Here is a 71,756-nt window from a genome sequence, read left to right as displayed (position 1 = left end):
TGAATAAGGTTATTTGCTGGCTCTCTGTCGATAGTGTCAATACTTTATCTGTGGAAGTGAATGTTTCCTGCAGTAATTTTTTCTGGATTTGACTGGCTTTAAAGTCTTTGTTAAACCTTGGAGGTCTGACATGGTGAACTACATTTGTAGGATTCATAAGAGGAAAAATGAAGCGTAGTCTCGGAGCCTATCAGAAAAGTTAGTTTTAAACGTTCATGCCCGTTTTCCAGGATTACATACTAGATGCAAGCCTTTCCTTAATGTTTCCTTTGGAAATTCTTATTTACCTGTACAGAACTTAAATGGGGATCTGACTAGAACGTTGGTAGTTGGGTCATTGGTTGGTTTAACCCCTTTGCATAGAGTGTGGTTATTTGGTACAAAGTTGTTCTTTGGTTACCACGCTAATGCTATGACCACCTCATGAAACCAAGTTTGGGATACCTTGGTAATATTCTCTTTCTGGGTTGTTGATTCATATTTGTTTGCCCTTTTAATGATCTTTAATTGCTTTGCCTCACGTTTTCTATTTCATAATGGACAAATTGACTTGATTTTGGATTTTTCGGGTAATGTAAACATGCATCATTGGCATGTTCATGTTTTCCGGTCATGGTTAGGTTTTCCGACCTAATTCGTATGTTGATCCCTGGTCATGATCGGGTTTTCCGACCAAATTCATATGTTGATCCCGATTTGTTTTGGCCCCAACTATGCCCCAGTTCATGCCAAACACAAGAAATATTTTGAGATTGTTGTGACATAAGGCGTTAGGAGGGCAATAATGTGCCATCAATGAGACATTTGTTTGACGGTAGGGGGCATTAAAGCATCACAACGAGGCATTGAGCTACCAATTATGAAGGGGGGCATTGTGCTACCAATTGTGCCACAGTTAAGCTATTAGCTAATAATTCAAGGGTCACCAAAGAGAAAAGAAACAATACACAGTGATGAAGCTAAATCAGATTGGTGAAGCAGCTTTAGATAGCTGCCATGACCATTGGGCCACTCTATTGGAAGTCTCCTTTCTAAAGCCATAACTCACAGGCATTTCGATGAATGTTGTTTGGCTTCACAAGGGGCCTCAATGGTTCACTTCTCTTATAGATGCAGACATAATCGTCAAAATTATAGAATCAATTTATGGGAATTTTTTGCTATCTACAAATTTAACAAGAAACAAATCTACCTAATAATGAGGAACTCATACATGAGAAATTATAGAATACTACGGTAGTATGACCACGTGGTATATCTTGTACGCGTGTTATAATATGAGTGGACGACATGGTTTATTTTCCCTCCTTACAGGGAATAGTATCTATAAATATCCACTTATATTATAACATGTGTACAAGATGTACCATGTGGCTGTACTACCGTAGTATTTTATAACATATCTTCTTTGCTGCCTTGTATTTTAATAGCCTGAGAAAGCAGCATGAAACTTAGCATGATCTGAGCAAATTGGGGAGAATTCTTTAACTATAGCCGACTTGGATCTGCATTTATGTTCTTACTTTGCAATGTCATGAGTTCGACTTGATTCTTCGGACCCATAAATCAACGGGTCTCTCCAAGACAGAGACGTTAATGCTACTCCAGACCTCCTGTTTGGATGGAAGCTGGGCAATTTTCTCTGCAACTTCCATGTCTTCCGGAAGAACAGAACCGAACACGGTGTATGCTTTTTTCCACTCAAAATGGTTGGCAAGGCTGATGAAGAATTCTGGGCCAGAACCAATCCAGGCAACTGATCCTCTTCTAACGGTGTGAGAGACCTCTGTTGGAATGTTCTTAAATATGATCCCATGTGCTTCAAGTGTTCCTTGTATTAATGCGAAAGGCGGGCCAAATGGAGCCTATAGAGCTTACATGAGAAACTTCTGAATGAGAAATAAATACTACATCAAATCCATCTCTTGAGCAATGATATACTACAAGGGAGGAAAAGGTAGTACTCTAAATCAGCAAGATGAAAACTCAGTTGTAGCTTCAAGTTATGAGGTCAAATAAACTTACATTTTCTACATGGTTTCCTAGCGAGTCCCAAAAACTTCCACGGTCTTCTGCACGATAAAAGTGGCAACCTGCATAATGAGGTACTTGCAACATCTCAAGAATATAGGCAACAGAATGTGGGGCACAATCAGGAAACAGCTGCATAAATTGAAGAACAAGAGAAAACTTAGATGTTCCAATCATACAGTTTAATATGAGTACAAAAACTTAAACAAATATACAAGCCATTTTTCCTATGACTACAGTATCAGCATGACATAATTGTAACAAAAACCTTAGCTCAGGGTTTCCAGATAAAAGAGATCAGGCATCTAATCCGGTAGTGAAAGCATTTACCTTTATGCGAAGAACACCATATTCTGTTTCCAAACCAACAATACCCTGTTGAGCAATGGATTCTGTGAGCAGACAAGTAGACATATGAAAGAAAAAAAAAAAAAAAAAAAATTCTAGTCTAACTTCATTGCAGCAACTGCTATAATATATCAAGGATTGAGAGATTCATCGATCCTCCACTTGCAATGTCTTTTTCACAAATGATGAATTATACTACTTTTATTCTATAAGAATCTATGAAACATATATTTTTAGTTCACAGTCATTTTTCTACACAAAACACATCAAATTTCTTGTCACCTCCCTCTTCTTCTCACATACTATTTTTCCTTTTCTTCAGAAAAATATCACTTCTTCCCTCCACCTCTCCTCTTATCACATTTGCGCCCCTCTTTGTACGCTCATTAAACTAACTGCCTATTTCAAATCATTACCTCCCTTACTGAATACACAATAATTTTTTTCTAATTTTTACAATCTCAAGTTACCGACTCACCTGAACTAAGCTTCTCCCAAATGCAAGCAGTCAGCTAAAAGGAATCAAAGGGAAGCCACTCTATCAAAGCCAGGTTTCAGAGCAAACTACGTTTGGTTGTTGGCTTACAACACTTCCACTGCACTACTCTGAATATTCATACATTCATTGTTTTTGTTATTTGCAATTATCTTTAATATTAAACAGGCATGTGTGCTTATGTCAACTAATCAACTCCTAATAAAACATGAATAAAATTCTCATCAGTTTACAGGTGCAGCAATGCCTTAAAAAACATATAGAAAAAAGAAACGCTTACCAGATTACATATGGGAATACATAGTAACTAGCATAGAAACTAGTTACTCTGATCTGAAAATGACTTTGAATTGTTTTGTCTCATAGAAGACAAGTTCATATATCACTAAGGAAAAGCATAATAAGAACTCTCTGGCACATATTCGTAAGATAAACCCCTATATATAAGAACTCTCTGGCACATGTTCACAAGACAAACCCCTATATACAAGAACCAAAATTTTGACAATGTACAATATATCATGTCATTTGTGCTTGTAACTTTGTAATTAGTAATTTAAAACCAGAGAAACGTAGTACAATGCACAAAAATATTCACCTCTCTTTCTCCAAAGATGAATCCAGAAGTCCACATAACTAGATCACCTGAGTCTTTCCGATCAGGCTCTAAGGTATCCTTTTGTTTCTTTAACCAACACTACAAACATGCATAAGAGAAGCATCTCATAACCAAACCAATTAATTCAACTCAAGGATTTACAAAGAATGTAATCAATTAAAACCAAAAGTAAAAGTGGTATGCAAGATGCTACTTTCCACAATGGCCAAATTGATGTTGGTAGATATACATTTGAATCCAAATTTAAACACAACCCATCCATTCAAATATCAATAACAGCGACAATCACCTGAAATTGGAAAACACTCAATTTCCATTCCCAATCAGTGCAGATAACTTGCCCACCTTTTCCACCTTTCTTTTATTTTCAGACCAAAATTGCTTCTTTCACCAGTACATTATATTCTTGTACAATGTATGAAAATTACACAACCCCATTATAAATTTCCATCTAAATTAGCTCACAAAGCTTCCCTTGAATTGACTAGAATAGACCAATACATAACAGATTTAATGAAACTGTTCCTGAAAGCAAAAGAGACAGAGAAACCATACCTCACCAAATCTAAGTCCACAAGCCACTCTGTTCCCACAAAACACCCAACTATCACACAAACAAGGCCCACCTTGATCTCCACACATAGCTTTACAAGCCATGCAGCATTCTTCAGAAGAATTGACCTTAAACTGAGAACCCCATTTCACAGCATCACCCCAAAGCTCCAAATGCTCAATCCCTCCACAACATTCTCCATCTTCTCCATCTTTTTCTTCACTCCCCAATGGAACTTCACCGCCATTCTCACCCAACTCTGAAACCGAATCAACAGTTATGCTATTGGGGTTTGAGACCATAGACAGGAAAAGATACACCATGCAACAGAAGATTGCACCCATCAAGAAAAGGGCCAGAAGTGCAAACCGGCCGAGTTCTGAGTCGCTCTGCCTACGACCCATTTGATTTTATGGAATGAAATGAAAAACCCAGAAACTATTCAGCTTAATTCTTTGGGTTCATGTTGTTGGTTCAGGAAATTTGATGAGATTGATTCTGTGACGATGATGGAACAAGCGTTACTAGCATTTGGTGACACGTTGGCCTTATTTTCGTTCGGTTCCACCTGAAACAGTTACCAACCAATCAGTAATGTGCAGAAATTGGATAAATAAAGTTGGCTAAAGTGGATGTATTTTATACTAGTTCTTTCGAATTCTCTTACTATAGTTTAGATTAGCCCCGTATGTGAAAATTGGTTTTATTTTTTATTTTATTTTTAGAATTTAAAAAAGATAATATAGATAGTTATGTTATATAAAAGTATGATCTATTATCTTAATTTTGTTTTTAATTTTAATTTTTTAATATGAAATTATTATATTATACTTATTTAATTAATCATTTCAATTCTTAATATTTGAATTAACTAAGGGTATTTTATGGTATTTTAAATGTTTCAATCTTTTCTGCCTTTTGTTTTATACTAGCCCCTTGGCACATGCGTTTTGGTTTTATTTTTTATTTTTATTTTTTTCCAAATTAAGAAAAGATAATATGAATAGTTATGTTCCATAAAAGTAGGACCTATTAATTTGATTTTGTTTTTTATTTTAATTTTTTAAATATAAAAAATGTGAATTTACTATATTATCCTCATTTAATTAATAATTTCAATTCTTAATGTTGAATCAACCAAAGATATTTTCACAATTATCTGCCTTTTACTTTATATATATAGATATATAGATTATATTAATATAAAATATCGCTTGTATAAATAAATTTTAAAAAAATAAATAATATCTCACGTTTTGCATATATTTGGGCCTGGTTTTTATCCACCTTGATAAATGGAAAAATTGGGCCAATGCTTGGCCTGGGCTTGAAGCCATATGATTTATATAGAGTGATTGGGCCAGTTTAAGTGGTCTATAAATGGAATTATTGATGAGAGCTGATTTTCCCACTCATTATTGGCATAATTGACCGACTGATGTATGCTTTAATTGTTGGATATCTGAGTATGTATGTTTCTTAGGGTCTGATTCAATAGCTTTTTCCTCCTGTTGTCAGTTGAATTCTGTATGCAATTTAGTTTTTAACATGTTTAGCCGCAAAGACATACCCTACGAAATCTTGTTTGACATCCTTTCAAGATTGCCTGTGAAATCTCTTTTGAAATTAAGATGTGTTTGCAAGTCTTGGCATGCTTTAATTAGCAGCCCAAGTTTCATAAGCGCCCATTTCGAAAGGAATGACATGAAAAGTGGCTATAATTATTTTCTTATGTACACTAGCAGTGCAGCTTGCTTGTCAGTAGTTTGTCCTGAAACATATGCTAAGAGTTTGGAGTTAGATCTTCCCCCTATCTACTTCCATGGTTCCTGCAATGGATTGTTTTGTCTATCTGATTATAATATGGAGAGTACATATTTATAGAATCCATCAATCAGGGAGTTGAAGAGACTTCCTAAAGGCACCATTCATTGCAAGCATCGTCTCGCTCTTGGGTTTGGCCTCCACACCGGCTGTATTGGTTTTTGGTATTGTTTTTAAAATAAATAGTATATCCGGGCGGCTATACTTGGTTTTTTTTTTTCTTCCATTTCTTTTAAACGAAATAGTATAGCCGCTATAATTGGTTTTTTTTATCTTTCTATTTTTTTTATTAATTATAATAGTATACCCTCGTGACTATACCAAATTAATATCTACAAAGTTTAAACTAATACAACTAGGAGGGTCCTTTTTCATAATTTTTTAATGCCAAAATTTTAACAAATAAAACAAGTATGTATTTTATTTGTATAGCTGCGTGGCTATACCAAATTACTATCTATAAAGTATAAACTAACTAATGCAACTAGGATCATTTGGGTCCGTTATTCATAATTTATTTTTATAGTATAGCCGCGTGGCTATACTACGTTTAAAAAAACAAAAAAAGATTAGCATAGTAATAACGTTTTATTATTTTTGTGGAAAATCCTACTCAAATTTAGACTAAAATGCCCTTATGATTAAGTTTATGCGCAATGGAAAGGTCCGTTGTTTTCAATACAAACACTCTGGAAAGGTCCGTCATCTCTAGCCGTTCTCGTCTGTGAAAATTGTTGTGCCTCCTCTCCATGCGAAGGAATTTGCTACTCTAACAGTAACCCTCCATTTTTCTGGAAGAACTTGGATTTTAGCTTAATAAACTTATGCTTGTTCACAACTGAAATAAATAATTAACTACTTGATATTTTATATCATCTTAATTACCAATTGATTAATTAACTCAGTGTTTCCAATTTTTTGTAAACACTACGTGTATTAAACATAAAAAAATACATGTGTATTTGTATATGAGTAATGTTTGCTTCTTTTAAAATGTGAACTTTATTTTAAGACGTCTACAGAACACGGATGTATTATTAAAAAATACGTATTTATGTGTATAATACATTATTAAAAGTGAAAATGCTAAAGTCGTTATATGGGTAATAACTTTGAAAAAGTATAAATAAATAAAAAATCAAAAGGGGAGACAATAGAGACTTGGGTAATGGAACTACTCTTTTTTAAAAATTAAAATTAAAACAAAAGAAAAAACCAGTACGGCCGGTCGGCTATACTATTTTTAAGAAACATTAATAAAACCGTGTATGGCCGTGCGGCTATACTATTTTAGAAAAATATAAAAAACCGGGAAGAGCCGTACTGCTATACGATTTATTACAATAAGAACGCTTAGCGCCTAGGTGCCAGGTGTCAGAAAAAGTAAAGCCGTCCGGATATACTATTTTAAAACAAATTATAGGAAAGCCGGTATAGCCGGTCGGCTGTACTATTTTTTAAAAGAATTATAGACCCAAGTATAGCCGCACGGCTGTACGATTTTTTAAACCGAGTATGGCCGACCGGCTGGACTATTTTTAAAAATAAAATGACAAACAACGCGTATAGGTTAAAAAACCGAGTATAGCCGCGCGGCCGTACGGTTTTTTAAAAGTTACCAAACCGAGTATAGCCGCCCGGCTGGACTTAAAAAAAAGGGAGTATAGCCACACGGCTGTACATTCATTCATTGTTAGTAATATACGAATAAAATACGTATGTGTTTTATTTGGCAAAATTTTGTGCAGTTACAACTTAAATGTTCGGCCACTTTTTTTAATATAAAGTATTTACGTTTTGTAGTATATATTATTTTTATTCAATAATATGGAAATAGAATAGATCGACATGTTATATTTTATTCAATAATATATATTATTATTTTTATACAATGGACAGATTGACATGTTATAAATATAATTTGTATTTCACACGTTTGGCTAGTACTAGGATCACTCAATCGTACTTGTTCTTCTAAAAAAGAATTAAAAATGAAAATAAAGACACTGCTGTAATGTTAAATTCAGTCTCTTTTGCTTCTACTTATCATTCTGTCGCATATTATCATAAACATATGTCATGTTGTATCATCAGTGATCTGATATGAACTATTCTTATGAAGGGGTTCTATCAGCAAAACGCAATCAGATACTTCCAGTCTCTGTATCTAAGTAGATGTACAATTTTCTATTTGTTGTTTAACATATTTATTTTACTATTTGTATCAGAATTGTACACAGCTGTTTGGGTTTTGGATCATATCGTATCTATCTTTTTCCAGTCATTTTCTCTTCACATATATAAAACAGTTCGAAGTCGGAAAGGAAAAGAATTCCTAATTTTTTAGTTTATCTGAAAACAAAATCCTTTTCAGAAAAGGAAACGAACTAGTTGAGAGCCGCCTATAAATAGATGATGCAAGACGAGAAGAAAAGACGGAGACACAAAAAGCACACAAGCAGAAGTCAATTTTCGTGTTTCCTAAGGAATTGCTGTCTTGTTCGGTCGTCGGTTGTTTTGTGAAGAGAACGAGATCAAGATAGAGACGGTATGGAGGAGGTAAAAAGGGATGCGATAAAGAAGGATAGACGGTTGCTTTGCTCAGGAGTTTCAGGGAGAGGTACCCTAAGCGGCCATTTTGTTGGATTGCATCTGCGAGGTTGGAGGAGCAGGCTGAGGAAATGGAGGCAGCGTGGCAATTGATTCAGAAAGGATGTGAGGAGTGCCCTAATAGTGAGGATGTGTGGTTGGAGGCGTGTAGGATTGCGATTGCGAATGCGAGGAGCAGCCCCAATCCCAATGAAGCAGGTAAGGCTGTGATTGCCCATGGATTGAAGTTGATACCCAATTCGGTGAAGTTGTGGTTGAAGGCTGCAAATTTGGAGCATGATGACTCGAGTAAGAGCAGGGTTTTCAGTCAAGGGTTGGAACACATTCCTGATTCTGTTTTGCTGTGGAAGGCGGTGGTTGAGCTAGCCACTGCCGCGAAAGCAAATGAGGAGGAGGAGGAGGAGGAGGAGGAGGAGAATGCAAATGCAAGGGAGAAGGACATGGACCCGTGGCTAACTTGTGAACCTGAGAGAGCTAGAATAATTCTTGCCGAAGCCCAAGAAAGTGGGGGAGGCACAGAGAGAGTATGGATGAAAGCAGCAATTGTTGAGAGAGGATTAGGGAATGTTGAGGAGGAGAGGAAATTGCTTGATGAAGGATTAAAGAAATTTCCTTCGTTCTTTAAATTGTGGTTGATGCTTGGACAGCTAGAGGAACGGCTTGATCGTTTGGAAAAAGCCAAGGAGGCCTATGACTTGGGCCTGAAGCACTGCCCCAATTCTATACCGCTCTGGCTTTCTCTTGTTAATCTTGAAGAGAATTTGAATGGGGTGACTAGTGCTCGTGCAGTCCTCACACTATCCAGGAGCGAAAATCCTCACAACCCTCAACTATGGCTTGCTGCAACTCGAACTGAATTGAGGCATGGTAATAACAAGGAAGCTGATATTTTGATGGCGAAGGCTTTGAACGGGTGTCCCAATAGTGGTATCTTGTGGGCAGCATATATTGAGAGTATGGTACCCCTACCCCCCTTCTCGATGGATGTCCAAGATTATGGATGCCCTCAGGAAATGTGATTACGATCCCCATGCCATTGCTGCTGTGGCCAAGTTTTTCTGGCATCACAGTAAGGTTAAGAAAGCTAGGACTTGGCTCGACAGGGCCGTCACAATTGCCCCAGATATTGGGGATTTCTGGGCTTCATACTTCAAATTTGAACTTCAGCATGGGACTGATGAGAACCAGAAGGATGTTTTGAGAAGATGCATTGCTTCACAACCAAAGCATGGTGAAAAATGGCAACCTATTTCCAAGGCCCTGCACAACTCTCACCAACCAACTGAAGCTATCTTGCATCAAGTGGTGGCTGTACTCGGCAAGGAAGAGAGCTCGCAGCAGGCAAGGCAGGCGCCCCAAACTGATAGACTCTAGTCCTCCCTTCTCCTGGCTTCTCCTTTTTCCGGGTTATATTTCTTCTAAAATGTTCTCCTAAATTGGACCTTTACCAGTAGTTTCACTTGTTGGCATCCTATTTATATGTTACTCTATTTACTTATCAGCTTTTTTCAATTTCCTTTTTTTATTGCCAATTGCCTTTGGAATGGATTTGGTGATGAGGCTTGGCTTGGCTTAATAATTACTTGTTCCTGTTTATATATAAATGTCTCTTTTTACATGTTCAGTTTTGATCTGGGTGTTATTATGTGTTTTCCTTTAGCTCCTTTGTATTTCCCATACTTCCCCTTCCATATTCATTACTATTTTTCCTGGCTGTAAAGTTATTTAAAGTAAGAAGCAGCTCAAAAAATTAATAAGGCGCTTAATTAGGAATTTCAACCAATGAGGGGTCGTAAAAGAGAAACAAGAGTGGAGAGTATATGCCCCTCTTTTTCAAGTAATGTACACTTTGGGATGGCCCATATGAAACCTTAAAACTCCCACATTAGGAAAAAAGAAAAGAAAATGTTGAAGGAGGGAAGCTCTCTTCTCTATTGACTTACAAGCCAGGAACGTCCACAACCACAGAAGGCTTTAGATTCACACTTTGCTTTGCAAGCTAGCTAGCTAGGTTGTGACATTTTTTTGTTAATGACCATGTCATGGATTTGTTGGACAGATCGGTTGCTTCCATTTGGCGCATTCGAAACACTACACTTGGCAGATGGGATTTGGTTACACTTGGCAGACTGGATTCGGTAGTAGACTTTTAGCAGACAAAGAATTAATAATGTCTTGGCTTTGCTAGTTATCATCGGAAATGATTATGGCTGCGTATACCACATTAATGGGGTCGGCAATGTGTGCCTTTTGATATTATAATATCAATCTAATTCCTTCCTCATGCCTACGGTTTTCAACTCTGAGAGGAAACTTAAATTCCTCACCGGAGATTAGCTGAAGCACGAGTAAGAGGACAGGATTTTGGAAAATCATTGTTGTCTATAGGCAGCGTCCCTTACACTAATGCATGATGCAACGGAAAGGTCAGTTTTTGTTGTTGTTTTCAATACAAATCTAGCCGAGACAAATCACTCAAAATAATTAGGGTTTAAAACTGATATGTTTATTCTTCTCTCAAGGAGGAATATATATACTACATACAGAATGGTTACAAATAGGAAATATGTACAAAATCTCATAATTCTACTCAAATTAGATAATTACAATAAAATAGAAATTCTATTCCTAATAGGGACGTTGACTCACGCCAACACTGTAACGACCCGGTCCTAAATATGTTGGTGAATATTAATTTATTCAGATAAAATGACCATTTTGCCCCTAGAATATTTTATTAGGTTTAAGGTTGACTTTTGACCGGGAAGGAAATTGGGAATTTTGATTGTACCGTTGTGTAGAACATGGCGAGATGAGTCCGTAGACACGTAGTGGGCTCGAATCGGAGTTGTAACGAGAGAGTTACGATCAAATGAAACTCAGTGGCACAATCGTAATTGTTTTAAAAAGGGATTTTTGATAAAAGTCAGAAATGCCCTCACTTCTCTCTCTCTCCTCCGCATGCTCTCTCTTTCTCTCCCGCAAGCGCAGCCCTCTCCCGATCAGTTTTTGTGCAACCACCGGTTCCGGCCACCACAGGCCACGACACCGTACCAAATCGACGGCCGTGCCCCACCACAAACCCACGAAAGTTTTCGCCGTCTTCACCACGCCAAGAGTGGCGGAATCTGCAGAAAAACGAGCCGGTTTTCATAGATTTTTCAACCGCTTGTTCTCCCTCATTTCTTCTCCAAATTTGACGAGTGAGGTATGCTTTTCTACCTATTTTTCATGCTCTAGCTGATGGTTGGGTAGGATTGCATCAATTTTGAGTGTGGGCAGCTTGATTTTTGAATTAGGGTTCGGCCGAATTTCGGGATGAGATTCCGGCCACTTCCGGTCAGTTTTTGGGGTATGCCCAAGAACAAAAGTGGCTCCAAATAGGGTGTTACACCTAGGGTAGGAGTCTTGAGCCGAGATTTTGAGATTTTCTGGACAAGCTTAATTGCTTTGGACACCCACACGCTGCAAACAGCGTGTGGTGGCGTGTGAGCACAGTAGCTGAGGGCATTTTTGTCCAAATGCAATCCCCTTGATGTCACGAGCGTGTAGGTGTGCTCGGATTTGAATGTGGATACCGTTAGAGTCCCGAACGGATATCGCATTTTGCGCGTTATCTAGGTTCGCTAGGTTTGGACCGTTGGATGGTCCTGAGTTTAAATTATGTTGATCTAGGCATTCCCAGGATCATGTAGGATGTCACAGATCATGGATCGGAGCCCCGGATGTTCTGATTTATAGTGTTTTAAGGATTATGTGAGTATAGTATATTCAATTGTTGAACTTGTCGTTTTATAATATTGTGATAAGGGTTACGAACTCCACCATCATACGTACCTTCCCTGGTTACTACACACACGTGCTGTGTTTCGAGCGAGTGGGCTTTCTTGGTCATGGATCCTGGAACTGTGGGATGCCGGAAAATTATGATATGGTTTCGATATGTTGGAACTCGGACGCCCTTGCAAGGGGTTCGTGGACCTTGAGGGGTGGTAGTTTGCGCGCGTAGGACTGGTTTTCAGCGTCTGAGCTTTGAGGGTCTCGGCTGTACGTGCTGGCTGAGTTAGTCCCCTTGGACAGCTCGCTCCCTAGCCACATGGTGAATTGAGGAATTGCTCTGCCATGTGGACAATTCAAACGATCCCCAGTTGGATTGTTTTCCCTAGTACATGATGTGCGTCATCATATGTATCTCCCCTTGGCTATTGATACGTGGAAACAGTGGAAATGGTTATGGATACGTGGATGTGTTGGTACCCGGGCATACCTTAACGGGGTGTTACCGTAGACCCTTGACTGGGTAGTATGCGCGCGTAGGACTAGTTTTCAGGCGTACGAGCTTTAAGGGTCTCGGTATGCGTCTTTGGTGAGAGTTAGTCCCCTAGTTGGACGGCTCGTTCCCTAGCCACATGGTTGTTGAGGACTCCTCCATGTGGTCTAGTCAAACGATCCCTGAATTGGATTGTTTTCCCCTGGTACATGATGATGGTGAGAGGTGGGTGTGGTTATATATATATATATATATATATATGGACACGCATATTACATAGGTATATGTGGATTTGTTTCCGAATTGAGATCCGTGAGGTTGTGCTTTGTGATTACCCTGCACTGGTATGAATGTCTCAGTCCCGGATTGGGGAGTGATGTTTGGCAACATAAGCCTTGGATAGGGTATGGTTGCGCGGAAAGAATCGATAAAAGAAAGGAAATCATAAAGTGTTTAGCAGTTGCCTTGTTGAATTTGATATAATAAGGAGTCTAAAGTCCTTCGTGAGTTTTAATTAAAGGAAAAAGATTAGATATTGTTGGAGTGTTGAATGTTGAATTTAGAACTACGTGTGGCTTGATTCCTCAGTATGGGTACGTAGGTAGCCTAGGGTCTTACCTAGGTGCAGCCGCAGACTAAATGTTACTTATGCTGTTTTATTGAGTTTGGTTCTGACCTTGTCGTCAGTCCTGAAACTCGATTGAAACCGAGATATGATTAGATAATTGTTCATACTCCCGGTTGTCTAAGGGAGGGTTGTGTAAATGTGTTATGGTCAAAATAGGGGTAAAACCCGTTTGGATTGCTGTATGATTTGGGTTGAGGCCTTAAACTACTTGCGTTTGTGTTAGGATGTTAAACTTCACATGTTGGAATTTGGGAGGTTATTTTATGTTGATTACAGTGGGCCTTCATAAAATTGTTTGAATCCATTATTTGTATTGGTTGATTTATTATTTGACTTAAGGGCTTTGTTAATGGTTTTGCTTGGGATTATTTGACGGCCGGAGGCCGTTTATGTGAAATGCATGTTATTACATTGTGCATGCTGCCGGTTGGGATATTAAATGTGTTTTTATGCAGGTTGGAATTTTGGGGAAAGTCCGATTTACAGGGGAGACTCTGCAGAATTTTCGGCAGAAAGTCTCGTGCCCTTACTCCTTTTGAAAAAGGAGGCTATCTTCGTAGGGAGTGAGCCTGGCATGGGTGTGATGCCGGGGTCGCCACAAGATTCGTCTCGGATTCTGGAAAATTCGAGGCGGGTCCTGTCAAACACTCCCCCTCAAGTTGGTGCATAGATATCGGTAATGCCCAACTTGTCAAGTGAGTCTTCAAATCGGCGCTTTGACATAGCATGGGTCAACATATCTGCAAGCTGCTCTGAAGAAGGCACAAAAGGTATAAAATTAACTTATGCTCCAGCTTCTCCTTAATGAAATGCCGATCAACTTCTACATGCTTAGTTCGATCATGTTGCACCGGATTGTTAGTAATTTCAAATGCAGATTGATTATCACAGTGGAGCTTTGTAGCAGCATTCGGTCTAAACCCAATTTCAGCAAGTAACCACCTCAACCACAGTATTTCACAAACCCCTTGGGCAATCCCTCTATACTCAGACTCTGCGGAGGACCGAGACACAACGTTTTGCTTCTTGCTACGCCACGTAACTAGGTTACCACCAGCAAAGGTGAAGTAACCTGATGTAGAACGTCTATCTGTAATATTCCCGGCATAATATGCGTCAGTGTAACCTTCTAGATCCAAGTGACCATTTTTCTTAAATAATAAACCTCTCCTTGGAGCAAACTTTAAATAACTCAGAATATGCATCACAGCAGCCATATGATCCTCACTATTTGAATGCATAAATTGGCTAGCAACGCTTACAACATAGGCAATATCAGTGCGTGTCAATGATAAATAAATCAATCTTCCAACTAACCTTTGATATCTTTCTTTGTTAGTTGGGACCTGATCCACATAAACACCAAGTTTATGATTCTCAGCAATAGGTGTATCAGGTTTACAGTTAAGCATTCCAAGATTCTAGCAGTTCCATGACATACTTCCTTTGTGAAAGAAATAAGCCATGTTTAGATCGAGTGACTTCCACTCCTAGAAAGTATTTCAGACTGCCCAAATCTTTCATCTCAAATTCAGATGCTAAACATTTCTGCAGTTCCTCGATTTCTACAGTATCATCACCAGTCACAATCATATCAATATAAATAATCAACAAAGTCACCTTACCAGCCCTATGTTTAATGAATAGAGTATGATCAGTATTGGCCTGTGGGTAACCAAACTTCTTCATAGCTGTGGTAAATTTGCCAAACCATGCCCGAGGAGATTGCTTTAACCCGTACAACGCCTTTTTCAATTTGCACACGTTCCCCGTTTCACCGGTAACCTTATACCCTGGTGAAAGACTCATGTACACTTCTTCTTCTAGTTCACCATGTAAGAATGCATTCTTTACGTCAAATTGCCTCAGGGTCCAATCCAAGTTTATTGCTAAGGACAACAAAACTCTGACAGTATTCATCTTAGCCACAGGTGCAAAAGTATTATGATAATCAACTCCATATGTCTGAGTGAACCCTTTAGCCACTAATCTTGCCTTGTACCTTTCCACAGTACCATCTGCATTATATTTAACTGTAAACACCCATCTAGATCCTACAGGCTTCGTTCCCTTTGGTAGATCAACAATGTCCCATGTATTATTTTTTTGCAACGCCTTCATTTCAATATTCATGGCTTCAGCCCATTTTGGATCATTAAATGCCTCCTCAACACGGGTTGGAATTTTAATATTATCCATTCTGGTCACAAACGCTTTGCACTCAGGAGATAACCTGTGATCAGACAAATAATGGGCAATAGCATATCTCGCTTTGCCTTTTGGTGAGTAACGATCAGGTGGAACCCCATGGTTCCGTATAGGCGGTAAAACATAAGAATTATCAGAAGTATGAATAGAAGCTTCATGGGGAGCTTGATCGGGTACTATTGAGAAGCTTCATGGGGGGCAATCGATTCAGTGACAGTGAGTGACATAAGTTAAAATAGCAGGTTCAGCTAGTGTAGCGTGTTACTGCTTGTAGCAGGTTTTGCGGTTCGGTCGGTTCTTCCCTTTGTATCAAACTATCTAATATTACTACCCCTTGTAAATCTAGCCTGCTATGTCCTTCACTACTAGTCTCCCCCTAAAGGATATGCTCGGGTGTATTAGAGAAGAACATTTCATTCTCAACAAAGGTAACATCCATAGAGACATATAGACGTCGGGTTGCAGGATGATAGCAACGGTAACCTTTCTGATGAGGAGAGAAACCCAAAAAGACACAACGGAGTGCACATGGGTCCAGCTTACTCCTATGATTCTGATGGAGGTGAACATAGATGACATAACCAAACACCTTTGGAGACAGAGTCAACATAGAAGAGGCAGAGACATGATGAGTCAGTACTTGCATAGGAGTTTGGAAATCCAAAACTCGTGAAGGTAGACGATTCAAGAGATAGACTGCATAGGTAACAGCATCCATTCAGAACCGCTTTGGAACTGATGCACCAAGCAGCAGAGCACAGGCAGTAGCAAGGATCTGCCCATTTTTACGTTCAGCAACCTCATTCTGTTGTGATGTTTGAGGGCAAGTAGTCTTATGGAGGACACCCTTAGTGTGAAAAAAATGGGATAATGCCGAATTAACAAATTCTCCACCATTATGAGATCGAAAAACCTTGATAGGGAGCATAAATTGAGTCCGAATCATTTGATAGAAATGCTGAGAAATTTCGACCACATCACTTTTATTTTTCATCCCATATAACCACATCATACGAGTGCAATCATCCTCAAATAACACAAACCAACGAACTCCCAAGGCTGTAGAAACCGGGGAAGGTCCCCAAACATCAGAATGAACTAAATCAAATGGCATAAGCCGTTTATTACAACTTGGAGGGTAGGATACCCGATGACTCTTAGCTAAAATAAAAGTCTGACATTGGAAATCAGGCTCGTTGACACCACTAAATAATGCAGGAAACAAATGTCGTAAATATCCAAATGAGGCATGACCAAATCGGTAATGTAGCAACCAAATTCGGCGATGCTGAGAAGTGTTGGCGCTACCAGCACGAAGAACCCGACTAGTTGTCACATCATTCACATAATAAAGCCCCCCATTTTTAGTACCACAACCAAAGATCTCCCGAGTCTGAATATCCTGTAGTAAGACAAAAGATGGATACATCAGTACAACATAGTTTAACTGCTCAGTAACTTGTGGTACATATAATAAATTACTAGACAAAGATAGAACCAGTAACACTTTGTCCAATGGTAAAGCAGGTGTCAAGAGTATAGAACCAGCCCCCGTGACAGGAGCAACATCACTATTAGCAGTCATAACATGATCACGATGAGGCGGAAGAGTAGTAGAGAATAAAGTAGAATTATACATCATATGGTCAGTAGCTCCTGAATCAATAATACAACCTGTATCTCGGGTATCATGGGCATGGAAAGCCTTGCCAAAGTTACCTGAATGTGAAGGTGTTGGAATGCCTGAGACGGTGGTCAAAGTCGGAGGAGTAGCAATAAGGTGATCGTGCCCAGTGGTGATTTCAGCCATATAAGTGAGGGCAACAGCTACATGAGCTTTGCTGTCTAGTTGTTCCTTTTTTAAACGCCTCCGCTCATTCTCCCAATTTGGTACCCCATGCAATACCCAGCAGGTGTCGATAGTATGTCTCTTTTCACCACAGTGATCACACTTCAGTTTGTCTTTTTCTGCAGAAGTCAGGCGACGAGGCGGAACAGCAGAAGATCCAGACCTTGTACGCTGAGAAACCAAAGCGTGGTTTTTGGAAGCAAACACAACAGAAGTTCCCCAATCTTGGTGCTGGATCCAAGCATAGTAATCTGGCGTTGAGCCTCTAGACGAACCATAAAAAATACATTTTCAATACTTGGAACTTTATCACTTCATAGAATATCAATGCGGACCTTGTCATAGGTATCGTCAAGACCAGCCAAAAAATCATACACACAATCTACCATAACAGCAGCCTGAAAAGTCTTCATATCATCAAGCACACTTCATCTGAAAAGGACGTCTCTTTTCCAATTCAAGCCAGATTGCCTTAAGTTCGGCAAAATAGGTAGAGATAGGACGACCATCTTGCTTGAGACGGGTAGCCTGGCACCGCAGTTCATAGAGCTGGGATATGTCAGAGCCATCATAAAACATCTGATTAACAGCATCCCAAATTTCCTTAGCAGTAGGTAGAGTATGAAACATATTCAACAAATTGGGTTCCATAGTTCGCAGCATCCAACTTTTCACAACATCATCATCAATTTTCCACTTCCCAAATTTCGGGTCTTTGGAATCAGGGGCATCAGTGTCGCCAGTCAGGTAACCCAATTTGCCTTGTGTAGTAGCATGGAGTTCAATCATCGAAGCCCATATCTCATAGTTGGATCCATTCAATTTGAATCCCATAGGTAGGTTGGTGGACGATTCGGTATGAACCATCACAATAGGAGTAGAAGAAGAAGAGTCAATGACATCTGACATGGTGATAGATAGCGGTAGCAGCAAAAGATTAGGTGACGACGACGACAGTAAGAGATATATGACGGCACAGGCTTAGGTGTATAGGCTAGGTGTAGTGGAAATAGGTATTTTTAGGATTAGGGTTTTGATGTTGTAGAGACGGATCGGAACCCGCTCTGATACCAACTCAAAATAATTAGGGTTTAAAACTGATATGTTTATTCTTCTCTCAAGGAGGAATATATATACTACATACAGAGTGGTTACAAATAGGAAATATGTACAAAATCTCCTAATTCTACTCAAATTAGATAATTACAATAAAATAGAAATTCTATTCCTAATAGGAACAAATTCCATTCCTAATAGGAACGTTGATTCAAGCCAACAAAATCTAGCCATCATCTCTGGCTCCTCGGCTGTGAAATTGTTGTGCCTCCTCTCCATGTGAAGCAATTTGCCACTCTAAGAATAACCCTCCATTTTTCTAGAACAACTTGGATTTTAGCTTAATAAACTTATGCTTGTTCACACTGAAATAAATAATTAACTGATTTATTAACTACTTGATATTTTATGTCATCTTAATTACTAATCGCTTAATTAACTCGGGTTTTCCAATTTTTTTCAAAAATAAATCGTATACTCTTTCCTAATTTTAAAAAGAAATAGTAGAGCCAGACGGCTATACTCGCATTTTTTTTTATATAAATAATAGTACACCTGCGCAACTATACCAAATTAATATCTATAAAGTATAAACTAATATAACTTGGGGGGTCCTTTTTTCATAATTTTTTAATGCCAAAATTTTAACAAAAAAAACACCTACGTGTTTATATACCAAATTAATATTTATACAAACTAATGCAACTAGGAGGATCCCTTAGTCATAAGTTTTTTTTTTTTTTTTTTTTTTTACAGTATAGCAGCTTGTATATACGACCCATTTTTTATTGAAAAAATAGTATAGTCTGAAAATTCTAAAAACGGAGTATAGATGCGCTACTATACTATTTCTTTGAAAAAAGAAATTGTAAACACCGAGTATAGCCGAGCGGCTATACTATTTATTTTTTTTAAAAAGGGAAAAGCCAAGTATAGCCAGTTGGCTATACGATTTCTTTTGGAAAATTAGGAACAGTCGTGTCCAGCCGTGCGGCTATACTATTTTTTAAAAAATTTAGGGAAACGTCGAGTACAGCCGCGCGGTAATACTATTTCTTTAAAAAAACAAAGGAAATCAAGTATAGCCGCGCGGCTATACGAATTTGCAGATGCATCATTTCTTTTCACATGGAGAATGAGATTTTCCGAAGGATCATGTAGACCACTAAATAATAGCGAAAACTAGTTTCTGCAATTTAGTCGACAGTTGACCATGCCTTAATATTGCTAAAATCTTGGATCCGTCACTAGAGAGAAAGCGCAACAGACTATGCAGGACGAAAAGTGTAACTTTGTCGATCTTTGAAATGCATATACAATTTTCCAACCAAAAACAAATACATATATACATTGTTATCAGACTTCGGCGGAATCTCCTACACATCACGACTTCTCAATCTCTCTCTCTTATGAAATACTTTCAAGCATCTGCTTGGTGTAATCAAACTGCAAACTTCCTCTCTGATGATCACCATCCACCTACCTCAAGAAACCAAGAAATGGGCTCAGAGTTTTGTCAGTGGAGGTGAATTTGGTGATTGAGGTTATCTTTTTGAATTTGGGTTCACTTTGCCTAAGGTATGCTTTCGATGCAGAAGCATCTAACAGGGCTTTCCAAGAGTACATACATGAGCCCGTTGGTCAGTTGGGCTAGGATTCTAGTTATTTTAAATTATTAGCTTTTTTTATATTAGTTCTCTTATTCCAATTAGGATTCGGTTTAATTTCCTGTTATGGTATTTAATTTCCTTTGTCAATAAGTTGACGTACTCTAGTGTAAAAAGTGAAAATACCTGCAGGATGACTCAAAATGCCTAGAGGAGGGTGAATAGGCCAATTTAAGATTCTAATCAAATAAATAAAAATAAACTTTGGTAGCAGGATTGATATGGCTTATCAATCCTGTAACGTGCTGGGCATAAAATAAAAGAACACGCAGAGAATTATTTTACGTGGTAAAACCCCACCTCTGGGGAAAATCCATGGGACTCCTCAGTCCAACACAAATCCACTATAGAACGATGATTACAAGAAGTACTCACACACTTATCCTAGACACATTCTAGATAATGTTTACCGACTTCTTCGTAACTCAACTTCTGTCACGGGATGATCTTCGACACTCCTTATGTTGAACGCAATACTGGTCACGATTGCTTCAAGCTCACCGGAGGAAAACCGCCACCACGGTCTTGGTGCCCTCAACCGTATGAGTCACCGACATGCATATGAATGCAATATGAATTATTAAAGTGTTTGATAAATCACCAAGTAAACATTGAACACTTGATGATTTATCTCAAATATACGCACAGCAGCTTTTCTTAGAATTCTATATGCTCAAAACAAATATCTCAAAAAGCTCACCAAATAAAAGAATGGCACATGATCTTTTATACAAGACTTGTTCTCTCTCATGGGATGGGAGAGAAACCCAATAGGCCACGAATATTAAACTTCCTATTGCACCACAACCTATCATCAATAAGAGATTTGATTCACCTTGGACTCAAAGTAATGACGCCTCTCTTTAAACCAAATTAACTAAGAGGTAAGCAACGTGCAGAGTCACAATAGGAAAAGATAATATTTTAACTTCAATTAAAATAGAGTTGAACTAGGAAAGTAATCTCAAGAGATAAAATCTAATCTTATTAGAAATAAGATTAACATAAAAATACTTGAGTGAAAATAACTCCAACTAGGAATCCTATAATGAATGCGTGATTATGTCATGATTTACCTGATGTCAAGATTCTCATATGGTCAGGGCATGCCTCGGAAGTGTGGGGTTGAAAGAGTAGTGACAAAGCGTTCAATAACAATTCCTCACAAACTAATTTTCACCCTATACTAAAGTCTAGGAAATGTCAATACGAATTTCGTACTAACAATCTCCCCCTTTGGCATTTCCTAGACAAAACACCTATTACAACTCAAAAGAAATTACATGGGATTTAACAAATGAATTCTTATTCTAAGCTTGAAGCCCTGAATCCCTGCACATTATGAAACAACAAAACCAGTGAAGCATGTGGGAGAAGAAATGTAATTCAAAGCAGAATTACAACACAACTCCCCCTTAATTCCATAACACAATCTCTCCCCCTTAATTCCACAACACAATCTCTCCCCCTTTTTGTCAGGAAATCCAAAGGGCAAAGAATGAACATAAGGGAGCATATATAAGAGGGAAAGAATAAAAAAATCAGATTGCATTCCCAACATATAAAGATATAGAGAATAACCAATAAAGCATGTAAGAGGCTTTATCTTGAAAACAAACAGAAATTTTTTTTTCTTTTTCTTTTTTTTTTTTTTTTTTTGGGATAAGCGACAGGAAAATAGAGAACTAAAAAGAATAATGAGAACTTGTTAAGAACCAAAACATACAAAAACAAAAGCAATACACTCAAGACAGAAAGCTCAAAACAATCAAGACATAAAACATACTGTAGATACAGACCCAAAGTTCTCTTGAAGATATAATTGTTTTCCATTCATAAACATGCCAAGTTTGTGGGTAAAGAATGAAAGAAGCAACAAACCCTTTGCTGTCTTGAACGCATGTGAAGCAAAGCATGTCAGGGACAAACACACGACAACACACAAGACTCACAAACTCACAGAGAACAGTAGAGGCATACCACAGTCATGGTGAAAGATAAAAAGGCATCAAATGAGTCTACCATCAAGGAGCAAATGTGTTAAATGAACTCTTTTTCAATTAAGCACAAAAAATATGTCCACACAAAACGAATCCCACCAAAGATTGCACAAACACTAAGTGCATAGTAAGTATAAGAAGATCAATTTATATATATATTTTTTAATACGAATTTTGTGGCTCACTTTATCTAGCTTTCGACATGATCCATGTAACGGATGGTCAATCAGTGTGCTTACGTCAGATGACTGGAGGCAACTGGGTGATGAAGCACCGGGAAATACTAATCCGAATCATGAAGGCTCCAAAGATAAGCAAGGATAGCAAACCATCACAACTGTTGACTCGAACCTCGACGTTGGTTAGACAAGAGGCCCGGTTACTGAGCAATGAGTGGTTGACACCCTTTTATTTATTTATTTATTTATAATTTTTAAATTATTTTTATAAACAGATCAAGAACTTACGCACAGTAGTGTTATGGCAATCCAAAGAGAGACAAGTGCATGATAAGAGATATTCAAAGGACTTCAAGGAAAAGAGTGTGGTGTGTAAAATAAAAATAAATAGATGGATAGATCATTTAATGAAGTTTATAATGCACCAAGACAATGGAAACCTTTGTGTGAAGCTGAGAGTGTAAGTTCTTAATATAGTGCAATGTCAGAGCCCAATCTAAGATCAACAAATACGTTGACGATTCTGATTGATACACCTTAACAACCCTTGCACGAGCTGGACAGATTTATAAACACAGTAAATTAATTGAAATATCATAAAACATGAAAGAGGCTTTGGCATGCAATAGACTCCAAATTAATCTAGAGCACATATACCTAAAGACTTTCTAAGAGTGTCAAATCGAAGATTATCCAAGGGTTTTGCAGCAATACATTTAAGATCCAAACTTTCTAAAGCAACGGGTTCATGCACAACATTAGTGGAGGAAGACATACAATTATGATTTTCCTTTTTCCTCCAAACTAACTTTGTCTTAGTTGATGGAAAACAATGAAAAGAAGATAGTTTGGATAAGCGGTTTACCTCTTTCATAAGATTTGAAATCTTATGTTGGATACTTACTTTTCCACCCATGCCATGAGAATTTGAACGAACAAATTCGTTTCGAAGCTTATTGCATCTCGGTCTTATGTGCCCACGAGTTCCACAAAAGTGACAAATTGGAATAAATTTCTTGACTTCATGAGAGGCAGAAGGTTCAATAGGTGAAGTGGATTTGACAAACTTTGTTTTAGACACAGCGGAAGACTTATTACTTGGTTCAAATCCCAAGCCTCGTTTGTCACCATCTCTTCGTCCCATGCTAATCATCTTGTCAATTTTTTCTGCACCAATGGTTAAAGAAACAATCCTTTCTTTTGAATTTTTAAGTTCAAGTTCAAGGGCTCTGTTGTCGGAAGTTAGAGAAGCAATTAATTTATTCTGATTAGTCAATTTTTTCTGCAAAAACATCAATTTTTCGTTCATACCTGCACTTACCTTTCGAATCTGCATCAGGATTGAAACTCGTTTGCAATCCTGCAATTTTCCAGCTTCAGCACAGAACTTCTTTGACGAGCTCACTATTTTGTTTATTGAGCTTCGAGATGCAGCCAACAAATCATCATATTTGTTCATGATAAACTCAATATTTATACCTTTACAATCATCATCCTCACGTGATTCATCCAAGCTAACTGTGGTTATAAGTGCAACCGTCTTTTCATCATTCTCGCATTCCGATTCACTATCACTCCAAGTAGTATGCATTGCCTTATTCTTGCCATCCTTTTGTTTCTTTAAGGTGTTGGCACATTCCGAAGATATGTGTCCATAGCCTCCACATTCGAAACATTTGACCTTTTCTCTTGGATTCTTTCGCTCATTTAACTCGCGAAATTTAGATCCACCATCAGTATAATTAACAAACCTATTTTTAGAATTTATACCTTTGAATCTCGACTCCTTGATCCCGATTCTTGAGAAAGTTCATGAATCGCCTTGTGAGAATCGTTAATTCCTCATCACTGCAATCTTCATTTGAATGCCCATCATCTTCTTCATTCACAACCTTGAACGCAACATTTTTGCTCTTTTTAAGAGGTAGATGTTTCATCTCATAGGTTTGTATGGACCCTATGAGTTCTTGAACTTTCAAGGTGTTCAAATCACGGATCTCTTCAATAGCCGTGATCTTTGGTTGAAACCGTTGAGGCAAGGATCTCAAAATCTTTTTCACAACTCTATCTTCTGGAATTTTTTCACCTAAACCTGAACAAGCATTCACAATTACACAAAGTTTAGCATAAAATTCAGAAAAAGTTTCATTCTCATCCATCATAAGTGTCTCAAACTGTAAAGTGTGCATTTGAAGCTTGGCTCCCTTGACAGTATCTGTTCCTTCATGAGTAACCTGCAAAATATCCCAAGCTTCCTTAGAAGTATCACAAGCACATATATATTCAAATTGATCGGAAGAGACAGCAGTAAATAAAGCATTTAATCCCTTTTGATTATTAGTGTTGTGTGTGACTTCTGCAGTGGTCCACTCCTCTCTAGTTTTGAGGATTGTGGTTTCTTCATCTCCTTTTCCGATCGTCTTTGTGGGTTTAGGAAATCCATGAACCACTGTGCTCCATACACGTTCATCTAAGGACCAAAGAAACGACTTCATTTTGGCCTTCCAAGCGCCATAGTTGTTGCCATCGAAATATGGTGGATGTGCACTGAGCCCGAGGCACGATCCATCCTAAGGTATGTTAGATCTTGCTGAGTATGTCCAGCAACCTGCTCTGATGCCAATTGAAAATACCTGCAGGATGACTCAAAATGCCTAGAGGAGGGTGAATAGGCCAATTTAAGATTCTAATCAAATAAATAAAAATAAACTTTGGTAGCAGGATTGATATGGCTTATCAATCCTGTAACGTGCTAGGCATAAAATAAAAGAACACGCAGAGAATTATTTTACGTGGTAAAACCCCACCTCTGGGGAAAATCCACGGGACTCCTCAGTCCAACACAAATCCACTATAGAACGATGATTACAAGAAGTACTCACACACTTATCCTAGACACATTCTAGATAATGTTTACCGACTTCTTCGTAACTCAACTTCAGTCACGGGATGATCTTCGACACTCCTTATGTTGAACGCAATACTGGTCACGATTGCTTCAAGCTCACCGGAGGAAAACCGCCACCACGGTCTTGGTGCCCTCAACCGTATGAGTCACCGACATGCATATGAATGCAATATGAATGATTAAAGTGTTTGATAAATCACCAAGTAAACATTGAACACTTGATGATTTATCTCAAATATACGCACAATAGCTTTTCTTAGAATTCTATATGCTCAAAACAAATATCTCAAAAAGCTCACCAAATAAAAGAATGGCACATGATCTTTTATACAAGACTTGTTCTCTCTCATGGGATGGGAGAGAAACCCAATAGGCCACGAATATTAAACTTCCTATTGCACCACAACCTATCATCAATAAGAGATTTGATTCACCTTGGACTCAAAGTAATGACGCCTCTCTTTAAACCAAATTAACTAAGAGGTAAGCAACGTGCAGAGTCACAATAGGAAAAGATAATATTTTAACTTCAATTAAAATAGAGTTGAACTAGGAAAGTAATCTCAAGAGATAAAATCTAATCTTATTAGAAATAAGATTAACATAAAAATACTTGAGTGAAAATAACTCCAACTAGGAATCCTATAATGAATGCGTGATTATGTCATGATTTACCTGATGTCAAGATTCTCATATGGTCAGGGCATGCCTCGGAAGTGTGGGGTTGAAAGAGTAGTGACAAAGCGTTCAATAACAATTCCTCACAAACTAATTTTCACCCTATACTAAAGTCTAGGAAATGTCAATACGAATTTCGTACTAAGAAAAAGGCTATAAAGAGACTCGAGTTTCTTTGGGATTTTTGCCCTAGAACACAATTATCGCCGTTCCAACTTCAATTCTATTGCTTTGTCCTTCTAATCTCTCTATTTTGAGACTGTTTGGGTTGCTGGACAGCACTTGTAGTTTCCTGGTGTTGTCAGTTGAATTCTGTATGTATTTTAGTTTTGAACATGGTTAACCCCAAATACATACCCCATGAAATCTTGTTTGACATCATTGCAAAATTGCCTGTAAAATCTCTGTTGAAGTTCAGATGTGTTTGCAAGTCTTGGCATGCTTTAATTAGCAGCCCAAGTTTCATAAGCGCCCATCTTGAAAGGACTGCCATGAAAAGTGGTTGTGATTATTTACTTATGTACTCTGACAATCCAGATTGCTTGTCAGTCTCTTGTCCTGAAACATATGCTAAGTGTTTGGAGTTAGATCTTCCTAGGCATAAGAGTGGTTCCTCTTTCTACATTTATGGTTCCTGCAATGGATTTCTTTGTATATCTGATACTACTATGGAGAATAAATATTTATGGAATCCATCAATCAGGAAGTTCAAGAGACTTCCTAAAGGTCTAGTTCGTGGCAAGTATCGTTACAGCGGCGTCGCCATCGTCGCTCTTGGGTTTGGCCTCGATGTTGGTGGAAATGCAAGGGCGGAACCACAAGAAGGGCTACAGTGGGCTATAGCCCAGTGTGGTTTTTTAAGGAAAAAATAACCCTATATATTTGACTTATTTTCAATATTAAATGTCTTTGTCATTGTACTTTTATTTATTTTTATATTACTCCATTTTTATAGTACCCTCCATTTGGATTCAAATAAAAATAATAGAAAATCAAATTCCCACCAAATCAAAATACGAAAAATCAGTTTTAGTGCAAAATACGATTTAGGCTAAAAATGATGGCTCATTAAGTTAATATATATTTCATACTAAAATCCCATAAAATCAAGTTTTCTTATTCGATGTGTGAGGAATAAAAGCCGCTAAAAATTATCTTGAGAAAATGATTATTCCGAAAACCCATTTTTCATACTTAGTCAGTATTTTTACATAAAACAACTTTTCATGTATAATATGAATGCATGAAGGAACCTAAGGTCAATCTAGATAAAAAGCCTTAGATGTTCAATCCACTATGGTGTTAAACCCTATTTGGTTTATGTTAAAATTTATTGAAAATTAGTCTATGAGGCTATGAACTAGCTTGGTTTATATGATTTAATTTACTTTTATTTCTAAAAGGACTATAGAAATTGTAAGTACAAAAAAAATTAATCATTAAATTTTAAGCTAATAACTTTAGCTAGCCCACCCGTTGAAAAATTTCTGGTTCCGCCCTTGTGGAAATGACTACAAAGCTGTGAGAATTGGGAGGTTTTTGCATGGCGTCTGTGTTGAGGTTTACAGCCTTAGGTTGGATTCTTGGAGAATAATCAATGCAGCTCCCCCTGTGACAAAAATATTTAGCGTGTTTTGGAGCAAGAAATGGGCTTACTTGAATGGAGTTGTGTATTGGAATGTACAGGAGTCTTCTCCCTCCGGATTGCAGATACATCATTTCTTTTGATATGGAGAATGAGGTTTTCCAAAGGATTATGCTTCCTGATAGATTGCTCAGTGACAGATTCAATTTCCATTAGGGTGTTGGAGAAATCACTTTCTTTGTACCGTTACTACTATGACATATGGGTTCTGGAAATGGATTCCTGGAAAATGATTCGCATGATTCCTGTTCCAGCAGAGGGAAAAATTGCATGGCCATTGGCATTTACAGCAAATAGCGGTGTTCATTTTACAACGAGATACGAAAATTGGAAAAACAGAAAGTTGGAGTTGTATGATCCTAAATCGGAGCAAGTTACGGATACTGGAATAAAACTTGGTACCTATGGCAGAACCAGGAGGAGGATATATGGTTACAGTGAGAGCCTAATTTTACTCAACTTAGTTGTGAGTTCTATTTGATGTCATTATAAATGACTTTTGGGGTAAAATCTGTTTTAATTTATTAATTGTGGCAATTGAGTCTTCGTCCATTTTCAAACTAGAAAGAAGTGCTAGTTTGCATTTCTATTTTGTTCATATCAAATTTGTAATCATATACCCTATCGTTTTTTATTTAGGTGTGTGTTTGTCAATGCTTTGCTCTCCCTTTGTTGCCAAATCTTCCCGTTTACCTTAAGAAATCCCTCCTTCTCTTGTTATAATCTACTATTCATAAGAACAAAGGATGCAGCATGACTCCAAGCTTTCCATCAGGTGAAGTTCTTATAGGAGATAAATTAGACGACACAACTTGAGTATCCTTGCAGCGAAATAACTACAGCCTGACATAGCATCCAGCACCTATATTAGTTGTATCAATCTTTATAAACTTTTATTTTATTGTGTGTCTAGGTTCAAAACTCAGTTTTATTTTCAAATCTTTACCATTTGAAGCTTCATCCCAATCTGTGGATAGCCAAGAGGGCTTGAACCACAACCACCACCCTATTGTATACAATGAAAGATTCTCATCACATACATAGGCTCTTAGGGAAATTATCTCTGTCCATAACTGTAGGCATCATAATGTAAAAGCTTCATACAGTCCACATCCTACAGCATCCTCTTACTCATGTCAGATCTGTTCCGTAGACAAATTCACTTGTAACCATATTGCTCTGTTTTCACCCGTGACCTTTTAGAGCAAAAGAAGAGAAGCCGTGCCTTCGAAAAACATAAATCTCCAGAGGAAAAAATAGTAATGCTTTGGGCACCTTGGCCTCATACTCAAGCATGCATCACTGACTTAATAAAACATGAATAAAACAACAAATTAAATTACCTCAGTAGTACGAGCCAGAACCGCCTGAACCCATATAACTGCTTCCACCCACACCATGGCCAGCAGAGTACATTGATGAGCAAGATCTACCTCCAACCTACAATAGATAATCAAGAAACAATGATACATGATGTTGGTGTGACTTGTGGATATTGACTTACTTTCCTTACACACCAAGGATTCCTATTTTATTTGTAATTGATTTACTTTAATTCCTGATTTCCTACTGTAAATAGATTTAGGAATTTATTATTTACTTGTCCATTCAGGTTTTGTTGTATTATAAATATGACCTCCTACAAGGAGAAGAATACATAGAAAATTCCCACAAACAAATATTCTCTCATAGTTTTCATATTTTAGCATGGTATCAGAGCGGCGATCTTGGAATTGCTGACTCTAGTTTCAAACCCCAGCCGCCGCTATGGGGGTTGATGATTTTTTCAACCCTCATGGAGGTAGCACCACCGACTCCTTCTCTCCTTCTCAACCAACTATAGCTGAGTTGAGTGCTCAAATGGCTCAGCTCCTACAGATGCAGACTTTGGCCCGAATTTGATCTGAATCAGGATCCTATTTTGATGACCCGAATCCGATCCGGAATCAGGATCCTATTTTGACGACCCCAACCCCAACCCCGACCTCGATTATGACGACGACGACCCCGACTCGACTCAAGACGACTCGACCCCAACTCCGATGATGACCACAACCCCGAATTTGTCTATGATTCGCACTCGATCCCGATTTCGACTCGACCCAACCGACTGTGCCTCGATCCCGATCCGAATTCCTACTCTACCAGATCCTATGCATCTTCCGCGCACAGATTATGACTTCGACTAACGACACCGGCACATGGACTAGATTGCGATATTGTGATGATCCGAGACATACTCGTGAGACTTGTTTTAAATTGCATGGCTACCCGATTGGTGGGCTACTCTTAAAGATCGAGGACAATGCAATACGACCAAGAATGATACTGGTTATGGATTCCATACTCCGATAAGATTGATTCCAGGAGTTGATAATTGATTCCGTGCAATCGATCATATGACGCTTGATCCTCGATGATTTTCTCAATACTACACAACCTCGACGAACTCAGACAAATGCCAATGGCGTTACTTATCCTGTGATGGCTGGCACTGTTGCACTCTCATCCTCTCTCACACTATCTAATACTTTACTTGTTCCATCTTTATCCACTAAATTGTTGTCCGTTAGTCAGCTTACTGAACAATTGAATTGTTGTGTATTCATTTACCCGAGTTTTTGTTTGCTTCAGGATATTCACACTAAGGAGATTCTTGGTCGTGGTACTAGGAGAGGGGGCTATATTATGTCAATGACTTTAGTCCTGGCATGGCTAACAGTGTGACACATCCCTTTGATAGCAAACAAAAGCAAATTTGGTTGTGGCACCGTCGATTGGGGCATCCGCTTTTAGTTATATGAAGCATCTTATACCAGATTTATTCTCGGTTTCAAGGACTTCGACTTCACATGTGATACTTGTATTTTGGCTAAGAGTCACTTTGTGTGCCCTACCCGCTGAGTACGAACAAGTGTACTACTCCATTTACGCTAATTCACTGATGTCTGGGACCTTCACCTATTACTGCTCCTTTTGGTGTTCGATGGTTTGTCACATTCATAGATGATTGTACACGGATGACATGACTTTATTTGCTAAAGAATAAAAACGAAGTGTTTTCCTATTTTCAGTCATTCTACAAACAGATGAAAACTCAGTTTAATGCTCAAATCCAGATTCTTCGCTCCGACAATGGTGGAGAATTTTTCAATCATGACTTTCAGACTTACTTCCAACAACATGGAATTATCCATGAGACGACTTGTCCTCAGACACCGCAACAAAATGGTGTTGCTGAACGAAAGAATCGACATCTTCTTGAAACCGCCCGAGCACTTCGATTGGCGCTCATGTTCCTCGCCATCACTGGGATGATGCTATTGTCACTGCAGTTCACCTAATCAACCGCATGCCTTCTGGTGTATTGACTTTTAAAACTCCCTTATGTGTGCTTGCGCAACACGCACTCGCCCTCTGCTTTTGGTACTCACACCCGAATCTTTGATGTGTGGCTTTCGTTCATCTCCACAAAAATCAACGTACCAAACTTGATCCATGTGCGCTTCGTTGTGTTTTTGTAGGTTATGCCACTCATCAGAAAGGCTACCGTTGTTATCACCCTCCTACCCGACGTACCTATGTTACTTTGGATGTGACCTTTCTGGAATCTGATCTGTTCTTCCATGACCCATAATCCAATTCTACGCTTCAGGGGGAGATACGAAATGAAGAGCAAAATTGGAGCAACTTGGAAAACAAAGAAATTCTCCTATGTACATAAATGATTAATCATCCCAAGTCTGGAGCACAAGATTACTCTCTGCCGAAAAGCGACCAATCGCCCATTCATAGCGTATCAATTACCGACCCACTGATCCATATGAAGATATTTCGATTCGAGTCTCACACCTACTGCATATACAGAACAACAAGATGAAGACCCCTTTAACTCAACAAAGATCAACAGACAATCTCCGAGAATATCCTTGAGGTAATTACTCCTACTAAACTTGTGCATTTAGAGGATAAAACTATTGATATCAATTACCTTTCAGGCAAAATCGTGGGAAGCCACCAAACCGCTATTCACCTGATATTGGCAAGACATCCAAGTATCCAATTGCAAATCATGTATCTACTTTGAGAAGTGTCGAACCACTCAAGGCTTTTGTGCATCAGTTGTCTGCTATCCATATTCCAACCAAGGTCTCTGAAGCATTGAAAGACCCTAAGTGGGTCTAAGCTATAAAAGAGGAGATGAAAGCTCTTGAGAAAAATCAGACTTGGACATTGGAGACTATACCACAAGGAAAAAAGACTATCGGATGTAGATGGGTGTTTACTATAAAACATAATGCAGATGGATCTATCGAGCGATACAAGGCAAGACTTGTGGCAAAAGGGTACACACAGACCTATGGTATGGACTATGAAGAAACCTTTGCTCCAGTTGCAAAGTTAAACACTGTCAGAGTCTTATTGTCCCTTGCAGCTAATTTGGATTGGTCACTACACCAGTTTGATGTAAAGAATGCTTTTCAACATGGCGAACTCACGGAGGAGGTGTACATGGACATTCCTCCTGGTTATAATACTACTCATATTGGAACAGTTTGCAGGCTACGAAAAGCATTGTATAGGTTGAAACAGTCACCACGTGCATGGTTTGTGTAACACCCCGACTCTGATTATTTTCCAATTTTAATTAAATTAAGAGAAATTATGAATTTACTCTTGGGTTAAGGGTAATTTTGGTCATTTTCTTATCCAGGAAGATTTTGGGACCACGAGTAGTTTGGTTGCGTAGGTGGTACTGAGACGAAACCGTAGACAGGCGGTAGGCTTGAATCGGAGATTTAATGAAGTTTTGGCGATCAAAATAAGCTCGATGGCGGAACCGTAATAAATTTGAAAAGAGTTTGGGGTTAAATCAGATTTTTCACTTTTACCCCTCATTCTCTCTCTCTCTCTCTCTCTCTCTCTCTCGCTCTCTCTCTCTCGCGATTTCCCTCCTCCATCGCTCACCGAGTAGAAACCACTGCAAGCCACGCTACAAATCCACTCTCACCCTCGAGACCGGTCTCGCTCAATCGCTCTCCCTCGTTCTTTCCCGACCGGTTTCACCATCATCGCCCACATGCTCGCGGAAACAATGAAAACGAACTGTTTGTGACAGAACTTCACAGCGATCTCTCTCCTCCAGCCACCATTTCCAACGGGTGAGGTGAGGTTTTTATCCATTTTCTGAAAGTGCTAGCTGGTCGCTGTTGCATAGGAATTGATCGATTTGCGGTTTAGAATCTTGATTTTGAAGTTAGGTTTTGGCCGGTTTTCAATGTGAAATTCGCCACTTGCCGTCCAATTGACTTGGCCGTAGTTGAAAAAGATGCTCCATTCGTCGAGAAGAAGCTAGGTAGGAAGGGTGGCTCGTGATTTGGAGATTTTCCGCCGTCGAAAATTTCTCTACACTACTTACGCGCTGCCGCGCGGGCAAGGCTGGTGAAGTTGCTTTTATCTTGATGAGATTCTTAGGTTGCCACGAGTGCGTAGGATTTTGCGGATCTCAATTTGGATGTCGTTGACTATCGAACGGATTTCGTGATATTATGCGCTATCCGGTTCGATAAGTTCTAACCGTCCGATTGTTTCCAAACCAAGTATGTTGATCTAGGTGCTCTTAGAAACCTATAGGAATTCGCGGATCGTGAATCGGAGCCCCGGATATTCCGATTCAATAATTCGAAGTTTGAAATTCGCGTAACTGTCAATTGGAAGCGATTCCCAAACCTCAGAATCGGACCTTAGGATATTCCATTGACGTACACGCACCGGGAACTTGGGGATTTAAGTAATTTCCTTTTGTGAATTTCTATTTTTGAAGTGCGTTATATTAATCAAGAGTTCGTATCTCGAAATAGGTACTTCAATGATCATTCAGCAGTGAGACCCTCTCGGGCCGGGCAACTTGGGATTATTTGTGAGTGGACTTTGTTTTAAGCATATGCATGGTTTTATTGATAAAAGATTTGTGCATATATTTTAAATGGTGATTTTGATTTAATAATTATTTGGTTGATGGATTTGAATATTCTTATGCGTATTGGCAGTATATTTTAAATATGGATATATTTGAGTATGAGGAATATGTTTATATGAATTTTGGAATGTCTATCTATATTGCCTATGTATAGTGTATGAGAGGTTGTTGTGTTGAGATTGTGGAAAGATATGAGTTTTAGGGATGGTTGTGGGATGTATGAGTATGTTAGGTGAGTATCATTCCCTAGTTACTAGGCTTCCCACACACGTCGTGGCAGTGCCGGTGGGGTGGGAAGGCCATGAGATTGTGGGTCTCACACATGTCGCTTAGCAGTGCGGTGTGTGAGACACTTCCCATACGTACGTGCTGGCGCGCTGCGCGTATGGGAAGAGTATGTATATTGCTTAGTATTGTCACACACGCTGCTGGCGTGCGGTGGGGTGATGATATCGTCTGCGCTGTGAGGACTTGTTATGAGATTTGTGAGCTACATGTGTCGCTGGCGCCGCGCAGAGCTATAGAGTTCCGTCCCCGGTTGGACTACTCATCCCCGGACGCAGTTAGTGTTCGAAATCCTGCATACCTAACTATCCCTGCTTGGATTGTTTCCCCGGTACATTAGTATGGAGAGACGTATATATTATATTATAGTTATATATATATATATGTGTGTGTGTGTTTACGGGTTGATGAGAGTTGCATATCTTTGGGAATAGAGTTGTGGATTTGAGATTTGGAGATGTATTGGACTTTGGGATAATGTGTTTTGAGTATTTGGTTTATGAATTGTGAAACTGCATGCTAGAGCATTATTTTTACACGGTGGGGTTATTATGTTGTTTTTAAATGCAAACTTTATTTTGTCCACTCACATATTTCTGCTTTTGCGCCCTGTGCAGAGTTGCTTTGGAAGCGTTGAGCAGTCATGAGCTCAAAACATTTCATCCGTAGATAGGACTTGTGTAAATTCCTTCTACTCAACTCGCTTGTTATAAACAAATTCTGTTAGATACTCTGTTATCGCCCATGTTAGGTTGTTACTTGAGGCCAGAGGCCATTTTATTTTAGATTGTGTATGTTGAAAGCATGCTGGCAGTTGGGATTTATTTTATGTAAATTATGCAGGTTAAATATTGTTGGGTTTGAGCATTTTACAGGGGAGACTCTGCCAAAATTTTGGTAGGATGTCTTGGGTTTTAGTAAGTGGGCCCGCATCGGTGTGATGTCGGCACTAAGACGGGTCCGCCTGCCAGGGAAATTCTGGGCGGGTCCTGCTTTGGACGGTTCACCATGACAATGAAGAACAATGGTTTCAAACAAGGTGCAACTCAGATCATACTTTGTTCTTGAAACATCGGAAAGGGAAGGTAGCAGCATTAATAATTTATGTTGATGATATGATTATTACTGGGATTGATAAACAGAAAATATCACAGCTACAAGACTATCCGGATACAGAGTTTGAGATGAAGGATCTAGGTGGACTCAAGTATTTCTTGGGAATTGAGGTGGCTCGCTCAGACAAGGCATATTTCTCTCAAAGGAAATATGTCTTGGACTTGTTGACAGACATAGGAATGCTAGATTACAAACCTGCGGACACTCCTATTGTTCAGAATCATCATCTTGAAGAATATCCGAATCAAGTTCCAACTAACAAAGAAAGATACCAAAGGTTAGTGGGAAGATTGATCTATTTGTCACATACTTGACTGACATTGCTTATGCAAAGTGAGCGTTGTCACCAATTTATGCACTCTCCAAGTGAAGACCACATAAATGCAGTTCTTCGGATATTTAGATATTTGAAGTCTGCACCTGAAAAGGACTTATGTTCTCAAAGCATGGTCATCTAAATATTGATGGTTATTCAGATGCAGATTGGGCAAGGTAATGTAATGTAGAAAATCCACATCGGGTTACTTCACATTCATGGAGGGAATTTGGTGACATGGAGGAGCAAGAAACAGAATGTAGTAGCTTTATCCAAAGGAGTTCAGTAGGCATGACTAAAGGGATTTGTGAACTTCTTTGGTTAAAAAGTTGCTTATCGAACTTGGGTATAGACCTACATCTACAATGAATCTCTTTTGTGACAACAAGGCTGCTATAGCCATTGCACGTAATCCGTTCAAAGCATGATCGTATTTAAACATGTTGAGGTGGATCGACACTTCATCAAATGTAAGCTTGAGGCTAAAGTGTTTCAGTTTCCTTTTGTGAAATCCGAGGATCAATTGGCGGATATTTTGACAAAGGCGATTTCCAGTAAAGCATTCCACAATTCACTGGATCACTTGGGCATTGGCGACATCTATGCACCAACTTGAGGGGGAGTGTTTGTGTGACTTGTGGATATTGACTTACTTTCCTTACACACCAAGGATTCCTATTTTATTTGTAATTTATTTACTTTAATTCATGATTTCCTACTGTAAATAGATTTAGGAATTTATTATTTATTTGTCCATTCAGGTTTTGTTGTATTATAAATATGACCTCCTACAAGGAGAAGAATACATAGAAAATTCCCACAAACAAATATTCTCTCATAGTTTTCATATTTTAGCACATGAGACCGCTAAACACACAGCTGTTGGCTTATAAGCCAGGAACTTCCACAACCACAAAAGGCTTTAGATTCACACTTTGCTTTGCAAGCAAGCTAGGTTGTGACATTTTTTGTTAATGTCCATGTCATGGATTGGTCGGACCAATCGGTTGCTTCCATTTGGCGCATTGGAAACGCTACACTTGCCCAACGGAATTCGGCAGTGGACTTTTAGCAGACAAAGAATGAACAATGTCTTGGCTTTGCTAGTTATCATGGGAAATGATTATGCATCTCTATACTCGGTTTTACCAAAAAAAATTAAAGAATAGTATAGCAGTGCGGCTTTACTCTGTGACACCCTGACCCAATTTTAACCATATATTTAATGTATTTAATTGTGAAATTACAATTTTATCCTCGGAGTAAGATCACGATAGTCATTTTTCGATGCGAAACGACTTTTGGGATTTGAGTGACACCATAGTGTGGAGCTCGTTGATATGAGTTCGTTGACACGAGTGGGCCCAAATCGAAATTTTAAGGGAGAAGTTACGGTCAACGGAAGTGTAGTGGCACAACCGTAAATATTTCAAAGCAAGAATTTAAAACAGTGAGAGGTGTATTTTGGTGTGTAAAGCCACTTTTACATCCCCTTACACCTTCGGGGGTTGTAAATGTGGTTTTTGCTCAAATGTGGAACATGTAAATCTAAAGATGTATAATTGATTTGTTTTGTCTTAATTCGTTTTTCTGTTAAATTTTTATTTTGTGTTAACTTTATAAAATTAATTTTGTGTTTGTTAAGTTTATTTTATTTTTTCAAACAAATAGACCTAAAAATATTTAAATTTGGAGAAAATATGATTTCATCCATAGAAAAATTATCAAAAGACACTACTACAAAAAGTGAAAAAGACAACCAGAAAAACACGACGGTCTAAGTGAAAACCGTCGTTGTTTTTTAAAAGACGACGGTTTTATAAAACCGCCGTGTAATAACACATTAGACAACTAAAAAATGGAGTTTCAAATGGCTGTTCATAAAACACGACGTACTTAATTTAAAAACCGACATCTTATTGAAATAGGATTTTCAAGAGGTAAAATCATAGCCAACAAATAACGGCGGAAGTTATGAACCGACCGACGTAGAAAGTAAAGACGACGGTTTCAAAAAAAGCCGTCGTTTTACCCGAAATTAACACGACCAAGTTTTCGTATAAGGCGCCGTATAATTACAAATAAATCCACGGTAAAATACAAAATACCGCCGTATTAAATTAATGTACAACTACGGCAAAGGTAAATATAACGACGTCTTTCTCATATTTCTACGACGACATCTTTAAATCTTACCAAGTTGGGGTTTTCATATAACGACGTATTATAGAATTTAACGTCGATTTGTCCACTTTATACGTCATACATTATATTTAAACCGTCGTCTGAATAAGAATTTTTTTAACAATTTATTTCTTGGATTTTGTTATCCTACATCGGTAGATCTACTTAACGACAAGAATTGAAATAACCACGACGGTTTATATAGAAAACCGCCGACATAATCAGATTATTCGAGATCACAAGGGTTAGGAAATCTTACAAGATGGAACTCGTTGCTCATCATAATCTTACCAAAGACAATATTTTAGAGGTTAATGATGTATGTGTATTTGTGTCTTTGGATACACAAACGCACATACACATTAACATCCAAAAATTGCTTCTGAAATTTGACGACGGCAGCCTCAGATTTGCAATCGAGAGAACAATTTGAAGTGAATGATGCGTGTGCGTTTGTGTATCTACACAAACGCACACACACATTCACATCCAAACAATTGCCTCCTAAAACTTCACGACGGCAGCCACAGATTTGCAATCAGAGAGACAATTTATTGAAAATTGGTGATTTGCAATCAGATTTGTAATCAGCCACAGATAACCAACATTCAAACAATTGCCTCCCAAGAGATGAGGTGAAAGAGAAAGGGGCAAGAAGAAGTTGAAACCCTAATCGAATACTAAAACTGAAAGAACCCGTGGAAAAAACCCTATTTATAATTAAAAAACCAAATCCACGTCGGTTATATTACACATAATGACGTTTAACAAAAATAATCCTCGTCGGTAACAAATACATTACGTCGTTTTCTTCTTACTTAAGACAAGAAACAACGACGGTATAACAAAACTATCGTTGTTTTATATTTTTATTTGATTTAAATCAGTCACCTAGAAAAGAAACTTTACAAATTCTAGAACATTAATTTCCTAGGAAAAAACTATATCTATAAGGCAATGCTTTTTGAAAAATAAACTATAAGAAAAAGGGGAAAAAATTATATTTATAATAAAAAAGTAAAATCCACGTCCGGTTATATTACACATAACGACGTTTAAAAATGAATCCACGTCGTGAAAAAATAATACGTCGTTTTAGTTTAGTGTTATCCACGTCGGTATATTACAATAAAACGACGTATATTATAAAAATAAACGTCGTAAATTTAAAACAACCGCCGTGTTAAATATTTCTACCATGACGCGAGATATTGAGTTATCGACTTTTATTTTGGAGTTTACTACGGCGGTACCTACAACACTACTGTCGTATTTATGTACAACGTCACAAGTTCAAATTAACGTCGTAGTTTGTCTATTAATACGTTGTCGTTCTATGTAAACCACCGTCTTATTACTATGAAACGGTTTGTATACATATACAACTTTTCGTCTACGACTTACACATGCACTGTTTCCAAACCCGAGAAAAATTTCAATCTCCCGAGAAAACTTTTCGTCTTTTTCCTTGTCGAGCATCGAGTATCTCATCGTCTTCCTCTTGTCTTCGTCGTCGCCTCTGAACTTAAACACCAAAATCCGAGAGAAAGCTTTCATTGCACGCAAAAGGTAAGCTTTCATTTCTCACTATTTTGTTGCTATTTTGCATGCTCATACTTGCTTTTGTTTTGAAAATCTTTTACCTTTTTCTGCGAAAATCATTTTTATTCTTTCCAAGTTTGATAAAATACACAGAAGAGAAAAGTTTCAACTTTGAACACAACTAATTCAACTAAATAAGACGACGGTAGCTTTGTATTTACGTGGTTAAATATGTAGACCACGACGGTTCGTCGATCGTCCTAGCGTCGTCTTAAAATTGATCTAAGTTGTTTTTAAAATGACGGTCAAATTTTTATTTGCTTGTTTAGTTGCAGGTTTGATTTCTCTGAACCATGGTTTTCGTTTTTCCTAATTTGATAAAATACAGAGAGAAAGAAAGTAGGGTTTGGTATCTTATATAGACGACGGTATCTTATTATTGACGCTGTGAATGTTCATACCACGACGTTATACTAAGATACCGTCGTCTATAAAAAGATGCCAAAGCTTTTTTTCTTTGTATTTTATCAAATTAGGAAAAACAAAAACCATGTTTCAGAGAAATTAAACCTGCAATCAAACATTCACAGAGAAAGAAAAATGTTTTTGGTTTCTTATAAATATGACGGTAGCTTATTATTCACGTCGTGTGAATATCCATAACACGACGTTATATTAATATTTACGTCGTGTTAATATGAATATCACGACGTCAGTAGAAATATCGCCGTAATAAGTTCTTATTACGTCTTATTTAATATTGTTTCGTCGTTGTTTAAACATTTATATTGTTTCTTCTTTAAACATTTATTACGTCTGATGTTATGTTATTACGTCCGTGTAAAATCTTATCATACGTCGTAGTTTATAAATAACCGTCGCTTGTGTTCTAATTTTTTCCCGAAATATTTTCACTTGCAGTGTTTGTTTATTCTCAGAACCATGGTTTCTCAAGACCAAAGTAAGTACTGCTCCAAAAAATGGAGGTAAGGAGCTTGAATGGTAACTCCTCAAGACAAGCCCTTGAAGAAGATGAAGTTTGTTTCATCTCACGAGACAGAACCAAGCAACACGACAACAATTTCGAGGATTCAAAGTCAGTCGAGGTATGAGCACAATGCCTCGTGTTGTGAAGAGAAAATTGCAGAAAATCAAGCCAGTTGTTGAGTACAATAAAGGGGGAAAGGATGTGGCCCTGCACATACTGAGATGCAGTCCTACATTGGTGTGTTGGCACGCTCCAGAGTCCCACTTGTGGAGAAGAAATGGGCTGAAATCCCCAATGATATAAAGGAGCAGATTTGGGAAGCCGTTGACATGGCTTTTGTGGTAGGTCAAGGGCAAGACCTCGGTGTTATCTTATGCTGCCAAGAAATGGAAGGATTTCAAGTCTACACTGACGAGGCATTATATCCTTCCATACATCAAGGAGAGGGAGAAATTAAGCCAACCTGAAGTATATAAATTCATAGAGAAAGCGAGAATGGGATGCCTTTGTAGCTTCAAGGTTATCCAAAGAATTTGAGTCTGTGCATTCTCAACATTCACAGATTAGGGAGAAACTTGAGTACAATCATCGATTGTCTCGAAAAGGATATGCTGGTTTGGAGGATCAATTGGAGGAAACCATGCCTGGGTAGAAATTGATCGATCTACCTTATGGAAGAAAGCTAGACAGGACAAACATGGTAACATCCCAGATCCAAAGGTGGCAGAGAAAGCAAAATTAATTGTAAGCCTACACACTCTGTTTTAAATTTTTATTAAACTATGTATAATTCTTATTACGCCTTATGTTATATTTTCCGTCGTGTCAATGATTTTACTACGTCCGAAATATTTTAAAAACGCCGTGAAAGATCTAAATGGAATCACAACTCGCTTTCGTAATTACAGCAAAAGACGCCGGTGGTTTATTTATTACGCTGCTTTAAACAACTAACCACGCCGTTTTAATTAACGCCGTTATAAATATATTATAACGCCGATTTCTATATTGGTGCCGTCTGAAATTATATAATGCGCCGCTTGTTTATAAATAACCGTCGTGTGTTTTCTTGTGCCGACTTTTTTGTATGTCTTTGTTTTAGGATGAATTGCAAAAACAAGTGGTGAAGGCACTGGGTATAATCGCAATAATGATGTGTTGACCTTGGCTTTGGGTCCCGAGCATCCAGGAGAGTAAGAGGGGTAGGTGCTGGGATTTCCCTAGGCAATTCTTCAATTTACCTAGACCACAGAGGGTAAAGTTTGCTGATCAATTGAAGGAAAGTGTAAGAATTGTCCTTCAAGAAGAGACTGAGAAGATGGAAGCTAGAACCAAACAATTAGTAGAGGCTGAGAGGGAACATTTACTAAGTCAGCTTTCCCACCTCATCCCCAATTTTGATCCAAGCATGCTTAAACCGAAAACTAGCCCCTCTCAAAACCAAGGTCTACAGACAAAGTCCCAAAAATCCAATGTCCGATAAAGCAAGCTGTTCTGGGGCTGAAGGGAGATCCCAACATTTAGAGGATGATACTGCCAAAAATGGGGAACAGCAGGAAGAAACGGTAACATAACTGAACTTTGAATTCTCTGTGTTTTTTTAACATTAGACGTCGTTATTATGAATAAACCCGTCATTTTAAAAACATACCACGACGATTTTATAAATAACCCGTCGTGTTTATTTAAATATCACGTCGTATTTAGTTTACTTGTTTTACACGCCATTAGACGTCGTACTTGTGGTTTTTAGACGACGGTTTTAGTCCTTAACGACGTAATATACAATTACCACGACGTTTATTATTTACCATCGTTTAATAATTTTAAGACGTCCATAATTCTTACATACCGTCCTTAGGTTATGCCTTACCACGACGTTTTGGTTTAATTTTTTACTCTGTACAAACTGTCTTATATATATTTCTTTATTATTTAAAACAGAAATCTGGGGCTTTAGATAATCAAGATGAAGAGAAGAAAGAAGAAAATAAAGATGAACAGAAGATGGGAGAAACAAAAGATGAAGGGAAGAAGGAAGAAAAAAAAGAGAAAAAAGATGAAGGCCAAAAGGAAGACACAAATGATGAAGAGAAGAAAGAAGAAAAACAAGATGAAGAAAAGCATGACGAGGAGGTATATTCTCATAACTTTGCCTTTTTAATTTGTTTTTCACATTTCAGACGTCGATATTTTTCTTTAAACCGTCGTTTGTTTTCACATTAGACGTCGGAATTTATTTTCTACGACGTAATAAATTATCTAAAACGACGGTATTTAATTACCGTCGTTTAAATTATAATCAGACGACGTTTTTTAATTTAAACCGTCGTTTTTAATGAATTACCACGTCATTTTATTTTGCTTTATTTCTTTAAACAGGGTAATGAAGTAGTTGATTATTCCAATGTGGAGGTGCCATCTTCCTTACAGTCCCTTTGTCGTTATGTTGAAACGACACTAAAGCCTCAGGAGAAGATCATGACCTTCAACATTGAGAAGGAGGTGTTTGCTGCAGATCGAAGTACCTTCGTCTTGCATGAAGATATTATATAGTTTGCAGGCATGGAAGAAATTGGGGCTACTGTGGTTGCAGTATATATGAGGTTTGTCCTAATCAAATATCAAACATTATATCATAAGACGTCGGTTGTTTAATTATTGCGTCGTTTTAAACCACTAACCACGTCGTTTTTTTACCGCCGTGATAAATTAGTTATCACGCCGCTTCTATTTCGCCGCCGATGAAATTGTATAATACGTCGCTTTGTGTATAAATAACCGTCGTTTGTTTTATATATTTAGGGGCTTATATGATCTTTTGAGAGAAGCAAATATGTGCAGCATGGTTGGCTTTATCGACCCTGCTCAAGTTAGTGCCAACGCTGGGTCACTAATCGGCGGATCATGAATTGTAGCCATCGAATTCAGAAAACAGATGGTGAACAGATTTTCATGATGCCTTACAATCCAGGGTTAGTCTCCTTAAAAGGATTTTGTTTGTATGATTTTCACTAATTGACCACTTATAAAACTGTTTAACTAATTCTGTGTCGTTTGAAACATCTAACCACGTCGGTTATTTATTTATTGAGTCGCTTGAAACAACTAACCACGAGGTAGTTAATTATCGCCGTGATAAATTTATAATGACGCGATGATTAAGTTATTACGTCGTGTGAAACTATATAATACGCCGGTTTTTATAAATATACGCCGCTTTCTCCGTGCTGACTTTTATATTAACCGTCGCTTTTATTTTATTTTTGTGCAGCCGTCATTGGTCTTGCTGATTGTGAGGGCAAAGAAGGAAACCGCTTTATTTTCTGGATCCTCCGCTCGGAAATCGTGGTTGATGAGGAGGGCAAAAACATCGTGAACAGTGCTTTAAAAATTTATAATTCCTACATAGGCGCACCAGGCCGTAAAGCACCAATTTGAAAACTCGCCAGCACACCAAAGCAACCCAAAGAAGGTCGAATGCGGGTATTATGTGATGCGCCATGAGGGACATCATCATGGATCCTTCCTTGGAGTTTGAGAAGAAGGTAAGAATAAAATTTTCAGAAACATTTTTTGTGGTTTTTTGTATTATCAACGACGGTCATTTAAAATTACCGTTGTTGAATCGATAGACTACGTCGGTTATGAGAAAAAAACGTCGTCTGTGTCTGAATTTCTTTTATTTTGTAAAGCTTAATAATCATTGTTTATGGATTGCAGTTTGCCAAGGGAAAAGATCAATCGCCATACCCCCAAGCAGCCATTGATGAAGTCAGGAAAGAATGGGCAGAGTTTGTTTGCCTTCATATGGATTAGAGGATTTTTGGAACACTTGATATTTTTATATGTACTAATTTTGTCTATAATATATAATGTACCAATTTTGTCTATAATATACATCCTTTTTTTCCCTGAAAATTTGCTGAGGTTTTCATAATATAAAAGAAAAAACAAATTGCGTAACCGACGTGTAATAACTTTCCAACGACATAATTATGTAAAAAACCGACGTAAAATGATATTTAGACGTGATGGGACGTACATAAGACGTCGTTTTGATGACAATTTCGCCATGGTTTCGCTTTTAAACGACATCCTTTTGAACAAGTAAGTCGTTTATTAGGGTTTAGGTTAATACCTTATAACGACGGTGATTAGGTCGTGGAATATGTATTTTATGTCTGATGGTGAAACATCCGCCATGGTTTCTCTTTTAAACGACGTCCTTTTTACATGTGAGTCGTTTATTATTATTTACAAAGTCGTGGTTTGTTGTTGATATAAGAATATTTTATTATTTTTAATTCAAAATTTTAAAAATAAATTTAAAATAAATTCAAAAAATTCAACTTCAACTCCTATGAAGTCATTGATATATTTTCTTCCCCCTAAAACCCAAAAAAATGCAGTTTGTGTAATAAAAGATTAAAATGACCAACCTAAATAAAATTGTTTTGATGAGTCATAGCATCACTTATATAGTTTGATGGTTTAGGGTTTAGGGTTTGGGGATTAGGTTGTTATTTATTAGGTTTATGGTTAAAGTATAATTTTTGGGGTTTAGGGTTTATGTTTGTTATTTATTAGGATGTAAAACCATAAACAATTTTATAAAATTAAATTTTACAAATATATAATTTATGGTTTTAAAGTTTAGGGTATTACTTTTAACGACGGTGATTGAGTCGTAGAATATTGAGTTTACGTCGTATGGTAAAAATACGACGTCATTTCTCTTTTAAACGACGTTTTGTTTACACGTGAGTCGTTTATTATTATTTACAACGTCGTTAGTTACTTAAACCCGCCGTGGTTTGTTGTTGATATAAGAATATTTTATTATTTTTAATTCAAAATTTTTAAAATAAATTCAAAAAATTCAACTTCAACTCCTATGAAGTCATTGATATATTTTCTTCCCCCTAAAACCCAAAAAAATGCAGTTTGTGCAATAAAAGTTTAAAATGACCAACCTAAATAAAATTGTTTTGATGAGTCATAGCATCATTTATATAGTTTGATGGTTTAGGGTTTAGGGTTTAGGGATTAGGGTTGTTATTTATTAGGGTTTATGGTTAAAGTATAATTTTTGGGGTTTAAGTTTTATGTTTGTTATTTATTAGGATGTAAAACCATAAACAATTTTATAAAATTAAATTTTACAAATATATAATTTATGGTTTTAAAGTTTAGGGTATTACTTTTAACGACGGTGATTGAGTCGTGGAATATTGAGTTTACGTCGTATGGTGAAAAATCCGACGTCGTTTCTCTTTTAAACGACGTTTTGTTTACACGTGAGTCGTTTATTATTATTTACAACGTCGTTAGTTACTTAACCCCCGACGTGGTTTTTCATAGTTTTAACGCCTTTTTTGATTTTTCATGGTACATAGTTTTACCACGACGTCCTTAATGTAATAAGCGTCATGTTTAATGTTAAATTTTAACGACGCGTGTTTTTTCGGTCGATGTTTTAAAAAGCGCGCTTTCTTAAAATATTCGCGGGACCTAAAATTTTCAGATTTGGCTCTTATTTTTATACTTCTAACCCTGAACCCTAAAATTTTCAATTTCGCGCAACATAACATTTCGCTCTCTCACTTCATCTCTAATTCAAAGTTGGGCCAAAGTTGTGTCAAATCCAATTTGGTCATAATCATGTGAGCTCGCCAACTGTAAGTACAAACCCTCTCTTCCCCTTGTAAATTCATTGAATGATATATTACGTTATTTTGTTAAAGGGTTTTAGGTATATGTTTTGCGATCTGTTAATAATGTTGTTGGAGGTATGAGTTCATGGATTTTCTGCTTAATGTTTTCTTGATCACTCTCTGTTATGTTGAATTGGGAATGGATTTCATTTTGTCGGATCTTTTAATCACTCTCTGTTATGTTGAATTGGGAATGGATTTATTGTTTTCATGCTTAGTATATGTTGGTTTCATGTATATGTTGGTTTCTTGCTTGGTTTCATGTCTATGTTGTGTTCTTAATAGGGTTTTGGGATCTTGAAAATAAACTGGATATCGACGCGTTTTGGCATATACGATTTACGGTTTTTACTTTAAACCGTCGTTTTATTACTATACACGACGGTGTTATTTAACTACCGTCGTGGTTATAATTAGACGACGTAAAATCCGTGCCTATATATGTCAAATACGCCTGCTTTTGTTTAAAAACCGCCGCTCTGTTGTATATTACTTGCTATTATACTTTATATAATCTGCTATAGTGATGGTCATTGCTTGTCTTTTCACTTTATTATATATAATAGGTATAGTGTCGGAGATGGATAAGTCATGGATGCACTCGGATAGAAGATCAAGGCATATGAGTTAGGGTGGAAGCATTTTTGAACTTTTCAGAGAAAATCTTCTAACTACCACACATATCCGCTGTCCATGTGTTAAATGTGTTAATTTGAAATTGTTTGGGGTTGGAATTATAATGGATCACTTATACTTTAATGGAGTTGACCAAAGCTATAAGAATTGGACATTTCACGGAGAACCTTGGGAAGCAAACTACTAATGCTAGTAGAAATGTTGAAGAAGATGATGACCATAGTAGGTACAGTTTTGTGTCGAATAAATAGAGATGGATGATAATGATTTTGGTGATTTTGGATCTGATCCTTATGAGTTTGCCAATGTGATTGGGGATGGAGATCAACCATTGTACCTGGTTGTAGAAAGTACACGAAGTTATTGGCATTAGTGAAGTTGTATAATTTGAAGGCAAAATATGGGATGAGTGATGTCTGCTTTTACTGAATTATTGATACTTCAAGGCGATTTGCTTCCAGAAGGAAATACAATACCGCCTCTATGTATGAGGCAAAAAGACTTTGTGTGCATTGGGGCTGAGTTATGAGAAAATGCACGCATGCCCCAATGATTGCATCTTGTATAGGAAGGAGTATGAGGATTTAACTCATTGTCCTAATTGTGGTATCTCAAGGTGGAAGGAAGGCAAAGATTCAATCTTGAAAGAGGGTGTGCCAGCGAAGGTGGTGTGGTATTTTCCTCCAATTCCAAGGTTTAAAAGGATGTTTCGATCACATGAGACCGCTAAGAGTTTGACTTGGCATGCTGCTAGAAAATCAATTGACGGTTATATGTCTCATCCATTGCGGATTCCCCGTCCTTGGAAACTTCTTGATGATAAATGGCCCGAGTTTGGTAATGAGCCGAGAAACTTGAGATTGGCTCACATCCGATGGATTCAATCCCCACAGCTTCTCTAAGTAGCGATATAGTTGCTGGCCGCTTATCTTAGTTACATATAATCTCCTCCATGGTGTGCATGAAACGAAAGTTCATGATGTTGACCTTATTGATTTCCGGTCCTAAACAACCCGGAAATGATATAGACGTCTACTTGGAGCCTTTGATTGATGATTTAAAATCTTTGTGGGATGGGATTGGAGGAGTGTATGATGCACATAATGGAGAATACTTTACACTCGAGCTGCATTAATGTGGACAATTAATGATTTCCCCGCCTATGGAAACTTATCTTGTGTTGTTAAAGGATAAAAGCTTGTCCAATATGCGCGATGATACACCTAGTCACAGTTGAAAAATGGCCACAAAATTTGTTACATTGGGCATAGAAAATGGTTACCGATCAATCATCCATATAGGAGGCAACGTGCCTTTTAATGGGAAACTGAATATGGCACGCCTCTGAGCCATTAACCGGAGAAGAAGTATATGGTTGAAGATGGTGACAGAGTTTGTTGGAAGAAGAAATCAATATTCTTTGATCTCGAGTATTGGAAATACCTTCCTGTGAGGCATGTCCTAGATGTTATGCACATTGAGAAGAATGTTTGCGATAGTATCATTGGTACATTGCTGGAGATCCCTGGAAAAAATAAAGATGGGATTGCTGCTCGATTAGATTTATTGAACATGGGGGTCAAAACTGATTTGCAACCCGAGTATGGAGAAAGACGTACTCGTTTGCCTCCCGGGCCTTGGAATTTGTCAAGAGCAGAGAAGAGAGAGGTTTGCAATTCTTTCTATGGTATGAAGGTCCCTGAAGGTTATTCTTCAAATATAAAAAATCTTGTATCTTTACAAGATTCAAGACTTCTTGGCCTTAAATCACATGATTGTCATACCTTAATGCAACAATTGCTCCATGTGGCAATTCGTTCTGCTTTGGAGAAGCCTGCAAGGTATGCAATAACTCGCTTTGTGCTTCTTCTTCAATGCTATATGTGCAAAGATTGTTGATGTTTCCAAGCTAGATAAGTTGGAAGAAGATGTAGTAATTACTTTGTGTTTGCTTGAGAAGTACTTTCCCCCTTTATTCTTTGATATCATGGTTCATCTAGTAGTACATCTTGTCAGAGAAGTTCGTTGTGTGGGCCAGTATATTTTAGATGGATGTATCCGTTTGAAAGATATATGAAAGTGCTAAAGGGGTATGTTCAGAATCGTACTCGTCCCGAAGGTTGCATTGCTGAGCGGTATATAGTCAAGAAGTCAGAGTTTTGTACCGAGCATTTATCCGATGTTAGTACAGTTGGAGTGCCTTCAAGCCAAAAGATGGGAGTTTCAAAGCCATTATCAGTTGTACACAGTGAGCGAGTTGATCGGGACCTGCTTGAACCAAGCACATCTATATGTCTTGGAGAATACGGAGGAAGTCCTACCTTATATCGAGTACGTATGAGTTTTATTCTTTAAGTTTCCATTTTAAATTATTTCTTATGTTTATCTTATATGTTTGGGACTGTAATACTTGAATTTTGTGTGTCATGTAGGCAATATATGATCCACATCCGGACCGCTTATCCAAAATTTAGAAAGAGAACAAAGTGGCTGCAGGATAAGCACAATAGCACTTTCATTCAATGGCTACGCTTCAAGGTATATGTTATTGAATAACATATTGGACTTTTAATTTTCTTCTTTCTATGTTAGATTGAATTAAGTTATGATTAATTTGCAGGTTCAAAGTGAACTTAATGAGGAAGACAATCATGGCGTATCAGAAAATTTAAGGTGGCTAGCAATGGTCCAAGCATAGCAAAGGCATTATATAGGAGCTATCTCATTAAAGGTATTAAATTCAACATCAAGGCACAAGATGATGTGCGGACAACTCAAAATAGTGGAGTTTATTTACTTGCACATACTATGCAAGTTGCTAGTGTCAAGGATAAAAACCCAATTCTCTCAAATATGGGTTTCTATGGTGTCATTCAAGAAATTTGGGACCTTGACTACCAAAAGTTTACAATCCCAGTCTTTAGGTGTGATTGGATTGATAATACTTCTGGTCTTGTAGTGGACGAACTTGGATTTACCCTTGTAGATTTGAGTAAAATTGGACATAGGAATGACCAATTTGTTTTGGCTTCTCAAGTCAAACAAGTATTTTTTGTTGACGACCCGATGCATCGTGGTTGGTCGGTAGTGTTATCAATGCCTAATAGAGAATATAATGATGTTATTGGTGATGATGTCTTAGGTGATGTGAGAATTGAGTGTGAGCCATTTACTAGGGGGATGCCAAATGTTGACACATTTGATGAAGTGGTGGTTGAGTTAGGGAGTCAAAATATTCGAGATGGGTGTGAAGATATATGGGTTGAATGATGCTTTTAATTGGCAGTGTATGACATTAATTTTGTAATATATTGTAATGTGATTTCTTCACTTTCATTATACAGGTTTTGGCCACAAAACAATCAGTACAAAAATTACTGGTTCCAGATTACAAAACACGACGGTTTTGATAAAAATGTGAAAAACAAATGTCTGTTCTAATAAATAACGACGTTTTGGAGCATTCAACGACCGCAATATATTTACCGACGTCTTAAAGCAAAGTAACAATGAAGAACCACGACGCTATTGTGAAACAGTAATCCAGGATAACACGTCGGACAAGCATAAAGAACCGCCATGTAATTCAAAATAACACGACTCCAATCCCATAACACCGACGTCTAAAAGACGAGAACTTTAACCTGAACGTTACAAAAGACGACGTCGTCATGAATTTACCACGTCGCATGTTCTTTCATAAACGAAGTGGAAAAGGATGAATTCACGACGGTATTTGAAGTCCATTAAATTTGTCGACGTTAAGATTTATGAATTAGACGACGTTAATTTTTTTAATGAAGACGTATAAATTATTAAACACGACGGTCTTTTTCATGGTACCGACGTTGTATATAGAGGACAACGTCGTCCTTATAAATTACTGTGTCGTAATTAATGACCCTATCATTTTTTCCACGTCGTTTATTTTCAAAATATGACGTATAAATTATGTAATACGGCTCTCATTTATTTGGAACCGACGTTGTTTATTCATTTCAACGTCGTCTAAGTAAATACATACGTCGTAATTAATGAACCTGACATCTATTTCCACGTCATAATTCGTAGAAAAATCGAAGTGGAAAATATATTTTATGATGGTATTTGAAGTCCATTAAACTTGTCGACATTAAGATATATGAATTAGACGACGTCAATTTTTTAAATGAAGACGTATAAATTATTAAAGACGACAGTCTTTTTAATGGTGACGACGTTGTATATAGACTACAACGTCGTCATTATAAATTACTGTGTCGTAATTAATGACACCATCTTTTTTCACGTCGTTTATTTTCAAAATATGACGTATAAATTCTGTAATACGGCTCTCATTTATTTGGAACCGACGTTATTTATCAAATTCAACGTCGTCTCTGTAAATATATGCGTCGTAAGTAATGACCCTGACACCTATTTCCACGCATAATTCATAAAAAATCGAAGTGGAAAATTTATTTTACGACGGTTGTGGGAAATGTTGTGACGTAGTAGGTTTCAATAACGTCGTCTATTATGATTGTAAAGATGTCGTATTTATATTTGTCATCTGTTTCCTTTTTAACGACGTTTTTTTTGTTGGAGTTGGTCGCTATTCTCATCCTCGACTGTTTTTTTTATGTCTTTTTGCAGCACAAAGACGTCGGTTTTTATTTTTTGATGACGTGCTTTGTTTTAACAACGACAGTTATTCACCGTCGTGGTTTTGTTATGGAAAAGATGTCGGTGGATTCCACGACCATTTGAAAACAGAATACACGACGGTGAATTCCCGTCGTGGTTTTCCTTTTTTGTAGTAGTGAGAACAAGATGCTCTATATATATATTACTTATTAATAAATTGATTAATTATGAGTTTCATTGTAGAAGCGTAATCAGCAATAATGAATTATTTTATTTTATGCGGCTACAAATTAAGTATGAAGTTTTGTCTAGCAACTACTCTAGCTGCGCGTCTTGGGCAAGTAGGTTTACATTAAGCCTTTTTGCTCACATTTGTCCACCTTTTCTCACATTTTCTCATGTAGGCCCCGCCTGTAAGAGATGTAAAAAATGATGCACATGTTTATCTAAATTTGCATCTCATGGTTGTGATGCAAATTTACAATCATTTACACCTGCCCATTGCAAGTGATTCCGATCACAAATGGTATATATTTAACATACATCTTATTATACAACCCCCTACTGGAGATGCTCTTACTAGATGATATTATGTTAAGTTCGATTTAACGCGCTAAAACCTTTCACAATTTAAAATACCCAACTTAGACCTGTTTACAGATTATATCTCCTTCATTTTCCCTTCCGTTATTGTTCTAAGTTTAAGTTAACATCAAATGCCTTTCGAATAAAAACTCTGTTGCAAAGCTCTTTCAGGATTTTTTTTTTCTTTACTTTCCCTAAACCAAAATTGAAGAAAGTGTTGTACCATTTTTTTCCCTCTCTTAGCAACAACAACAACAACCAAAAAACCACTGAATAAAATTGACCCAAAAAAAACAAAAGCTGTCATTGAACAAAATTACTGGGATAAATTATGAACCAAGAAAAAGAAAGAAGCCTAGAACTTCACCCATCCTATTTATGTCAATTTTGGACAATTAAAAACTGAAATTAATTAGGAGACTTCAAAGAAAGAATTAGCCAAATGAGAGAATTGACTTTGCAGAGAAAATAGATCTCAGAAACAAGAAGAAGAATTGTTAGGTTGCTATTGAAAGATCCCATAAAGAAAACATTTGTATAAAAAAAAGTGAGAAACAGTTAGAAGACAAGGAAAGATGAAGGAGAGGGCGAAGCAACCAACGCTTACGGAAGAAAATAAGGTCTGAAAGAAAAAAAAAGTCACAAAATATATCAACAGAGCATGTGCAGATGCTAATCTCACAATCTGGGTTGGGCCACTTCAGTTTTCCAGCCCAAAGATGTGTTAAAACTGAACAAATGGGGTCAATAAAAATATCTCCGAAGAAATATTCTGCTGTTGAGATGTACAAAAAATTCATCCAGGGCTTGTGGACGGTCCCTTCTTTCTGCCTAAGAGAGAAGACCGAGTGATTAGAGAAAGGGTGAGAAAGAAGCAAGCTGTGGTGACGAGCACCTTCCAGCCACGGAGGACACCGGAGTTATTGCTGCCTGTGGTGGTTGTAACTGTGATATCATCCTGTTGCTCTTCTTCTTCGTCTGGTAAACATACAAAATGAGAGAAAACCTCCTCTGGAAAACATATATACCAGACAAAATATAGATTCATTTATTATTTTGCTTTATTTTATTTTATTTTATTTTATATTTGGAAATAGTTGGAGTAAAATTACGAAACGCGTCAATAAAACATCACACCTGCCTTACCTTCTTCATCAGAGTCCCCAAGGATCATATTGAACGATAATCGATCATAAGGAGAATCTGTAGAAATACTCATCATATTATGATTCTCTTCTTGTTGCACCTGCACAAGTCGGATGCCCAACTCCTTAACCAGAAGCCCAGATTTCATAATTACAGAAACAACCACTTCATCGCCCCCTTGGAACTGATCATCCTCCAAACTCCAGTGGCTTAACCATATCATGTCTTCTCCTTCATCTGGAATACCGTAGTGTGATGGTTCATACGCCCCCCTCAGACCCTTGCTCTTATTTTTGACTCTTATATGTGTCAAAGAATTGTGTTGGATAATAGGAGAATCATAGCCAGCATTCAAATAGACAACCAAGAAAATCAAGCCTCGAGTTCTGTGATTATCAAGTAATGGCACAGTAAAAGATATAGAGGACCCTCTGCTTTTATGGCTGAATTGGCCAGGAACCTCATTCCCACCAAAAAATGTGCTGTATATACCAGATTCAACCAGTCCCTATATATATGCAATAGAACTGACAATATTAGTCAACTCTTTCCTGTGATCATATGAGAGAGAAAGAGAGAGAGAGAGAGAGAGAGAGAGAGAGAGGCGCACACCTGGACGGGAATTGGATCATCCTTTTGTAAAATGGGTGCCATTGATTCCAACAAGTTGCTCAATCCAAAGATGTTGATCCTTTCTGCATCTCCACTTTCAATGGCTAGTGACTTGAACTTGTACTGCCACTCAACTAGGTTGTTGCGATTAAATGATGTGGCTGTCTCTACGGAACGGGATTGATATGTTGTTTTCTCCAATAAAATGCAATCTACAATATCCAAGTTGTTTACTTTTGGTAACCCTAGAAGCGATTTGAGACTCATACACATGGAAAAAGAGAGTTTATCGAGCCTCGCTAATCCTTTGATACAATTTGGTAGGCTACAAATTGGATTATTCCCTAGATTTAATCTTTGCAATGACGACATATTACTAAAATCCATAGGAAAGGCATCATCCGAAAGATTGCACCCCCAAAGACTTAATTCTATTAAAGAGCATGGTAAAGAACACAAGATACTCAAACTTCTTTCTAGCCATAATTCACTTATTGGAATTCCATCTGTCTCAAGCACTTTTAACGAGTCCATGTTCCTCAACATCTCAATTGATAACTCCTTTAGATTTGAGCAACCAGATATAATAAATGTTTCAAGTGATTTTAGCATACAAATGTTCTTGGGAAGCAACCTAATCTTTTTGCAATCTTTCATATTCAAGTAAATAAGTCTCTCTAGGTTTCCAATGGATCCATGGACATAAATCAGGCTCGTGCAGTCTACTAGAACCAATTTCTCTAGATTTGGGCAATATGAGAATTCAATGGTTTCTGCAAGGGAATGAGAATGGCTGAGATCAAGGGTCTTCAAGGACGGAAGATACTGTAGAGGACAAAATGTACAGAAGAAAACAATGTGGGGAGTTAATTTTTACAAATATATAATTTGTTATCAAACTAAAAGCCTAATGAAAATGACAAAGAAATTGAAAAGGGTAGAGAGTGACATACTTTTGTTCCCTTGAATACTTGTCTCAGATTGCTGTATTGCATTTCAAGAACAATAATGCTTCCCACAGGAAAATCGACGGGTATAGAATCTAAAGGAAATTCACGCCAACACAACCATCTTAGTCCACTACAAAATTCTGCGTAACATCCGCGGAGTTTTACATGACTAAGATGGAGTAGTTTTAGTTCCTGCATCCGTGAAAATGCATTGGTTTCCAAGACTTTCTCATTTGAGTTTATAGTAGGGTACATGTGCATGTCCAGGACAAGACCTTCAATTGTTTCCGTACCCTACAAAAGAAAAGGAAAAGACATTTGGAAAGTTTTTAGAAGAGGAAAAACAAAAATGTGTACAAATAACGCATATTTCTTACATTCTTTTCCGTCAAGATTTTGAAAGAGTCCTTATGATGCCATACTCTACTACGCTTCCAAGGCTCCTTTGATTCTAGGCGAACAATTTCTCTTCCCATTCCACGAATCAGGTCGTGCATCCACACCTTGTCCCATCCATCAATAATCACCAAACATCTATCGATGAGATTTTGAATGCCAACAATTGTATAGAAATCACATCCATCTAGTATTTTAGCAATGTAATCTTTGTCCATTCCGATAAAGAAACAAGCAATGTGGAGGAATAATTTTTGGTCATGGTCATCTTGCAAAGAGTCATAGCTTACTCTTAGTTTATTTATTATTTCACCATTTGGAATAACTTCTAACTTCTCCAATGCACTTTTCCATAGACATACACTTTCCCCCAACAAAGAAGAACCTAAAACTTTGAGAGCTAATGGAAGTCCTCCGCAATGATCGACTAGCTTCTCTGAATATTCCGTGTAATCTTCAACAGGATGGTCTTGGCCAAAAGCGTGCCAACTGAAGAGCTCCAATGATTCTTTTTAGTCAAAGTTCCAACTGCATACGCCTCAGTAATTTGATGAGCCTTTAACAATCTTGTACGCCTAGTTGTTATGATGATTTTACTTCCGGGATAAAATCGATCTTTCACTTGAAATACTGCATCTAATTGGTCCATATGATCCACATCATCGAGAACAAGAAGAACCCTTTTAGAGCTTATTGCATCTTCAATCTTAATTAATCCCTCACTAACATTGCTTACTTTCATTTTTCTCCCATTCAAAATATCAGAAAGAAGTTGTGTTTGTATTTGAACTAAGCCATTGGGTTGATGTGAAACTTCTTTGATATTTTCAAGGAAGCTGCTTCCTTCAAATATTCTAAAGTTTGAATTATAAACAGTCTTTGCGATGGTTGTTTTCCCTATTCCGCTCATCCCATAGATTACAAGTACGCCAACATCAGTTGACCTCCGATGTAACCAGAAATTAATTCTTTCGACTCGAGAATGCATTCCAACCAAGTTGGGAGAAACACTCAATGGTGTGCGACTTAGTTTGACTCCAATCACTTTAACTATTTTCTTGATGAACTTCGACTCGTACCTAAAAAATTGCAATAAAAATGAAAGAGAATTCAAACATGCATGCATGATTTCATATACAAGTTATAAAATACCATGGAAATAAGTTCAGAAAGTTAGAAGGTACAAATATATGATAGATGAGTGCTGAAAGAGTTAGATAGAACTTAAAACTATGTTTGCAATAACAGCTGCATAATAGGTCTTTCTCTGTCTTTGCATCTCAGTCCCGGATGCCTTTAGAAGAATCTGGATTGCTGAGGGTGTCTTGAGTGTTTTTGTGGATGTGTTTTTATCAATAATTTTTATTTTATTTTATTTGAAAGGACAGAATCTATCAAAATTTTGAACCAAATAAAGAAACTAATTCAGTTGGTAGTAGGAATGAAATTACCCATGAGCTTGATTTTGCAAGACCATCCCTGCCAGATCTGCAACCTCTGCAAGTGCCTCTCTCCATGCCTTCACCTTCAGCAGCGGTTGAGTTTTTTGGTGTCTAGCAAATGCCTTTGCAAGACTTCCTGTCTGCTTCTTTACATGGGATGGATACACATCGTAGAAGACAGGCAAAACGACATGGGCATCTGAGGTCTTTCTCTTGCGTTCAAGTATCATCACCACTCGTCAAGGCACCATCCGGATGACGCGTAGTCTTCGAGAACACAACGACAGAAGTTCGTGAGTGTTTGATTGCTTTCTGCAGTTCGGGCTTGATACCTTCTCCTCTCTCGACTTCATCGTAGTCCCGGAAAGTGCGAAATCCGGCGCTGACAAGGGCTGTAGAGGTGGTCGCGAAAGTCTTGCAGTGTCTTGGCCTCTGAAACTCAGGAACACGTGATAACGACAATATCCAGAAGTACTGGAAACAGAGGAGGTTTGTGGATCGGCTGCTCTCACAAGAGCCATGGATATCGACGACTTGAAGTGGTCAAGAAACAAACTAGCGTTTGCTGGTGTCTCATCGAAAGCCAAGCTTGTTATGATGAATTGCAGAATCCAATGAATGAAAAGACAGCCTACCCATAACTCCATTGACTTGACTTGAAAAGCGATTAGGCTAACGTAGACGACAGAAACAGAGTGTCCCTTAATCTTCAATGTCCTCCTTTCACTCTGTGACCTTTACCAGTAGTTTCACTTTTCTCAATTTCCTTTTTTTATTGCCAAGCGGCTATACTTGCTTTTTTTTCCTTAAAAAAAAAAGAAAAAAAAAGAAATAGTATAGCCGCTGTACTCGGTTTTTTATTTTTTTATTTATAATAGTATACCCGCACTACTATACCAAATTGATATCTATAAAGCATAAACTAATGCAACTAGGAGGGTCCTTTTTTCATAATTTTTTTTTATGAAAAAATTCTAACAAATAAAATATGAAAAATTCCAACAAATAAAATACGTACGTGTCATATAGCTACATGGCTATACCAAATTAATATCTATAATATACCACGGTTTTTTATAGAAAAAATAGTATATCCGAACGGCTATACTATTTCTTTTAAAAAATTGGGAAACGAATATAGCCGTCTATACTATTTCTTTTCGAAAAAATTTCTGAAAACCGAGTATGGCCGCGCGGCTATACGATGTATTAGGAAAAAATAAAAAAGCCGAGTAAAGCCGATCGGCTACACTATTTTTAGTACAGTATGCAAATGCATCTTTCTTTTGATATGGAGAATGAGGTTTTCCAAAGGATTATGCTTCTTGATAGATTGCTCACGGTAGCATATTCAATTTCGATTAGGGTGTTGGAGAAATCACTTTCTTTGTTCCATCATAGACAAGAATGGGATCGTGTTCGTGGGTGCCGTTACTACTATGACATATGGATTCCTTGAAAATGATTCGCACGATTCATGTTCCAGCAGAAGGAACAATTGCATTCCTATTGGGGTTTACAACAAATGGTGGTGTTCATTTTTCAACTTCTTCCGGGAAGTTAGCTTTGTATGATCAGAAATCGCAGCAATTTAGGGATACTGGATTAAAACTTTGTGACAATCGCAGGGCCAGAAGGAGGAGGATCTATGGTTACAGTGCGAGTCCAATTTTACTCAACTGAGTTGTGAGTTTTGTTTGGTGTCATTATAAATGTGTTTGAGGACTATCTCATTTTATTTATTTATTTTTCTTTTGAGAAGGGAATATTTCATGTTATTGGTGGTTCTGTCTTCATCTTCTAACAATTTTTATTTTATTTTATGTACTTGTTCATATCAAAATTTTAATATTCCTTACACCTGAAAAAACAAAAACTCCCTTTTTTTCATATAGGTTTGTGTTTGTTGATGCTTTCACTTGTTGGCAAATCTTCCTGTTGAGGCCCTTTGTCACTTCTATGGGCGAAGAAGAAAATTTATGAGCCATGAACTTTATATGGATTACCCAACAAGTCACTCTGAACTCTAAAGTGAAAGGTCTCAATTCTTGATCAATCTTACACTATCATTTTTTATTCAAGTGTGTGTTTGTCGATGCTTTGCTCTCCCTTTGTTGGCAAATCTTCCCGTTCACTTATCTAGCCAATTTTGTATGAAATTTGGTTTAGTTGTTGACATTGTGATATTAAAGGGTTCATAATTTTTTTTTATGCCAAAATTTTTAAAAATAAAACACGTACATATTTTATTCGTATAGCCGTGTGGCTATAACAAATTAATATCTATAAAATATAAATTAATGCAACTAGGAGGGTCCCTTATTCATAATTTTTATATAGTATAGCCGTTTGGCTATACTACTTTTTTTTAATAGAAAAAATAGTATAGCCGCCCGGCTATATTTGGTTTATTTATTTTTATTTTTAAAAAATAGTATAGCCGCGTGGCGATACTGGGCTTTTTCAATTTTTTTAAAAGAAATAATATATCCGACCGGCTAAACTTGGTATTTTCCTAATTTTTCAAAAAGAAATAGTTTAGCCGTGCGGCTATACTCGTTTTTAATTTTTCAAAAAGAAACTGTATAGCCGTGCTATGGTGGCCGTGAAGCATCAATGAACAAATGTAGCAATCCTGTATCTAAAACCAGTCAGCTATTCAAATTAGTTGTGTTCATTTCTGTGGGATCAATTTTTAATACATGATCCCTCTATGATGTTTGTTCTTACACTGTTAATGTACAGTGAAATTTTTCAATCTGAAAAATGATTCATTATTGAGAATTTAAATTCATTATAAATGCAATTCTTTGGTTTTGAACATTGTCTTCAGAATGATGTCTGTTTTCATAAATTTTGATTTTACTTACCCTTCCAATCTATGTCATTCGAGGGATTTGAACACAATCTAAGATTGGTGGCTGTTTTCGTAAAAGAAATCCAATCTTTTTTTTTTTTTTTTGGTCAATAAGAAATTTCATTAAAGGAGGTAAAAGAAATCCAATATGAGATAGCTACCATGCTTGGCACTCGCACAAAGGGGGCGAGACTTGTTAATTCAAGGGATTCGAATTTAGGACCTCATTTAACAAAGTGAACATCTGGTTAGACATAGACTTTTATCAAAATAATAAATGAAAATTAAGGGTGCATTTGAATTTGACAACCAACATACAGAGATAAAATCTATGAAATGCAAAGAACATCATTTTGGCAATTGAAACGTAAGATGTATCTTTCAATGTAGGTCTACATATAATGAATCTTGTAATGTTATCTAAATCTCTATATCTAAGGTTTTTTTTTTTTGAAAGTTCGGAAGGGGAGGGGTATTCAAACATTATCGAGGTTTTAGAGAGATTTGAACTTGAGACCACTTGTATGCAAATCGAACTTTTTTTTCACAAGATTAGACTTCGTTGGCTTATATATGAGTTTTTCCCAATCCAAATAAGGCTTCTAACTCCTTAAGTTTAAATATCTTTATTTTATTAAACATGCTGATCCACTATATTTTTTCTTTATGATCTTCCAGAGGCATGGGTGAAAATGTTTTAGTAACATAATTTCAAAAAAAGAAATTGCTTTCGATAAAAAGTTAGTTAGGTTTTTTTAGGTCCGAAAGCTAGGTTTGTTTAAAAATAAATAAAGAGAAAACGACAAAAATAGATTAGATCTAACGGACGGTCACGATCAGGAATAGTTGCTTCATATCGGACGGTCACGATCAGTTTTGCGATCACCGCGTCTAACGAACGCTGTACTTCTTTCCTGGCTCCAGTTGGAAAGTCTCCAGCCTACGCCAACTATAGAAGATCAGCTTCAGGCCAGAGTGATCAAAGTTTCGCTTACAATTAGGGTTTCAATCGCAACGAAAGCAAAAGGCATTTTCTTTCTTTCTCCGTGATCGTTTTCTTTCTCTTTGATCGTTCGTCAATTTGGATTGACTGTGCGTCGAAATCAGTCCAGACGATAATCGAATAGCTTCAATGCTCAAAGCTCTCGCCCAATCGAATCGATCAGGTTTGCTTCTTCTCTTCACGCGTCTCTGCAATCGCATTGTTCCTTCTAGGGTTTTGTTCGTTTTCGACCGTTAATTGATACCCAAGAGGCTATTTTTTTCGCCGAACGCGTATTTCTTGAGGATAATGGTTTTTGGTTATGGGTTTGATGCTCGCTCAAGCTGGATATCTAGGGCTTCGATTTTAGGGTTACTTTTATTGTTGTTTAGGATACGCCTTGGGATCGGCGACTGGCTAGTTTGAAAAGTTTTCGAATTGATTTAAAGGATTTGAAGAATCCGCCCTTGCTAGTTTCTCGATTCTTAGAGGGGGATCGTACGTTGATTTGGATTTCAAGGCTTATCGGGTTTCGTATATTTTTAGGGTTTTCTGAAGATCGATCAAATATTGAAATTCTGTTTGAGGGGGTGATCTTCGAAGCTGTCTCTCTGCGATTTCTTATTGGTTTCAAAATTTGTGTTTATAGTATGGCCACTAAGGTAGTGAGGAGGCACACCAATAGACCAGAAAGATCAGTGTATGCTCGACCTGCAGGAGGACCTTCAAAAACTGTTTGCGCCTTTTGGGCTGCTAGAAGGTGCACAAGGGAATTCTGTCGTTTCCTGCACGCGCCTTCATCCATGAACCCTCAAATTTCAAAGAAGTCGTCTCTTGTTTGGACGAAGGAAGCAACTGCCACCGGAAAGGGCAATGCATGCAATGCTACTCAGAAAAGCAATGCTCCTCAGAAAAGCAATGCTCCTCAGAAAATCAATGCTCCTCAGAAAAGCAATGCTGCCCAGAAAAGCAATCCTACTCCGAAAAATGTCTGCAAGTTCTGGGTAGATGGAAATTGTGTGAAAGGTGATCGATCCCTGTATTTGCATAACTGGTTCCGTGGTGAGGGGTTCTCCATGTTGGCAAAGCTCCAAGGGCACACGAAGGTATTTTTAATTTTGGAAGTATGTTTTCTTTTTTAATTTGTTCTGTTCCTCTTTATTTCCGAGTTTGGACAATCATAATAATTGTGAAATTTGTGTTAACAGGCTGTCACTGGTATTGCCCTTCCTGAACGAACTAACAAGCTTTATTCAACCAGTAAAGATGGAACAGCCAGAGTTTGGGACTGCCATACTGGTGAATGTGGCTGTGTGATTGATCTTGGTGGTGAAGCAGGTTCTTTAATTAGTGATGGCCCATGGGTTTTTGCTGGTGTACCAAATCTTGTTAAGGTATTTCATTGTTGTAACTGGAGCACTTTCTTTTAGTAGCTTGGTTGGTTCAACTTCAATATGTATGCTGATTTTGCTTGATGTTGCAGGTTTGGAATACTGAGACAAATTCTGAATTCAACCTGGATGGACCTGTTGGCCAAATGCATGCTATGGTGGTTGGTAATGAAATGCTTTTCGCCGGGACACAGGTAAAGAGCCTAACAATTCCGCAGCTTTCCTAATTATTGTGTAGCTGGGATTTTAGGATATATGTTCCTCCTTTTATTCATAGTGCACCGTTTTCAATTGATTTATCTGTTTCTTTTAATATTGCAGAATGGTGATATATGTGTGTGGAAAGGTAGCACTGAAACTAATCTGCCATTTTATCCTGCTGCAACTCTGAAGGGCCACACTGGTGCTGTGGTATGTTTAACTGTTGGGCACAACAGGCTTTACTCTGGTTCTGTGGACCATACAATTAAGGTTAGTTTGTGGCGTCTACAAACAAGTCTTGTCAGTTTCTACTATATGTCCTCTCCTCTATTTACAAGAGAGGGAGCAAAATGATTTATTCCAATAATCTGATTATGGAGTGCTTCTGTATTCAAATTCCTCGTGTAATTTACTGTAATGTTCTTTTTGTTTCAGGTGTGGGACCTTTATACTTTGCAGGGTGTTCTGACACTAAATGGGCATTCTGGTGCGGTGATGTCTCTTCTTTGCTGGGATCAGTTCTTGCTCTCATGCTCACTGGACGACACAATAAAGGTGTGGGCTGCCACTGGAGGAGGCGGTTTGGAAGTGACCTACACTCACAACGAAGAGCAGGGTGTTCTTGATCTTGCCGGAATGACAGATGCAGAAAGCAAGCCAATCTTGCTTTCTTCTTGCAATGATAATTCTGTCCGCATATATGAACTGCCATCATTCACTGAAAGAGGCAGATTATTTGCAAAACAAGAAGTTCGGACGGTCGAGGTAGGACCTGGAGGACTATTCTTCAGTGGGGATGCAACTGGTCTCCTTTCTGTTTGGAAGTTGATGAATCCTCCCGCCGTCAAAGTGGAGTCTTCATGAGTTACTTTACTCCATCTAGTTCCGTGTATATTTTAGACAAGAACATTTCCTTCAGTTTGCATGAGCCATTGCTATGGTGGCCGTGAAGACATCAATGAACAATTGTAGCAATCCTGTATATAAATTTTTGACAGCCAGTCAGTTATTCAGATTAGTTTTGTTCATTTATGTAGGGATCAATTATTAATACATGATCTCTAGGATGCTTGTTCGTACACTGTAATGTACAGTGAAATTTTTCATTCAGAAAAATGATTCATTATTGAGAATTTAAATTCATGATAAATGCAAAATTCTTCGGATTTGAACTGTCTTCATAATGGTGTCTGTTTATGTTCGTTTTGAATTTACATTGTGGATTATCAAATTTATGAGAGTCCGAGCAGAATTAATATATATAAAAGAAATCAATATTTTTGCTCATCACTGTAACTCAAGGTGTACTCAGTATTTGACATGTGTCCATGATTAGCTTAACCGTGGTTATGCCCATGGAGTGAGAGTACACCTTGGTTAAAGTGGTGAGCAAAAATGTTCCCATAAAAGAAATCCAATCTAATAGCTGCCATGCTTTTCAAGTTAGGACCTCATCTAACGAAGTGAAAATATGGTTAGACAGACTATTACCAAAATAATAAATAAAAATGAAGGGTCCATTTGAATTTGACAACCATATACAGAGATAAAATTTATCAAATTCAAAGAACATCATTTTGGCCATTGAAACGTAAGATGTATCTTTCAACTTCATCTTCAACCAGACAACCATATACAATTCTCTTGGTATATCGGAGTATTGTTGAGTTCTTTTTCATATTGATTTTGAGGCAATTGAGTATTCCATTTATCATCAATGTATCAAAGTGCTCAAGGTCAGGGAGTTAAGACACCTGAGGTCTCTTGGTTACAATTCATCATATATTTAATCCTATAACTAGGGAAGTGGTATATCAAAGTAGGGTGGTGAGATTATCACACTTAGTCAGCTAGTTTTCAAATCATTCAGTATGAATCATATCAGACTGTGTTTCAAGTACAACTTAGTTGCAGGGTATTTATGATAGTTGGTAACTGTAAGCTTCTTTCAATAATTGGTGCAAAGTGAGGTGCATAACAGTGAGCACAAATATGGGTGATACCTTTAGCCAATCCCTTTGTTCTGCATATTTCCTAAGAATACTTTCTCCAGTAGCACTGGCTTCTTCAAGCATGCGAGAAGAACTACGAACTGATGCCCTTGCTTGTGCCTCATCATCAAAGATTCTCAAAACATGAGCACCCTCCCCAGTCTACATCATAAGACAAAGGCATATTAAACAAAGGCATACATCAGAATGAGGTAGTAAACAAAAAGTAAAAGGGTTGGGAGTTCCATACAGCTCTTCCAAGCAACTCTGCCCTCTCTCTGGCCTCTTGGGCCCTCTTCTGATTCCTCAAATTATACTTATCCAGACCTTCTTTCAAAGACTGACCCTCTTCCGCTACTTGTTCTAAAAGAATAGTATAGCCGCACGGCTATACCCTGTTTTTCCCCTAATTTTTTTTTAAAATAAATAAGTAGTATAGTCGAGCTGCTATACTTTTATATATATATATATATATATATATACTATGATCCTCTTTTTCTTTTACAATTTTTTGCCGATTTTTGTTTATCAGTAAGAATAGTTTAGAGCATTATCTATTACTATTAGGCCATTACCCAAGTTTTATTCGTATACTCGCACAGCTATACGCTATAAATATCTCTAAAGTATAACTAATGCAACTAGGAGGGTCCTTTTTTCATATTTTTTTTTATGCCAAAATTTTAACAAATAAAACACGTACATATTTTATTTGTATAGCCACATGGCTATACAAAATTAATATCTATAAAGTTAAACAAATGCAACTAGGAGGGTCCCTTTTTCATAATTTTTTTTTATTAAATAGTTTTGTCGTGCGGCGCTACTTGGTTTTTCAAATTTGTTTTTAAAAGAAATAGTATAGCCGATCGGCTATACTCGTTTTTTTGAATTTAAAAAAAAAAAGATATTATGGAAAGCGAGTAGATTCGCACGAGTATACTAATTCTTTTTTAAAAATTGGAAAAAAAAAAACTGAGTATAGCCGCACAGTTGTACTATATCTTTTAAAAAATTAAAAAAAACCGAGTATCACCGACCGGTTATACTATTTCTTTTTAAAAAAAATTATAAAAACCGAGTATAGATGCACTGTATAATATTTCTTTTTGAACCGAATATAGCCGCATGGCTATAGCATTTCTTTTTGGAAAAAATTCCTAAAACCTTAGTATAGTTGAAAGGTTGCACTATTTCTTTAAAAAGATTATTAAAAAAAAAAAGGGAGTATGGCCGCCCGGCTATACTATTTATTAGACAAAAAAAAAGCCAAGCAACGTAGCTTGGATATACTATACAGCCTTGGCTATACGCTTTTAAAAAATGGGGAAAAACTGCATATAGCCGCCGCCATACTATTTCTTTTAAAAATTAGGAAAAAATCGAGTATAGCCGCTTGGGAATACTATTTCTTTTTTAAAAAAAAATTAGAAAAAGGAGTATAGCCGCTCGACTATACTATTTGCAGATGCGTCATTTCTTTTGATACGGAGAATGAGGTTTTCCAAAGAATTATGCTTCCTGATAGATTGCTCACGGTGGCATATTTAATTTCCATTAGGGTGTTGGTGAAATCACTTTCTTTGTTCCGTCATAGACAAGAATGGGATCGTGTTCGTGGGTGCCGTTACTACTATGACATATGGGTTCTGGAAATGGATTCCTTGAAAATGATTCGCACGATTCCTGTTCTAGCAGAATGAACAATTGCATTCCTATTGGGGTTTACAACAAATGGTGGTGTTCATTTTTCAACTTCTTCCGGGAAGTTGGCGTTGTATGATCAGAAATCGCAGCAATTTAGGATTACTGGATTAAAACTTTGTGACAATCGTAGGGCCAGAAGGAGGAGGATCTATGGTTACAGTGAGTCTAATTTTACTCAACTGAGTTGTGAGTTCTGTTTGGTATCATTTTAAATGTGTTCGGGGTAAAATCTTTCTTTGGAATTATTGATTGTGAGTTTAAATTAGTGATTGATTGTGAGTTTAATTTGAGGACTATCTCATTTTATTTATTTATTTTTCTTTTGAGAAAGGAATATTTCTAAGTATGTATTTGATTGGGATTTTAATATACTATTTTGGGATAAATAAGTCATGTGGTATTCAATTAAGACTTTTAAATAGTCTAAACAAGTCTTGTGATATTCCATTAAGACTATTAGGATTTTTAAAAGAGAGTTGCAAAGTCTTATGGTATTCAAAAACTTGCTAATTTGGAAGGACTTTTCAAAATCCGGAATGTGTGGGATTTTTTAGTGAGAGGTATAAATATCAAACCCTATATCAAATCCCACCATAACCCATCATATTTTCACATAGGACTTTTTTTATTCATTCCTTCCTCACCCTGAGTCCCTGACTTCCACCCAAGCTGGACTAAACCACAAATACCTAGAGCTACTTGCTGTTGGGTTTAAGCAAAGACCTTCCTTCCATCCCCATCTCCCTCTATGTTGCATGATAAAATCTTGTGAATTCTCCATCACCTTCAACCCCCCAATTCACCAATAAAAATCTCAACTTTGTTCTCTGATTTTTTCTGTAGTCGGGCAGTGGGGCGGTGGCCTAACCAGATAGAAGACATGAAAGGGCACATAGAGAGTTTTTCTGTTTTTTTCCTCTGATTCTAATTCACCAATAAAAATCTCAACTTTGTTCGATGACATGTTTGATTCTAGCTCTGTTGATTCTCCGTCATTCACAAAATTAAGAGGTGGGTTTGTTGTCAATGTGTATATTGGAAGCTCTATGGTAAGTTTTATGGTAGATGCAGTGAGTTACATACTGCCTATAAGGCGTTTGATGAAATGCCTGTGAGAAATGTGGCGTCATGGACATCCATTATTTCAGGGTTCGCACAAGAGTGGCAGGTTGATGTGTGTGTGTGTGCAGCTTTTCAGTGAGACGAGGCATTCTTCAAAACCTGATGATTTTACGTATGCAAGTATTCTGAGTGCTTGCACAGGCAGTGGAGCTAGCTCCTAGGCATGGTAGAAGTGCTCTTTGCCAGCAATTAGTAATAGGGTTGTCATCTCAATAAACAAGTCACCACCGACAATCACAACTAAGCACATAAAAGTTGAAGTTAACTAAGAAATCTTTTAGAGCACTTTAAGGGCACGTTTACGTATTAGTAATGGGTATGGGAGGAAAGTGAATGATTTACATTCCTAACTTTCCCTACGTTTACTTGCAATCAGGAATGAAAAAATAAGTGGGCCTCACCTCAAAATCCATAATCACATCCCATCAAAACTAGGTATCAGATCAACTAGGGAGGAGTAGTCGATACGATTCTCATTCCTGTTTTCTCTTAGTAACTTCCAAAAATACCATTACCACTTTACCATAATTCCAAAACACCCCAAACCCTAAAAAAAATAAAAACTCACGCCAAGAAGTTCCAAGACGCTCCAACCCTAAAAAAATAAAAACTCATTTCCAAGAAGTTCCATGTATTTAATGTATGAAGATTATGCATGTTATTATTATTTGATTGTTTACTAGTTACGTAGGTGAAAGAGATATATATATATATATATATATTGGAGTTTATTTTTTCGTTTGAAATTGGCTCTGGACAAAGGTGTTATTAACATTATCATTGAACTGGGTTCTTGTTGTTCATCTTGTTCAGCATATTGATTCCTCATGTTTACACCGCCTTATTGGTTTGCTGCAAGATTAGTTTGGTCTCCTTAGCCAATTTGAGAATTATATATGTACTGTAGTGAAAATGTGCAGGGCATTTTAGTAATCAAATTAATTTGGATTCTGATTCATGAAAATTAGTAAACAATAACAATAGGAATCAACCTCATTCCTTTGCTAATTCCATATGTTTAGTAAACAGCTTAATGGGAATGATTCTTCCCATACCGATTCAGTAGTTCTCCGATTCCTAAATTCTCTGATTCCTTACTTTCTCCATTACTGATACGTAAACATGCCCTAAAAGTAATGCTCATTTGTTTCATAATCAAGAATGCCCTTCACAAATTTAAGCAAAAGTGAACCCTGAAAAGGCACCAGAGCCAAAACTTCCTTAATGAAAGAGCTAGAACTGGGTAATGTATCTTGGAAGGCAAAGATAATGTATCTTGGGCAGGTCAAAGATGCGCTTTACATATTCAAAAATTTGGATGGCAAAGAAAATGTATCTTGGAACTCCATGATTGTAAGGTATATATGCCCAGCACAGCATTACGTCGCAGCCTTTCGTCCTGTAGGGTTCATGGAAGTGTGTGGATTGGCATTAAGGCTGCAGATAGTGTGGCAAACCTGTATGCTAGCGTGGGATGCTGGGACGGGGCTGCAAGAGTTCGGAAGCTGATGAAATAATAATTTTTTATTTATTTATTGAGAAAGACATACAAATAATGAAATAATATTAGCTTTTAATTTTTACGAAGCTTAGCAATAGTAAAATTACGGTTTTGCCCCTACTTATGTTCTTTGTTCTTTTTTGTCCTATTTGGAACCACAGTAAAATGACCGTATTGCCCTTCGCTCTTTTTACTTTTTGTCCTATTCAACAACAAAAGGCAAAGATTTTTTTTTAAAATTTTAAACTTCCTATAAATTACATATTACTTATAATTATATGTATGTTTTAATTAATATATATATATATAGAGAGAGAGAGAGAGAGAGAGAGAGAGAGTTTATGTCTTATGTAATTAAATATATGTTTAATCTTGGTTTGTATAAATATAACTTGATGTTTGCTCTAGATAATTAGAATACTACAATTGTTAGGCCCCATTTAATATACTTATTTTGTAAGTGACATTTATGTACAAAATTAATTATCTAATTAAATGTTTAAATTAAAATAGTTTAAAAGTTCAAAAAATACATGCATGCATAGAGTACAAAATGGAATAGTATTATACTCCCTATATTTGGATATAACAAACACATATGCATTTTTGTTATATTCAAACAAGTATATTGTCAAAAACATATAGTCTTAAAGTTATATATTCTTAATTATCATGATTTATATTTTTGTTAGATTATAATAACCACACATATTATATTCAAACAAGCATATTGGCGAAAAATACATGGTCCTAATAAAGTAATATATACTCATATAGATATGCAAATATATGTATATATAATAAACTTTTAATATATATAGGCATGTGTCTACTTCTTATGTATACACGTATGTATGTGTGCTTTATATATACACATACATTATAACCAAAAATAGATAGACACGTATCAAATAGTATATAAAACATGTTATTAGTTTATCTTTTGTAACTAAAACTTGAGAAACTAAATACGATGACACTATTTACATTTTCATGTATATGTACATAGAACGTAATCCCTGCCTATTTTCATCACTTTATACACATTTCACACAATTTAAAAACCCGCAGCATCGCGCGGGCACCTTTGCTAGTAAAATCCTATACGTCATTATATTCTAGTTAAATTCACTATACTTTTTTTTATCCCTAAATAGTCTTTTAAAATCTTAATTGAATACACCCCCTTCTTTTAACAGTTTATTTATTTATTTATTTAATTGTTGGCAAATCTTCCCGTTGAGGCCCTTTGTCACTTATATGGGCAAATCCTAACATTTTTTTATAATATTTATTCTACTAGAAAGTGGTTAAATAAACTTATTATATCAGTATTACGAAGAAACTTGCTTGCTCTAGTGGATGGTGGAATACCCAACAACAAAAGAGAGGGGGGGTGTGTTCACTGGCGGATCCACAGAGGAGCAAAGAGGTGCAGCTGCACCTCTCCTCGCCGGAAACTTCACAGGGGATGTCAGAATTTGCCCCTTCGCTATTGCCCACCAATTGTTCGACTAAATGCCTCAAAGACGTTGTTTTGTTTGCTGCTGTGTGAGACTCTAAATATTTACCTTAGATTGTTGGGCTCGATCTCACGAGCATGTAGGAGAAAACGGTTCATCAATCGGAGCTCCACAACCAAAGTTATGAATTTTCGAAGTTTTTCTAGAATTAAAGTTAGAGTTGCAGAGGCTCTTCGAGGAAGAAGAAAGACTCTGCTTCTCACTTTTGATTTTTTTTTAAATGGTCCAATAGCAAGCTGACACATGTCCATTTCTAATTGGCCTAACTTAAAAAATTCATTAAAAACTCATATGTGTGCCAAAAAATTCGCAAAAAATTACCCAGAACTTTTAATTACGTGTACTTTTATCTCTGACCTCCAAATCACATGTGCTTTTGGTTAGATTAATTGGTATTAATTTTGGTGAGATTAATTGGTATTGACTTTTGTTAGATTAATTAAGTAATTGACATGGATTTTGTTCATATTTGATATGAATTTTGGTAAACTAATTGTGTCACTGACATGGATTTTGTTCATATTAATTGATATTCCATACAGACTGTAATCAATTAGTAATACACGTAAAATTCTTATTTGTTTTAATTACGAATAACATTAGTATTGTTAAAATTCTAAGGGCATTTGGTTGTCTAAATTAATTTTTGAATTTTTAGCCTTTTTTTTTAACACACTACATGGATATTAGACTTGAACCTTGGACCTTGCTTGAGTCCTTTGCGATTTTTAGTCTTTTAAATATTGCACCTCCCCTGAAAAATTCCTGGATCCGTCACTGGGTGTGTTGGAGGGTTGGAAACCCATGCACATCAGCCCCCAAAAAGTATCATGTAGCCCATTAAATAATAGCGAAAATTAGTTTCTGCAATTTAGTCGACAATCGACCATGCCTTAATATAGGTAAAATCTTGGATCCTTCACTAAAGCAAAAGCACAACAGATTATGCAGGACGAGAAGTGTAACTTTGTCGATCTTTGAAATGCTTTATGACGCAGAAGCATCTAGTTATTTTATGCCCGTTAGTCAGTTGGGCTAATATTCTAGTTATTTTAAATTATTAGGTTTTTTTATATATTAGTTCTCTTATTCCAATTAGAATTCGGTTTAATTTCCTTTGTCAATTAGGTCTTCTTAATAAGCTGATGTACTCTTAAGAATAAAAAGGCTATTAAGAGACTCAAGTTTCTTTGGGATTTTAGCTCTATAACTCAATTATCATCGTTCCAACTTCAGTTCTATTGCTTTGTCCTTCTATTCTCTCTATTTTGGGATTGTTTGGGTTGCTGGAGGCAGCTTGTAGTTTCCTGGTCTTGTCAGTTGAATTCTGTATATGTATTTTAGTTTTTAACATGGTTAGCCCAAAGGACTTACCCCATGAAATCTTGTTAGACATCATTGCAAAATTGCCTTTGAAATCTCTGTTTAAGTTCAAATGTGTTTGCAAGTCTTGGCATGCTTTAATTAGCAGCCCAAGTTTCATAAGCGCCAATCTCGAAAGGACTACCTGCTAAAATATGAATATGGTTTGAATACTTTTGGTTGAATATTATTCTTCTCCATAAGTAGGTATATATAGGAATGTACATGAGGCTTTACAAGGAAATAGATACAGTAATCAACTAGGATAGTATCTCCTAATTATACAAAGATTTGTCTACTAAATAAAATGGGAAAGTAAATCCCTTAATTAATCAAGGAAATAAATTTCCTTGATTAATTAAGAGACTCACTTTAACACTCCCCCTCAAGTTGGTGCATATACGTCACCAATGCTCAACTTGGTAAGTGAGTCATGAAATACTCTGCTACAAACAGCCTTTGTTAAAATATCTGCCAATTGGTCTTCTGACTTTACGAATGGTAGGCGTATGATTTGCTTCTCAAGTTTCTCCTTGATAAAATGTCTATCCTCTTCAACATGTTTGGTTCGATCATGTTGAACTGGGTTATGGGCAATATCAATGGCTGACTTGTTATCACAATGTAATTCCATTGGTTTTCTTGGCTTGAACCCAAATTCTGTCAATAGTTTTCTAATCCATAGTAATTCACAAACTCCATGAGCCATTCCTCGATACTCAGCTTCAGCACTAGATCGAGAAACCACATTTTGTTTCTTACTCCTCCAAGTGACTAGGTTACCTCCCACAAAAGTGAAGTACCCGGAAGTAGAGCGTCATCGATGTAAGCCAGCCTAATCAGCATCTATATATCCAATGACTTCGAGATCTCTATTTTTTGAGAACATTAACCCTTTTCCAGGTGCTAACTTTAAGTATCTTAAGATCCGATCAACTGCATTCATATGGAATACACTGGGTGAATGCATAAACTGACCACAGTCACAAAGCATATGCAATGTCTGGTCTTGTGTGGGCTAAATATATT

At 37.1% G+C, this 71,756-nt stretch overlaps 5 protein-coding genes and 1 pseudogene across 9 annotated transcripts; 3 read left to right on the top strand and 3 right to left on the bottom strand.

The window, feature by feature from the left end:
* Positions 1-930: 930 nt before the first annotated feature.
* On the bottom strand, positions 931-4,732 carry LOC103331535 (uncharacterized). 2 transcript variants are annotated; one of them, XM_008234166.3, is made up of 5 exons: positions 4,050-4,728; positions 3,474-3,572; positions 2,362-2,406; positions 2,026-2,163; positions 931-1,865 (listed from the first exon to the last, which is right to left on the bottom strand). In XM_008234166.3, the coding sequence occupies exons 1-5, from the start codon at positions 4,449-4,451 to the stop codon at positions 1,533-1,535; spliced, it is 1,017 nt and encodes a 338-aa protein (XP_008232388.2). In that variant the 5' UTR covers positions 4,452-4,728; the 3' UTR covers positions 931-1,532. The 2 variants fall into 2 exon arrangements, with proteins under 2 accessions (XP_008232388.2, XP_088907606.1); XM_089051480.1 differs by lacking the exon at positions 2,362-2,406 and having other exon boundaries at positions 4,050-4,732.
* Positions 4,733-8,421: 3,689 nt separating this feature from the next.
* LOC103331548 (protein STABILIZED1 pseudogene) lies at positions 8,422-10,079 on the top strand (annotated as a pseudogene).
* Positions 10,080-26,259: 16,180 nt separating this feature from the next.
* LOC148917162 (putative F-box protein At1g14315) lies at positions 26,260-28,050 on the top strand. The gene is made up of 2 exons (XM_089052375.1): positions 26,260-26,776; positions 27,611-28,050. The coding sequence occupies exons 1-2, from the start codon at positions 26,260-26,262 to the stop codon at positions 28,048-28,050; spliced, it is 957 nt and encodes a 318-aa protein (XP_088908501.1).
* Positions 28,051-52,017: 23,967 nt separating this feature from the next.
* LOC148917160 (TMV resistance protein N-like) lies at positions 52,018-56,325 on the bottom strand. 4 transcript variants are annotated; one of them, XM_089053563.1, is made up of 6 exons: positions 56,100-56,325; positions 54,630-55,727; positions 54,256-54,546; positions 53,303-54,127; positions 52,682-53,198; positions 52,018-52,555 (listed from the first exon to the last, which is right to left on the bottom strand). In XM_089053563.1, the coding sequence occupies exons 2-6, from the start codon at positions 54,864-54,866 to the stop codon at positions 52,341-52,343; spliced, it is 2,085 nt and encodes a 694-aa protein (XP_088909689.1). In that variant the 5' UTR covers positions 54,867-55,727; positions 56,100-56,325; the 3' UTR covers positions 52,018-52,340. The 4 variants fall into 4 exon arrangements, with proteins under 4 accessions (XP_088909689.1, XP_088909691.1, XP_088909690.1 ...); XM_089053565.1 differs by having other exon boundaries at positions 52,018-52,522; positions 56,100-56,324; XM_089053564.1 differs by having other exon boundaries at positions 52,691-53,198; positions 56,100-56,323.
* On the bottom strand, positions 55,076-56,320 carry LOC148917161 (disease resistance protein RUN1-like). The gene is made up of 2 exons (XM_089052373.1): positions 56,100-56,320; positions 55,076-55,727 (listed from the first exon to the last, which is right to left on the bottom strand). Exons 1-2 carry the CDS (start codon positions 56,318-56,320, stop codon positions 55,076-55,078), a joined length of 873 nt encoding a protein of 290 aa, XP_088908499.1.
* Positions 56,326-59,985: 3,660 nt separating the features above from the next.
* On the top strand, positions 59,986-62,702 carry LOC148917159 (zinc finger CCCH domain-containing protein 48-like). Its single transcript, XM_089052906.1, has 6 exons — positions 59,986-60,113; positions 60,579-61,035; positions 61,138-61,323; positions 61,413-61,514; positions 61,642-61,791; positions 61,957-62,702. Exons 2-6 carry the CDS (start codon positions 60,580-60,582, stop codon positions 62,383-62,385), a joined length of 1,323 nt encoding a protein of 440 aa, XP_088909032.1. The 5' UTR covers positions 59,986-60,113; position 60,579; the 3' UTR covers positions 62,386-62,702.
* The last annotated feature ends 9,054 nt before the right edge of the window (positions 62,703-71,756 follow it).

This window comes from Prunus mume, linkage group LG5, assembly GCF_029339155.1.
Source record: "Prunus mume cultivar Tortuosa linkage group LG5, ASM2933915v1, whole genome shotgun sequence".
In the NCBI taxonomy this organism is placed as follows: Eukaryota; Viridiplantae; Streptophyta; class Magnoliopsida; order Rosales; family Rosaceae; genus Prunus; species Prunus mume.
This window is presented reverse-complemented; position numbering and strand designations above follow the sequence as displayed.

What these genes read in the sequence shown, in the direction of transcription:
- LOC103331535 (XM_008234166.3), bottom strand. Translation starts at nt 4,451, where the DNA reads ATGGGTCGTAGGCAGAGCGACTCAGAACTCGGCCGGTTTGCACTTCTG. An exon ending in GTGGACTTAGATTTGGTGAG is followed by an intron (nt 3,573 to 4,049) that starts GTATGGTTTCTC and finishes GCATGTTTGTAG; the next exon opens with TGTTGGTTAAAGAAACAAAA. An exon ending in TAGGAAACCATGTAGAAAAT is followed by an intron (nt 1,866 to 2,025) that starts GTAAGTTTATTT and finishes TAAGCTCTATAG; the next exon opens with GCTCCATTTGGCCCGCCTTT.
- LOC148917162 (XM_089052375.1), top strand. Translation starts at nt 26,260, where the DNA reads ATGGTTAACCCCAAATACATACCCCATGAAATCTTGTTTGACATCATT. An exon ending in GTGGGCTATAGCCCAGTGTG is followed by an intron (nt 26,777 to 27,610) that starts GTTTTTTAAGGA and finishes TGGAATGTACAG; the next exon opens with GAGTCTTCTCCCTCCGGATT.
- LOC148917160 (XM_089053563.1), bottom strand. Translation starts at nt 54,866, where the DNA reads ATGGACAAAGATTACATTGCTAAAATACTAGATGGATGTGATTTCTAT. An exon ending in AAATCTTGACGGAAAAGAAT is followed by an intron (nt 54,547 to 54,629) that starts GTAAGAAATATG and finishes TTTCTTTTGTAG; the next exon opens with GGTACGGAAACAATTGAAGG. An exon ending in ATGATCCAATTCCCGTCCAG is followed by an intron (nt 53,199 to 53,302) that starts GTGTGCGCCTCT and finishes GCATATATATAG; the next exon opens with GGACTGGTTGAATCTGGTAT.
- LOC148917161 (XM_089052373.1), bottom strand. Translation starts at nt 56,320, where the DNA reads ATGATACTTGAACGCAAGAGAAAGACCTCAGATGCCCATGTCGTTTTG. An exon ending in TTGCAAAATCAAGCTCATGG is followed by an intron (nt 55,728 to 56,099) that starts GTAATTTCATTC and finishes GCAATTTTTTAG; the next exon opens with GTACGAGTCGAAGTTCATCA.
- LOC148917159 (XM_089052906.1), top strand. Translation starts at nt 60,580, where the DNA reads ATGGCCACTAAGGTAGTGAGGAGGCACACCAATAGACCAGAAAGATCA. An exon ending in GTGTACCAAATCTTGTTAAG is followed by an intron (nt 61,324 to 61,412) that starts GTATTTCATTGT and finishes TTGATGTTGCAG; the next exon opens with GTTTGGAATACTGAGACAAA. An exon ending in CTGTGGACCATACAATTAAG is followed by an intron (nt 61,792 to 61,956) that starts GTTAGTTTGTGG and finishes TTTTTGTTTCAG; the next exon opens with GTGTGGGACCTTTATACTTT.